General features: G+C 36.6%; 1 protein-coding gene across 1 annotated transcript; it reads right to left on the bottom strand.

Moving 5' to 3' along the window:
• Window positions 1-19,913: 19,913 nt before the first annotated feature.
• Window positions 19,914-60,880, bottom strand: GABRA1 (gamma-aminobutyric acid type A receptor subunit alpha1). The gene is made up of 10 exons (XM_059825344.1): window positions 60,823-60,880; window positions 58,281-58,368; window positions 54,403-54,515; window positions 44,400-44,467; window positions 38,400-38,620; window positions 36,670-36,752; window positions 31,957-32,100; window positions 26,381-26,533; window positions 23,679-23,881; window positions 19,914-20,222 (listed from the first exon to the last, which is right to left on the bottom strand). The coding sequence occupies exons 1-10, from the start codon at window positions 60,878-60,880 to the stop codon at window positions 19,914-19,916; spliced, it is 1,440 nt and encodes a 479-aa protein (XP_059681327.1).
• Window positions 60,881-72,089: the final 11,209 nt, after the last annotated feature.

Here is a 72,089-nt window from a genome sequence, read left to right as displayed (position 1 = left end):
TAAGCATTTTATTATGGTTAGTTTAGATACCTAATAATACAACGTGTACCCAATTCTTCTAGAATGTGACACAGTCTCTGGTAAGTGGTGACTTAAGGGTTATGGTAGGTTATGAACTGAATAGGGTAACATGATAGCCAAAAAACAGTATGGTCCCTTTATGTATCTTCCCTGTGGTGACTAGATTGTACTCTACCTCTTTATTTGTCATTGGTGTTGGCAAACATGAAGCCTTAGTAACAAAACAAGGTGTATGGGTCTAAACATAGGGCTTTTTTGAGACGCTGCAGTTAACTCTGAGAAAAGAGTATTGAAGCTTTAGGGCAAAGAAGCAGCAGACAACTATAAAATAATGGTTGTCGAAATGAAATTTTATAGTAGGGGAGCCATAGCTCACCATAAGATAAATGTTTTTTTCTTGCAGAAAAGGAGTAATAAATTTATAGAAAAAATATTATTGCACTTGAATAGAGCAAAATATGACTAAAATATGTTAATTTATTTAAGCTAAATTACAATTGACATGTAAAGTTGATTTATGTTTGCCTGTGGAAAGGAAGGTAGCAATGTGAAACCAGGTTGGAGTCAATCATTTGCCTCCCTCTCTGCCACTGTGCTGTTGACTGATTGCCCAGTAGTTTGTCTAATACAGACATGACATGTGTGACATCCAGTTTTGTGCCATCTCCTGAAAGAATCAAACAGACCAGCAATTTCAGTAATTGTTTTCAGGACATTACATCCACTTGTAGGGACAAAAACAAACAAGGATGATTAAACCCAGAGAAGCATTAGAGGCAAGCTATGAAAATATCAGAGAAGAAGAGTCTAGGTATTGTGCTCATTTAGGTATTGAGGCTTCAGTGGAAAAAGTGAAAGTCAAATACATTTTCTGTCTCTGTACCATTTATGGCTAATGTTCTTTGACCATTTGTGTGTCACAGTAGGTTAATCATCGCACCCAGTTGGTTGAGTAGTTGTCAGCAATGTAGAGTTTATTGAGAAAAATATCAGAAGGGAAAGAACCTGAAGTTAAAAACCTGAGAATTAAAGAAAACACTTGGAGTAAAAGTTCAGTCTTCCTGAATGTCAAAAGGCAGTAGGCATGTCCTTTCTGCAATGGTTATTGTTGGCTATTAAAGAGGTGTGGGGTGGGGGGGGAGCAGTACTGCAGTTCCTCAGATTCTAATGGTACAAGGCACTGGGAACAGTATGACCTTCCCCACCTTTCTGCCATGAGTAGACTGAAACCTGGGATATATTTAGAGAGTATATGCAAATTATGAGATGTTCTAATTTACAAGATCAATCACTACTTATGTGCTTGTTGCCAGAATTGAGAGCTAACAGCTTGATTACAAATGTAAATGCTAACGCAGTAGCACAAAGTGAGTTTTGGGGAAGATATGAACTTGTGTTATTGACTGGCTATAAGCACGCCTGCTCTGCACTGTCCCTCTGGCTCCCTGGCAGGAGCAAAATGGTAGCTGCTTTGGATGCTGATGCCTTTACTCTTTGCTTTAGGTCCTGAATGAACCAAGGTATGGCTGGAGCATTGCTGAGTAGCTCCAAGTTTATAACTACTAATGATATTATGGAGTAGGCTTTAAACTATGGCCCTGTTTCAGTTCAAATAAGACTGAACTGAAAAATTCCCAATTTTCATTAACATGGTTTGGTGTTTGTCCCATGGTGCTATGGTTTATGTATTCCAGCCATAGATATGCAGCTTTAAAACAAGCTGAAAGTGGGTGATCAGATCATTGATCTGAAATGTTTTATGGAACATCAGACTTAAATATCTTAGCAAGAAAACCCTAGAAAATATCAGAATTTCTGTCTATGGCTTCTAGCCTTGTAATGGGATACTGAATGATCATGCATGATACTGAAGCATTACTAGTGTCTGAACAATTATGCAATCTGTATTAACTATCTTTCTGTGATTATATAGATATAGCTAATTTATACTTAACTCTTTATCTTTAAACAAAACTAACATAAACAATGGAACAGATAGAAAACTATCGTTTTGTTTTCTCATGATTCTGAAAATTGTTGGGCCTCTTCAGCTTAAATGCTCAAATCTGAAATCTAAATAGAAAACCTGCTTCATATGTAAATATTTATCATAAAAACTTGCAGCATGTTTTACCCACTCACTTTCTAACTGTATCTTCTCCTCTTTCTTAAATGCCCTTAAGTTCTGGATTGTAAACTAACGTGCTGGAACTCAGGAATGCTGGGAAAAATGTAGCTTACAGTCTCTTGATAACACAACCCATCTTGGTGCTCTAAGTTAGGTCTTAATTATAGAAAAATAAATTACTTATTTACTAATTCATACAGTCTACCCTAATTTGTTACTTTATCTCACTAAGAATAATGAAGTTCCATCCAAACATCCTATCAGTTAATCCTCCCTAGAAAATGAGCTCATCAAATATGTGTGAGAAGGGTATTTTGTGTCAAAAATCCTTCTCCTGGTTGAATAAACAGAGCTTTATTTGTGTTGCGGAGTAGGAACATTTTTAATTTCTTGGTGACATTTTAATTATGACTATTGATGCTACAATTAGGAGCACAGTGAAATCAGCACAGTAAGACAAGGCCATTCCCAAACTGTCTAGTTGTCACCTTCCAGAATACTTAATTTTTTCTTTCTCTTCATGTGAGAACACATGGAAGAGGGGGGCTAACACAGAAATAGTTTTTAAGCAAAGAAAGTGATAGTTAGGGCCATTGTCCTCAGTCCAGAATGAGATAATCTTAACTGTAATTGTTACGCCATGACAGCTTTTCTGTTTCCTATGAGGACTGAGCTGATTCTTGTAGACTAGTCATTGGTGGCCAAATTCGGAGCACAGAATTTCTAAAATATAGCAGTTTAAACACTACCATGTATTCTAGTGAACCAGTTGTTGCAGGCATGGAATTAGAGAATGTGTGAAAATGCATTTGGTGATTTCCAGCTACACTGATTGTTAAATGCATAGTGCTTTTTAGTATCAAAACAGCTGGTACTACTTTTGAACTTTGGCTTGAAGACTCAGTAAGACCCCACTCATTTCTTCAGCCTATGTTTGTGCAGTACCTGGCACAATGCAGTATGGGTTCTGGTTGTGTTATCAATAATAATAAAGGGAGGAAGAATGAAAAATCTCAGGGATGAATTATGAGGCATTCAGGAAGACTAGGTGGCAGTGCCTGCTAACTCCCCTTTGTTTGAATAAACAAATAAAATAATACATTGTCAGAAGTTTGGCAGAGCAAGGCACTTAATTTTAGAAATGTTCATTTCCAGTATTAAGACCCTTTTCCATTGTTTGTAAAATTATGCTACACATGTCTTTTACACATTTGCATATATTTGCATTCTTTGCATATGTCAAGTTCAATATTCTAAGCTATTTCACAGATTCCTTCTGAAGTATGTAATTCTGTTGGGTGAACTCATTTAATTTTCATTCCTGGATGATGTAATTTATCTATAAACTTCACTAGATATCTCTGGTATGGAAAAGCTAACTACTTCTTTGCATGCCTGTCTTAGAAATCAATGAAGAAGCATATGCAACAACAAAAAAGTCTCAATGAACTAACAATAGCCTGATTTCTTACCAAAATTGTTTTCTATGACTTTTTTCTTCTTTAATCTCTTTAAATAGCTGTTATACAGAATCCTGATTATGAACCAGTCTGACAGCTGTCAATCACAAGCTAATTGGAGTGTGACTGTGCAAATAACTTGGGCTCTGTTATACATTGAAGAAAATGCCTTAGAACTAACCTTGACTTCTGATATCTTAAAGTCAAAATTAGGAAATAAGATTAGTAAATTAGAAAAAAAATTTTTTAGCCAGTATGTGTTGTTTTTTAGGAATGACCCTATTCTGTAAGATAAATAAGATCTGGAGAAAGAAAAGTATCAAAAGGAACTCCCTCAAGTACAGATTTTCCTTTTATGAATAAGTGTTAATAGAAATAACTACTTTAAGGTGTCCTGCTCTATAACAACACTGGAGCCGTTGTGGGTTAACACAATTTTGCAGGCCATTTATGATAATACCTTTGTGATAGCAAGATTATCTGGTAGAATGGTGCAACAAGTGAGCTGAGATGACTTAAATCTATTTATAACAAGGGCTATAGCACTTTCATTATTATGGGGATTCAGGAGAGACTTATTTTGTATTTCCAAGTGGCAAGGGTCTGTTGGGGGCAGGAAGATTAATTTTATAGAGCAGTTATCTGCAATCCCTTTCAAATATTTGGATGATTGTTCCAGCAAAGCTAGAAAGTGAGCCTCCAGTCTGTTGTCTAGCCATCTTCCAGTGTGTGAAAGGACAAGGAAAAAAGCAGTGACTGGGACAGTGAGAAAAGAAAAAAAGGAGAACCTAAGATGTACATTTTATATTCTGAGTATGATGGAGATACAGCATTGTATAGAGGAGACACTGGGCAAGACTCAGAAGATCTGTTTCTCTTTCTGACATTGATCTGCTCTCTTCTTATCTGTTTGTCTGATTCTCTTTTCAACCTTTCTTTCTCTTGCTTTGCTAATGGTAGTTTCCTGAAGACATCTTGTTTGCCTAGTGTGTGTTTCAACTAAGCCACAGTATTGTCTGGGACTCTGGACAATTTATTGTGCTGACTGAAACTCGTGTTTCACCCAAGGTGGACCAAATAAGCATTTATATCTAAATAAGCATTTACAAATATCTCTTTTAACTGGAATTAACTGGTCATCGATCAAGATGAGGTACAATGGTCTCCCAGGCTGTTTTGTATGTATGCTTCTCAGCAGTCTGCAAAATGAACAAGAACTAGCCCTTAGAGGTTTACACTTTGCATGTCAACAGGATTTGGTGATGAAGCAGATTAATTTCCTTCTCTCTGGATTAGGAATGTGGCTTTTCTGATAAACAATAATTCTACCTTTACAGAAAATATCCCAGTAGGCCAACTAATTTGAATTTGCTGCATAATATTAATTGGTCTAGTTAACTTGCTTGATTACTGCTTCATAATGAAACAGGTAATGTATTATTTTATGTTTAGTTGTCTGAACTAGTGCACAGATTTCCTTGTTCTTGTCACATGTTTTAATCTTTCCTTTTCTATTAGAGACACTTTTTCATTTTTTATCTTACTATATTTTAAAAATTAATTCTGATTAGTACTAAGTAATGTGATTTACTGAGTTACACTACTCAGTCGCTGCTGGGTAACATCTTCTCATTCCTTGTCTCAATTTTCTCATTCAGAGATGAACAGGATTTCTGTATTTACATCCTAGTGTGCTGTAGGTGAGAATAAAATAGACAACACCACCAATTCTTTTTTCTTATTTATATTCCACTTCTGTCTCTTTGGAGCTTTGATTCTGATTTTCATTCTTCTCCTTCATGACAGCAGTGCACTGGAGTGAATTTTGCAAATTTTCAGCAATAGCTCCCAAATCCCTACCCTGGTCAGTATGCAGCAGCATAAGCCTAGACCTCATGTCAGTAATTTTCTCACTTGCTTTTCTGTTTTATCATCCCAGTTTTGGCTTGTAGGTTTTCCTTGTATTGCTAAATAAAAAGATCCTACTTGTATCTGCACTGATTTGCTATTTCCATCATCTAAGTCCAGGAAGTAAAATGATACTATAATCCACTTCAAATCATATTATAACAATCCTCATTAATTGAGGCTTTGTCTTTAATCACCTCATAAGATTATGAAGCTAGATTTTTGCCTAAAAACTGCCACCCAAGTTATTAATAGGGTGACTGGATGTCCCTGAAATCCCCTATTTCTTTACAGTTGAAAATGTTACTTCACTAAAAACCTTTCACTTGTATCCCAGCCTGATTCCAGCAGGCACTTTTTTCACACATGACTCAGCATCATACAACCTGCAAACTGTATCAAATTATTCAGATCTCTGTTCAATGCTGAGGTACAAAAAGCCCACAGCTGTAACCCACATAATTTCCAACTCAGAATGCAGGTCTAAAGATGGATGGTTCAAACTGATTTTCCTAATTAGGGCTGCTTATCAAATCTTTTAGCCAGGTAGGAGATGATAGTGGCAATTACCTTGATTAAGGTGCAGGAATGCTTTTCTTTTTTCCAGATGTCTTTCCTCCAAATAAATCAGGAATTAAATCCAATTTGAATTATAAGTATGTTGGCTCAATTACTACAATAACAAAAGTTCTGTGATGTAGCTGGAGAGGGGCCTGACTGCTTAGATGCAATTGGTACTTAGATCTTGGTTTCTCAACATGAATCAAAACTGAAGACATAACAAATACAGCTAAATAGTAAAGTCCTGGAAAATGTACATGAACATCCTCAGATCTCTTTATTGGGGGATGGGAGTTTGTTCCCTCTTTCTTTCTGCTGAAGCCTCTTTGAGTCTTCCTTTTCTTGCACACAGGGCTTTTTTCCCTTCTTAGTACTTTCTGTTCCAGCCAAATCTCTAAAATCCAATACTGTGCTGCTTTTTTTTTTTCCCTGGCAGGCCTCACTGCTCATCTTTTTGTCTTTTGTACATAATACAGTTTTTATACTAGTCAGTATAAAACAAGACACTCCGCAGATGTGAGAATTTGTTTTATATAGGAGAGTATACCTAACATTTATAATAAGTTTTATCAACTCATGGAAGCTGAGCAGGATTTTTTCAGTCAGCTATTTATTTCCTGTGAATCACTTGATAGCACATTAATAATATTACTACATTATCAACCTTGCATTTTAGTCATCATATTTAGACTGCCACACTTCTTTTCATAGCATCTTATATCCTCTATTCACTTTGAAATATAAGTCCTACAGTTTCTCATCAGAATTCTTTTAGAGCAAGAATATATTGATCAAAATAAAGTACATCTGTATCTTTAAAAATCTACAGAAAAAACCTTATGAGCATAACCAGTGAAATTGCATATTTCAGTATTTAACAGGTTATTTTTTATACTGATATCCGAGTCTTACATATCGTATGGTGCAATTGTACTTGGTTTAGACTAGAGCAATGGTACATGGATATTCCAAATTCAGGTTTCTCAAAATGTACATTATTGACTCATAAAGACTTGGACTTCAAGAAGCTTGATGTTCAAAGTACCTGTTCATTAAGTATGATCTAACAAAAGTAAATTCCAGTATTTGTTCAACACTCATTAGGGACAAACTCATTTCATTCACTAGGAAAAAAGCAGTCTATAAGATCTAGTCAGAAATATCTGTTATCTTATCCTTTGTTATAATACTAAATAGCTTACCATTTCCAGACCTTAAACAGTACCAACAATTGTAAATCATGATCAATGAGAGGTATACAATTACTGATTTCTTTACAGTGAGGGGTGTTAGCATTGCTAGATCTCAAATGAGACCTGAATAAAAATTGTTTTCCTGAGATATTTCACTCAGTGAAACTGAAAGCACCTGTATCTCCCTCCTCACTCCTTATCTTTGCAAATTACTGCTTCTCTTGCTGGATGCTTGTAGAAGGAATGGTACTTACAGGGGTCACTATCAACTGTTAAACCTGGGGTAATTTCACAGTATAATCAAAGCAAAAGCCATGATCCTCCCCTCCTTTCTCTTCCATTTCTTGAGTCCAAGTAAAATTTACCATATGGAGAAAAACTATATTTAAAAAAAAAAATAAGGGGCGGGGGGGGGCAGTATTCATGGTACTCATGCCAAAGATCCAGTTTGGTGATGTGTCACAACATCTTACAGAGAGTAACAAAACGCTTCTGCTCTAAAAGCTAATTTTTTGTCAAATCCAAAGGCAGCATTAGTTTGGGATAAGGTACTCGGAATGGGCAGGAGGGCAGCAGCTACTTGGTCATTTCTTTCTATGTTTTGCTGTCTCCTTTGGCTAGGTGAGAGATGACTAAATGGTGGGGTTGGGGCATTTAGGATATATGCAGTTGTTACAAGTCACAGCTCTGGGGCACTACTGTTCCAGGACTATTACTCTCTAATCCTGATGTAGGTTGCCTGCAGCTACTAAATCTTTCCACAAGCTCTTTGTGTTTTTTAATCCCATGGTCCCTTGTGGCATGAAACAATCTGTCATCTCACTTTTGTCCTGAGTCTATTCCCTATATCCAGCCCTAGCAAGTCTTAGCAAAAGCAAGAGTGAAACAAAAACAGGTAATTGTAGGTTTAGCAAAATAGAGGGAATCTGCAAGGAAATTCTAGCTCAAATGTTCTGTTAATATCACCCAGAAATGTATTTCCATGATTTATTATTTTAACAAGATACATCAAGAGTGAAAAATCAAAAATATATTTCAGCCTGCATGGTCCAAGACCCAAACTCATTTAGGCACCCACATTTCAGCGGTTAACCACAGTTAAGGAAAAGACATCTGGCCATCACGTGCCCTGTCATCGCAGGGCACATCGCAGACAACTCTGTCTCAGTAAACAGTCCTTGAAAACCAGGTTTGTAGAAAACCTCAAGACTGTCAAACCAAGTATACCCCTATAATAAGACAGTTACTTTGTGGAGAAAGGAGGAAGAAAAGATGGCAAATGAGTGTAACAAAGCAGAATGAAGAGGTCTGCATCTATCACAAGCTGAAATAGCCATTTAGAAGCAAACTTCCAGGTTAAGTACATAATTGCCATTCACACATTTGCATAGCTCACTATTTATCTCTATGGGAAACTGGAACAAAGTTTTAGGGATTACTGAGATGTGCATCACTCATGGGGTGCTCACTCTGGCTCCTTTAAAATTGTGGTTATAGCTCAGGCCACAGATGTAGAGATTGATTCACCCCAGCTGTGCTGAAGCTCACAGCTTACTCTCAGCCAAATGCATTCACAGCAAATCAGAGGTGTACTCCAGCTGGGTACATGAAATGGGGTCAGAAGGTGCATTGGTGACAGCGGTTGTCATGCCTGTGTCTCAGTGGCACTGAGCAGTCATACTCAAGCACGCTGTTTTCAGGTATTGAAGATATTGAAATGTACTAGGCAAGAATAAACACCATATCAGAAAAATTACTTTTAGAGGAGCTTGTACTTTGTTATCAAAATGCAAATAATTACAGTGAGGCAAATAAGGTAAGTTTTTGGATTATATGATCTGGTTCACCATTGAAGTTTATGAAAAGAACTTAATAAATAGACTTAAACTAAATTTAATAAATCAAAACTCACCATCCTAGCAGATGATGCAGCCATTGAGTAGTGGGATGTTGTACCTGAGCTTCTAATACACTTCACTGCTTTGAGAAAAAAGGAAAGTAAGTTTGAAGTGGGTGCCAAACCCAAAACTTTCCACTGATTTCCCCAAAGTTTAGGAGGAATTATGGTGCTGTTTGCGCTTCTCAGGAAATTATGTAATATGGCATCCTCTACATGAATCCTGTTGTGTTAGTAGGTGACTAGACAACAAAGAGTAAGTGCAAGTTAACACTGAAGCAATGGCAGAAAGAACCACTTGAAGTCGGAGAGAAAATTCATATATGTGTGTGTATAAATGTATCTACATTAAAAATATATATATTAACAGCATTCTAATAATTTGATTAGAGGTTTAGGACTGTTTCATTAGGATTGAGAGATCCCCCTCATTATCCCACAATTTAAGGTCTAAATACACATATTTAAGACACAGTTATTTTTCCGCAAGGACGTTCTGCCCTTGGCAGAGTCCCAGAGCTGATGCAAATTTGTCTAAGGGTCAGCAGGTTTTGCACTCTTTCTGTAATGTTAGCCATAGAAATATTTTTAATGTATTTTATGTAAATATACATACAGTCTCCCAAGCAAATAGTAATTAGGAGCAATGAAAAAAAGATGTTATTCTTTCTGACTTGCCATAAGACCTTATTTCATATTTACTGAACAGCAGCCTCACAGTGTCCTCCTTGGAAGACTCAAGTGCCATAAGGCAACTGGTTGTATTTAGTAATCTTCTGCATCAGTAGTTTTGCCTTTTGGGCTCCAAAATTGATTTTCCTCATCTTGGCATATCTTTACAATTATGCCCCTTGACCTATTACACTGCACTGGCCAGCAGTGACATGAATGGCAGAAGAAATGTAAGTCAGACTGGTGATTTCTGGGACATCAGAAGTGACAGCTTCATGAATAGAGAGACTTGAGACAGTTTTTTCAGAATATATTACAGCTGGGAAGCAGTCACCGCAGAGGCTATTCAAACTTAGGAAACTTTCTTCTTTATGAAGGAATCCCCTGAAAGACAGGGAAGTGTCTATCCTGTAAGTACACAACCCAAAGTTGTTTTGAACATATTTTAGACTTCTGCTAATAATGTTGTAAACTGTCTGAGAACCATTTACCTCAAAAATCCAAGATATTTTTTTTATTAGAAACATGCTGGGATGAAAAAATTCTCCATAAAATGTATTCTTGTTTTATTTAAAATTATCTTTTAAAACTGCCTTAGCCACAATATTCTTGTACACTATTGTCTAGTATGGGCTAGACTTATGGCCATCAACAGCATATTTCTATGCTCAGACTTCTAATATACATAATCATAACCATTACTGTGGTGAGATTTCCATTTTTTCCTCCTTTTTTCTAATTATCTGCCTCTTACCTCTTTGTACAACGGTCACTGCTGAGAAGTCCCAATCACTCACCACAGATTCTAGTTGCTGTTATAGCTAATAGCAATAATACGTAACTGTTACATGACATTTTTTCTCAGCAGAATCTAAAGGTCATACAAGAAGTCTGGAAGAGCAGAGGAAGTGGATCCTTGCCTGATTTTTTCAAACCCAGTGAACCACAAGATAATCCTTCCTCTTAACCCTCATATGTTTAAAAAGGGAAATATGAATTGAGAGCATTTGTAAGCAGACCAGCATCAGTATCACCATTTCACCAATGAAGCAATGCGATTATAGAAAAAGTGACTTATCCACACTCACACAAAAAAAGACTCAGTAGTTCAGGTCCCTGGAGAGTTAAACCATAGCGAAGCCATTGGATTATATCACCTCAGTTATGGTGGTGTGACCATGGTGAATATTTTTCTTTTGATTATGCAGAAGTGGTCAGAAATTTATGTTTAGGTGAGCAGTTTCCTAAATCCCAGGCATTGTGAATTAGCAGTTACTATTACCATCAGGTTGCGGTCTGCTCTGCCCTTTTTTTCACCTGCGGAAATCTGTTTAGTTTCTTGGACAGAGAAGTGATCTCAGCATACATCCAGTGTTAATGGTTTCTTGGCCGTTCTGAAACACATTAGTTTAATTGTGAAAATTACCAAATTAATCCAGTGCACATCTAATAAGAATTTTTCAGTCGTAAGGAATAATGATTTCTGTGAGGTCCGCTGGTCCCCATTTGGAGTAAAGAGTGGACAAGGACAACCTTTTGCAGCACTTTTGAGCCTTATTGTTCAATGATGCCACAATGTCCGTTCTGAGGGGACCACAGAGACAGCACCACACTAAGGCTTAGGATTGTCCCCAGAAACCTGTGACAGGCACAGTCCTGTTCTGTGTCAGGTCACTCCTGCAGGGAGACCAGTTTGGGCCATGCAAGGACTGGGCAGGGGAACATGGCCTGGACTGCTCAGCCGTGCAGGCACTGGCTCCTGCCAAAGCCCTGGCCTGACCAGGAGTCATGAAGTGGCAGCTGGGGCATCACCTCCTCCCACATCATACAAATGCACATGGTCATTGCTTGCCAACCTCCCCTAGCCTGCATTAAGCTGCTTCATATCTGACTTCACAGCCTTCTTGCCTTCAATTCCTTCTGCTGTTGTACAGGCAAAGTTTCTTTGTGTCCTTATTTTTCTCCATGTACGCTGATGAGAACTGCGTGTCCATTCTAACTATGCAAAGTGCTGGCACTTTTTGCATAATGCCTCAAGTAGCGGATCTGAAATCTCAGGCAAGTTCTTCTCCGTTATTACACAGAAACTAGTAATAGTAGAAAAAAGGTATATTTTTGATCTGGGTTTGGGTGCGTGATGCATTACAATTCATTTTCTGCTGTGTTGGTTTCTGTTCAAGATCCTTCACTGCACTGACCTTGAAGCCAGTTTTCTTTGCTTTAGTGATGCACATCATCCAGCCACAGTTATGATGTGAAGAGAAATGGATGATTATTTGCCATTTGCACTGACCATACCTTCCGATATCATCAGTCTTTTTATCTTTTAAACATGTGTTCCCAGCTATTAGATACTAGATATAATAAAACAAAATAATAGCTAATAATCTGTATAGCTTACTTGCAATACAGAGGTATAATAGCTTGTCTGACATTTTTTAGAGCCAATATTTACCTTTATCACTGGTAAGTGCCTCCTGAGACTCATTATTCATGTAGTTCCCATTAAGAGGCAGTAGTAAAACAGCCTGTTGTCTTACAACTCTTGTTGTTAAGTACACTATGTTTAGTAATAAATATGTCAGCTTGTGCTACACCAGAGAATTATTATTATTTCTTATCTCTAGACATTTATAAATACATGAATCATGTTTATTTATAGACTTCTTTTCATTTACTCCTTGCAGTAGCCAGATAAAACTGCTTTTCTTCAGGTACATGGTCATATTTCTTGAAGCTTGCTTATTCCCTTTGAACTTAAGGCTGTAACAAAATTAGTATTCTTGGTTTTATATCTTTTACTTTGTAATTAATCAAGGATGATATTTAGGAAAAAAAGTTTTATTGAGAGATAAATGATGTCAGTTCTAGAATGATGTGATAGAAGTACTTCACAGAATTGAGTTACCTGAACTTCTGTTATTTCTACTGCCATTGCTGAGGCCTGATATGGGAAGATAATAATTAACTTGTGTCTCTAATTTGTCTGATCAATGGCTCCATGCAGTTCTACAACAACCCTCAATATAAGTTTCAAGCTTTATTATATAATTAAGAAAATATTTTGCAGCAGTGTGAATATAATCAGGAATTCTTTTTCTCTTTCAAAGACTTGAAACCCATGTTTGTATGGCTTACCATATAAGTATTTATGGCACTCTTCATGTGTCTGCAAGAATAAGATTTTTAGCCCCATGCGCTGGCAAAGTCTAGACTCAGAAAATTTTGTTAGTAGAACTTGCTGCAAAATCTAATGATCTTTTTCTTGCTTTCTGTTATAATTATTTTTTAGTATCAGCAGTATGCTTTAAAAAATTATTTTATGCATGTCTAGAAATATTGGGTGAGGTTTTCAAAAGCATCAAGCACTTGGTTAATTCTGCTCGTACCCACTTGAAAGGGTTTTTGTTGTTTTATTAGCTCATTTGCTAGGTGAAGGCCAATGCTGTCTGGGGCGGGGGGGTGGATGATGGATGGTTAATCATCAGGACTAAAGCTATGATAAACATCTGAAAGTGAACTTTCTGGTTTACCAGTTCTCTAGATTATCCATAATGATCTTTTTCTTCTGTCTCAGTGTTCTTAAAATTAATTTTCTCAACTTTTATACTTTTTGGGAATTGCAAGCAAAAAATCTTTCCGTTCAAAAACTGTTAAATGGAAGCAGACATACTTCAGCCCTGCCACCTTTGTTGGAAAAGAAGGCCTGGGTTAGAGTCACTTACAAATGAACATAACCATTGAGATTCAGTAACTCAATGACCAGAACACAACTCCTATGCGTTCTTAGAAAACTGCTAGTGAAATCATGGCTGGGATCCTCTAGAAGTATCATATGGAACTGCAAAAAGATTCACCTTCTCTGGGAATCTGGCTATCTTTTGCGGGAGGAGAATACATATGGATGTAAGAGAAGTGCACTCAGGTGTGAAAATTCTGGCTTTGCAACCAGCTAAACCTTATATCAGTACATATATTACTCTCATAATACACACTGTGTCCTTTTAAACTGTTGAAATGGGCTGTGTTGCTCTAGTTTTTTCGTTTATGTTTTGTTTGCCTTCCCACAGACAAGATAGTTAGGAGACAGGGTAGTCACAAGCAAGCTGGTAAAGGTCCTAATGACCCAAGGCCCCATTTCGCTTGGTCTTAATTAGCCCAGTTCCTTACAGATCAAGCACTAGTGAGGCAAGCTAGGGAGGAGATGACAGAAATGTGCAGAAATCAGCAGGCTGATTGACAGTAGGTATTGTCTTCTGAATAGCTGTATATAGCAGTTTTCTTTAAAGTTTGATTTAGCTGTCTCACATAAAAGAAAAACAAAATCCTATCAAGCCCATAAAGTTTTACATTAATCTGCATATATTTTGTCATGTCCATGAAACTTAGCTGAGCATTTTGTGTAGTTACAAAAATATTTCACATTGCCGTATCAAAACTAATTTTTGATCTAAGACTCACACGCTCTTATGTCCTGAGATACGCACCATTACCTTTGAGAACTGTGTCCCTCACCTCTTCATGCCTGCCATAGCCCCTCAGATAGGAAAAAGATGAAAATTGAAGTTCAATTTCTTGGGTTTTGTAGGAAAAAAAAAAAAAAAACAACAAAGCAACACCCCTGTCTAAACCTCCTCCTGAATCTATTGGAATTAACTATTTCATCCAAAAAGGAGATGGCCTCTTCATTTTGTAAATTGTGTTTAATTGGAAAATATTATTTTACTTTCTTAAATTTATGTCCCTACAGCAGGCACTAACAATTGGCAGAGATTTTTACTGTGGCCTCTATTGGCTTTTTCTCTTATTCAAAAGGTGCACTCATTTAAAAGGTTCTTGGCTGAAATCCACTTTTCTGATTTTGTAAGGTATTTCATAAAAAAGTAATTTAATTTAAGAGAAAGATCTTTCTATTGTAGCTTCATTAGGTTTTATTTTTGGTTTTACATTACCATAAAAGATTTTTTTCTGTTTAATTTTTTCTGGAACTTTTCATATCCTTGTAGTAAATTTGTTGCATTAAGAAATATCACTACAATGGAGAGCAATCCCAGACGCTTACAAATCACTGGTTTACAACTGTGTTTCTGCTGCTGTGGGCAGTAATGGAAAAGGAGCTCTAAGTATATGGGTTTTTTAAAAGAAATTTGTATTGATCCTATAGCAGATAAATTATTTTTTTCCTATGAGGCACTTTAGTCAGTATTAAGCAGATGATGCATACGTGTAAAACTCATGTAGCGAAGATTAGTGCATTCTGGGCAGCCATTAGCAAACCACTTCTAAGCAAATCTGGCATCCTAGGCCTGGTTCAGATCCTTAGGCTTGTACAATGTAAGGTTAATTAAATACTTCATATATGAGGACATTTGGAAAGAAATTAATCATATCTGTTTGCATTCAAATTTTCTTGATTGGAAAAGGAGTTCAGCAAATAGATCTTTCCTCCCTGGACAGCACATTCAGAAAAGCAGTGCCCTTTGTTGGTTGATCTGTCTGTCTGCAGGTTTTTCGGGAGAAATGTCTCTAGGTTTTGGGTGAAATGCATGTAACAGCTGTGTCACAAGTGCAAAATCTACTCAGAGGATCTTCAAATGCCCTAAAGCAGTTTAATCAAATAAGTTTATCAGCAGCTGTAAAGTTGTCATGCCTGTTTGGATGGGCCTATAGCCAGAGTGAACAAGCCTATAGAAACTTGTCGTTTCAAGGCTTTTACCTCTCATGTTGTATTTGGCGTAGTTTGTAATCATATGTAACATGACAGCAACAGCTTGACAAGCTGATAATACACTTCACTTGCAAAATTCATGTGCTAAGACTGCAAACACATTTTTATTTAAGCTATGTCATGTTTATGCATACCAGAAGGATTTTTTTTCTTCCGTGGATTTGCTATAGAAAGTCTGAGGAGATCTTGAGGTTTTACCTTTTAAAGTATGACTGATGTTTTTACAGCCTCTAAGGTAAAGTTTGACTTTCCGCAGTCCCACTAATTTATTTGGACAGTCATTCAGATACAAAGCACAGACTGAAAGAGGTTCTCTTATTATTTGCTCCCTGAAGCATGTGTGCCCCATTTTCTAGCCATTAGGGTGTTTCATAAGCTTTTATTATTTACCATATTGGTGAAAAATAAAATGAGATAGAAAAGGAAATCAGTTTTTTCAGGTCTCACGTAGTCAGTCCAAGAGAATGAATATCATTAAGAAAGTTGTTGGTGTTGTAAAAACAGTTCTTGGTCATTAAGAAAGTCCTGCAGTAGCTTCTAGAGATGATCCAAGAAAAACTGGAGGAGTTTTCCCTACTGATGTAATATCAGAGCAAACACAGCAATGCTGTGTCAGGGTGTCATGCTGGACTGTCTGGTGACTGTGAATCTGTCATCTGATGAGGGTGTTCTTCCACTCTGTGAAGCTGAATAGTGCTATATATTTTTCTCTGAGCCATATCCTGTTGCATCTAGACATTTTCATTCGTTTTGCTCGAGTAAAATTCTGCCTAAAAATGTCAGTGACAAAGGAGATGTGAGAATCCCCATGTATGCTCTGCATCTGGCATGTGAACATAGCAGGTGGGTGTTCGAACAGTGTCACTCGCCACTTTCTTTACCATACTCCTCCAGAAAATCCTGTGTGGGTTTCCATAGGGATTCGTGTCTGTGGAGTTAATGGTAGGAGGCAAGGGACAGGGATTTAGACTGCATTATTCTCATTCAAAATAGAAGAAAACATAATAAAGTTAATAGAATCTGAGTCCATATTAACACAATCTTTCCTTCCATTTTGAACAGTCCTTCTGTAGGACTTATGCTTAAGAACACTATGAATAATGTTATATACATATATACACTTATATCATCCTTTCCTGCTTTGGATCCCTAAAACTGTATGTCTGCAATTGGTTGTGTCCCCCTACATTAGAGCATGAGCCTTGCTTTCCAGGAACTTCTCCAAGAAAATTTGCGGGCTGAATGCACTTGACTGACTTTTTCTCTCTCTGTATTTTTCCACGTGGGAAAGAATGAAGAGTTGAGAATTAAAATTTTCAAGTTATACATATGCTTGTTTGAACGCTATCCCCACAACTCATTAAATAAGTGAAATGATATTATTTTATAGAGCCCGAGGTTCTCTTCTAACAGTCTTTCTTAGATCTGTGCATTTATTTAACCAGCTAAATCTACAACATAACTACCCACATTTTTACCCTCATTCTCTGGTTTATCTGCCACCTTATCTGGGAGACTATGCGTTTTATTCTGTTCCTACCCTGTATCATATTCATTGTTGTGGTACTAAACCTTAACAATTGTTCATCTGATTCAATTAATTTCTTTACTGGATGTACATTGTACAGGCTGAACGACCTTTTTTGAATGTCAAATCAGGTTTCGGAAACATTCCTGTTATATTTGTCCCTGGAAAACACTGGACAGAAAATTACATCTATTAAAAACTGCATTCATTACCGAATCCACAGAAACTAAGTTTTTGAATGAATAGCAGTTTATCAAGCAATGTGTCATAAAAGGCAGTAACTATAAAGAAAACCAAAGTAAAACATTCACTTTCATTATTGAACATTTTTAACTTTATTATTATAATAGAATTACAGTCTGACATAAAATAAAGAGCTTTTGCTAAACTCTGTAAAGCAATACATGCTTCTGCCATAAACAACCTCTATTAGATTTAGGTTTTATTGCCACATCACTGCACTGAGGTGCAATAAACATTCAATGTCATCTTTTTAAAATTATCCCAGGAGTAAACAGAAACTGTCCTCTATAAGAGTGTATCATTATTTTCAAGGAAGACTTACTATTATTACATGGTTTAGCAAAGCATTGTAAAAAAGCTACATAGAGAATACCTTGTCTTTGATCAACTGTGCAATCAAGTTTATACAGTATAATACTATTGGCATAGACTAACTAAGAGGTGATATAATGCAATCATTGCATAGCAAAAAGCAGACTAGTTAAGTAATATTCACATCTAATGTGCAAAATGCAGACCAAAAGGTAGCTATGAATTGCTAGAAAGATAAAATGTCCTAAATGAACACACTAGTTTAACGCCAAAAATAACAAGATAAACAAGTACACAGAAGTTAAAGAGCCATAGTTTATTTTTTCTATACATATATCTACACATGATACCAGAAGATGAAACATCCCCTTTTAATAAGCTCCAATCAGATAACTTATCAAGTTTAGACAGGACTAAATGTTAGACAATGAAGCATTATTTAAAAAAAAACTTCTCTAAATAAAACATTAACTGTTTCCTTTTGTAGATAGAGAATGTCAACGTTTTGATTTATTGAGAAAGAGTTTAGAAAACATTGCCTGTGAAATTTGACTCTCAGGAACTGTTTCTCTAGAAGCTCATGTAGCATTGTTTTAAAGTTCATTCAATACCATATATTACGTTTTTTTAATTGATGCTTGCAAATATCCACCATTCTTCCCATCTCTTTGAAAAAATCTTTATCTGAAATTTTATTTCTAAGAATCAGCAGTAATGATACTGACTACAATTTTTTTCAAGGGAGCACAATACCTGCAAAATGGACATCTTGTATTTAAAGCCCTTACGTATTGTTCCTACAAATATATTGCTACAGTAAAAATGAAATGTAGTAAGTTTACTCAATAAAATCTATTTTCCTGTACATTCTTTTATGTATGACTTTTTTTGTATTTAATGCTACATATATTACATCACTTATTGTAACAGTTATGTATCAGCAAATATAGCAGTAATATACAGATGAACTTCTGTCTTAACAAATATTTCACCATTTTTACCTACCAAATATAATCCCATACTTTAGTATTTATGCACGACCTGAGCAGACCAGTCATTAATCTAATAGTATACATTGGATGACATTGTCAAATTGCAAGCTGCTGTACACTTAACCACTTTACAAATGGAATTAATTCCAAGCACTTTTTTTAGGTTTTCCAGTACCGCTGATCTTTTTTTAAATTTTTTTATTCAGGCTCTAAATATGTTTTCTTGAGCATTTAACAACATATTAAGAGCTAAGAGGTGAATCCTACACAATGTTTTAAGAACACAACTTTAAAAAAGTAAAAAAATGTACAATCTCATGCTGCATATTTACATATATTATTTAAATACTATATTTTGTCTTTCTGCTATCCATAAATCTCAGTCTAAAGCTTCTTTTTAATGTATCATTTTATAAAAGAATACATTCAACATATCTAGAGCTGGCAAAAATTGTTGGTTTGTTTGGGGTTTTTTTAACTCTCTAAAACATAGTGATGAGTAAAAGCTATCTGTAAAAACATCCAGGAGTTGGTTTACATTACACAGGTGATAGAGGAAACTTGGGATCCGCACTTGATTGTGCAACTGGTTTTAAATCTAGTCTAGTGACAACTTAATGCTTAGAACAAGACTGCAGTAAGACAGCAGATTAAAGCATTTGTTACCATTAGATCTTATGTGCTATACAGTGACAAAACTGTACCTAGAGTGAGTAGATTTTGTTTTTCTTTAAAGACAATTTAATATTATAAGTCAGGTGGTTTGGGATATAGAAGAGAAAAGGGATTAGGAAAATAACATATCTTACGGGATTCAGCAAATGGAAAGCTTTACATCCTTGAAAAGATGATAAACAGTGATTGAATAAATGGTGCAGTATAGTATGTACATCAGGAACGCCATAAAGAATATTTTCCCACTCCCCACAATCCTTCGAATAAAAATATCTTTTTCATGTACATATACAATACCTTTTGGGGACATTCAGTACCAAGCTATCTACAAATGGTTTCCTTTTTTTTTTTTTTCCATTACCTTACAACTCTCTCCCATTTTCAGAATCACTTTTCCAAAGTATATAGTTTATATTGTTCTTTCCTTCACACAGAGTTTTTTTAAGTATACAGATATGTTTTATCTTTTGTTAAATAAAGAAATCTGTATTTTCTTTAAGACAGAGGCAATGAAGAAAATGGGAATTACTGTATGTGAAAACGGGAAGCAATTCCCAGAGCAAAAGACAAAACAGAACTATACGAATAAATGAGGTTATTGATGTGGAGTTGGAGCTTTTAACTGGGGCTCCCGGTTTAAGTAGGTAGCCCAATAGACTAAGTTAAAGATTCCAAAAAGCAATGGGAAGGCTATTCTTGATAGTCGATCAATTTTACTGACGCTGTTAAAAGTTTTCTTGGGTTCTGCAGGTTTTGTTTCTGGCTTAACTTCTTTGGGCTCAATCGTTGCACTTTTAGCAATGGTTGCCAGCCCAGGGTCCCTTGCAATATTAGGGGTGTAGCTCGTAGCTGCAGCTGTGTATGTGTTGTTTTTCTTAATGAGAGGATCCTTCACTTTCTTTGGCTGAAGAAAGAAGAAAATGTTTTATTCTCACTATCTTGTCACTAGATAAGGTTATGAAAAAGCACCATAAAATTTTGCAATTAATTGCATTTATACCACAAATTGTAATAAGCTGTAAGAAAGAAGTTAGTGTCTGGATACATGACTCATGCAAAATATTTAGGTGAAGACAAAGACAACAGCATCCATCTGTGTTACTTCTATTAGTTAAATCAAATTAGATGATGGATAAACTATAATGAGGACTTACGCTGATAGCTAGGCTCACTGATCGACAAAATTACCTTTAATGGTAATCAACAGTGACAAACTACTCGTAATTCAATATTCCCTTAATCAACTGTGCTTCTTGACCAGGACAAAAACTTTAAAAGACACTGAATGTCTTAATGTAGCTTTCCAATATTGAGACAAATAATGTTACATGATGAATTTTAACACAGTTCATACATAAAAAAATACAATAAAAATATCATGTGATCATGCACTTAGAGTGGGTTATTTACTAAAATGCAAAGCTGCCAGTATTCTATTCACTGACAGTTTACAGCTAAAGCTTATACTTTATGGAACAGAAACTTAATGTTCTTGTTTGACTGTTACAATTGGAACATAATGGCTAAAATGTCATTCCACGTACAGGGACTTAAACAGCTCTATGATTTTTGCATTGACCCACCTATATTGCTAAAGCAAGAATGTATTAAAAATCTTTTAGTGGAGAAGAACTTATTGATCAGAAAGAATATCTAGATTTTTCCCCTGTGTCCTTATGTTTTCTAGTGTTCTACTTCTGGGATCTACTTGTGGGAAAAACTGGGGTTACCAGTTGGAATTCAACTGTCCCTGTTGCAGACAATCCAAACCCTTCTTCCAGCCACTGCACACAGATACACTTAGAAGAGAGATGTAGTGGGTAATTAAGGAGGTGTAAAGAAAAGCATCACTTTGCTCAAAGTTCCTCTGATTATGAGGGGAAAAAAACAGATAAAAAAATCCAAAGAGCTTAGAAAATCTTTAGGCAGCATTTGCCACAAAAAGAATAAGCAAATGTTAACCATTTTATCCTCTTAGAAGAAGAAAAAAAAAAGGTATGGCTAAAGAGAAAACATCAGCAGAATGTGATCTATTATGTAATTTCACAAGATAGCAAATATAATTCTCTGTTTTCAAGAAGCAGCTGCCCCATGGAGGCAATATTTTTTTAAAGTAGTCACAGTACTTTTTATGACAGATCAACTATAGATTTTAAAGTTCTTGTTCAAGAGGTGAACATTTCAGGGAGTAGATAGGCTCCTGCAGGACACGTGGGAATGTGAAGGGAAGCTGCAAAAAGGGCAAGTGGGGAGAGACTTGTCAAAGCACAACTTGGAGCCCCACGCAGGAAGGAAATGAAGGCTGAAATGTTAAATTTCTGCTACTTAGTAAGAAAAGAGGTTCACATAATGACTCTGATGTAGATGATCTTTATTTCATGACAATAACATCCAGCTTAGCTTGAGGCTAAGAAAAAGCTTCAAATTGTCTTAGAATATTTCTGCTGAATAGGAGGAACAAACAGGTTGAAAAAAAAATACTCAGAAAAGAAAAAAGGGGTTGTCAAAGATTTTTTTAGTTGTCTGTCCATTCTTTTCCTCCTGAGCAGGAAGGCCGCTAACACGCTTGCTGAGCACGAAGACACTCCTGTTTCCTTCTCAGCCAGATATTCTAGTGAGCAGCAATAAATCCAGCAGGCAAAGAGCCGCTTCACAGAAGTCTCAGAGGAGACCCTTTCTATAGGTTTAAGTGTCATGAGGAAAGTCTTGACACCAGTCAGAGTCTTTATATTATATGTCAAATTCAACTTTATGAAAAAGTAATATGACAGCTAATGAGAGCTTTAAATTTTATTAAGCTACAATGCTTTCTTCACTGTTAGTTTGCCTTGCTTGCCTTTCCTTACATCTGCAGATAATGCAGTCTACCAGGTACTGGTGTGTCTTTGCTGACTTATATCAAACGACACATAAAGACCCTTACCTGTTGAGGAACGCAAAGACATAAATCTTCCAATGTTTTAAACAGTGTTTGAATATTGTATTTATATTGGTGTGTTTTTTTCTGAAAATGAAATTTTCTTTGAAACAAATGAAATGGATGATTATAGAAACTATGTTACAAGGTAGGTTATATTAACAAGGCAATATTTAACATTTAATGATTTTGTTCTATTAATACAGCCCATTTCTTACAACAGATATCATGAAGATAGGAGCACAACAAAGAATCAAACAAATTATTTTCAATGGAAGTATCATCAGTAACTGGAAACTCCATATTCACCAGCAGTCGTGCAACTCATTACTGTAAGTTTGTTTTGTTACTTCACTCATTTGTTCTACAATAATTTTGTATTAGTTGTCGTTGTGTAAATGTCCTAATTTTATTTCTGTTTTCTCACTTACTTATGCAACTAAAATAGCAAAAAAAAAAAAAAAAAAACATGTATAGGCATACACTCCTGAATTAAACACATATTTTCACGTACCAATGAGTAACATCTGCTCCTCCAAATATTTATTCTGCTGAATCTCTAGTCTGTGAATGTTCATAATAACCAATTACGCAAGTTAAAACTCTCTTTCAAGATCTCAAAAAAACCCCAACCAAATGAGCTTCCTCACAGAAGCAGCTGACATGATAACTCATAGGAAATGGGAAACTTTCTCTTTCATCCCCTAAATGTCCTCAACAATTTCTTGATGCACCTGTGAGTTACAGACTGGGTCTGATCCCAGACCAAAGGGAGTCAGTGTGGCATCTCTCTATTGCATTCAGGGAGGCACGAATCAGGATTGCACACTCCCAACACAACTGTCAATGCTTCCCCCAAAATAAATCAATTTCTCCTATAGACTAAGAAGTAAAAAAAATTTTTCTATTTTTAAAATCTAGGGATGTAATAGGAGGCAAAAGAAAGGAAAGAAAAAGTCCTGTGGTGATTTATTTGGTCTTGATCTCACAGCAGTCCTCCTGAAGTTTATGTTGGGGAGTAATATACTTTAGAAACTGTCAAATACAGTAGCCACAAGATTTTTTCTACGTGTATACTGAAGTATCCGCATTTTCTCTTGCTAGAACAATAGAAAATTAATTGCCTTCCCTTAAAAAAATACACATTTATCTTCTTTCTGCTCAGTCGCACAAGTCAAAATCTCAGTAAAATTTTTAATTATTAATAGCATTAAGTATCATCCAGTATGTCAGAAGTAGTATGTAGGTACTCAGTGTCTAAGTAATTATTGTTTATGTGTAGAAATACTGTGTGCAAACACATGAGGAAACTCTTTTGGAATAATTACTTACTATTCTAAATAATAAGAATTTCTAATGGGCTAAAAAAACCCTATATAGTGACTGAGCATGACTAAGCGTGACACAGTATGACCTGTTGGGATAGATATTAAGTGGTGTTACCTTTTCAGGAACGACGCTTTTGCCATCCCATGCATAGCCTCTCTTTGTGAAGTAATTCACTGTTGCAAATTCGATGAGCGCAGAAAACACAAAGGCGTAGCACACTGCTATAAACCAATCCATAGCAGTGGCGTAAGCTACCTTGGGGAGTGAATTCCTTGCGCTGATGCTCAGAGTAGTCATTGTCAGGACAGTTGTCACTCCTGCAAAGCAAACAGTTTTAGTGTCTTTAGCTCACTGGCTATATTTTGTGCTTTATTTCTCAACTGTTACAGTAGATGGGAAAGCCTTGTCTTCACCCCTCATCCTTATAAACTTCCCCACTTAAATTCAGTTGCTAACTGAGAATATCAGATTTCAAGTTCTGTGGAAGTTGCAGGATTTTCAAAACACCTTTTATACCTTTATTCTTTGACATTTTTGTAGTAGAATAATATTTTTAAAGTTGGAGTGGAAATAATATTTCGAATTGTGGACTGGATACTACTTTATGCTTCCTGGTATTTGGAGAATCATTTGTTGCTGTTCCTTATTCATGCCTTGCGAATTGTCCTACAGATGTAACAATTTGACATTTTTAGTTCTTTCTTGCAACACTTCTAAGATATTTAGATAGAAAACTAAAAAACTTCTTTTCGTTCAGCACTTTTGGTATATGCTCCTTGAAATGTATACTGAAATGCACTAAGCTTTATGTGATATTACATTTATTTGAATTGATTTTACAGATTTCTGTCCCTTTATTCACTGATGCCCTGAAAATAGCAAAGATTTTATGTAAGAACAATGATAATGTAATTTACATTTCTGGTATCAGAGCTTCTCACTGTTGATGAACCTTTTCCCTTAACTGGCCACAGAGAGCAAGCAGGACTGTATCAAACTCACTCTGCTCGCAGCTGTTTGAAAGAAAAATCCACAAGTGCAGGCTAGACATTTACATCAAATCACATGTCCACAAGTTACCTTGACAACTGCAATGTCATGTATTGAATGTGTCTTGCGAGTTCATCTTTGCTGAGTGTTAGTGAAAATGTGCAGCAGTCTAAAATAGGCCAAATAATGAACAATGTATTTACATGCTGGTGTAAAGAGCTTGAATTATCAGTGCCTAATGAGGAAGCAATTTCTCTTCCCTGAGAGACAACTTAATCTTGTCTTTGACGCATTACTAGTGAGCTTACGTTTCTCTTACATAGCAGCAAAACAGGATTTATAATTTTTATTATCTGTGGTACTAAGTGGACTAAAAGATGTAAGTTGTGCTTCTGTATGTGTATACATTCATTCCAAATTTTCTGAAACATTGTTTCATTGCCATTAAGAAATGAAAAAGCAATCTTGATACATAACGATGGAGTAAACACAAGACTATTTACTAAATAACTGTCTTCTAAAAGGAAAACTTTCAGAAATGTGTGGGTTCTTGAGCCTGTGAAGATAGCAGCTTGAATATCATGCAGTATTATACATTATTCATTGTGAGACTAGGAAATTTTGTTCTCCATCTAGGAACAATGAAGTATAGCATTTTAAACTGATCATCTGACATTTCTTTTTAAATGGCATGTGCAAGAAGAGGTAAAATAGTTACAACTTCAATAGCTTTGACTACAGAGGCCCATAAAAGTCCCAGGTTAATTCTCAGTGTAGTTGATGATAAATATTCCGAACTAATTTTAGATGTTAAGCTAAACAATACTATGTCAATCTAATTTAATTATACTGTGGTCTAAACCATTCTTCTGTAAACGCACATCTGTATATCAACAGAAAACCTCTACTTGGTTCATGAGGTCTAAGGCTATGCAAGTTGTGATTGATTTCCAGAGGCACTGGGAAGCTAAAACACAGCTGTGAAGAGTGCCAGAAAAGGTCAATAAAAACAGCTCTTGTTCAACAAGAGTTTCAGAGTCTGCGTGTCTCAATGTCAGGCCTTGTGACTCTCTGGCTTTGTTATGTCCAGTTTAAATGGCTAAATTCTCTTTGGCAAAGCACGAGGGCCCATGATGTCCTGCCCCAGCAGTGCCCTGAGGCAGGGAAACTAGTGTAAAAGCCAACTCAGCTGTGTGTTCTTCCACCTCCTTCTGCCAAAGGTGTTCAGGTGTCCCACCTGAACATCACAAAAAAGACTAGGTCACATAGCAGAAATCTCAGGTTCTATTTTCCTTAACTGGAGAGTTGGGGGTTTTTTAATTATGTACTTGACTTGGATTAATTTCTCCAAAGAATATGCTAGTAGTTTGTTTCTAATTTTAAGATAAACATTTGCAAGCAACGGTCAAAACACTAGGGACCCATTGTATAAACTTAGAGTCCTTTAGATTGCCTTCTTACTGCATTCGTTGAGTGCATCTATTCACCACTGTAAGCACAATAAATTGTCACTGATTTCAATAGGACACCTTTAGCAGCAGCCTGTAAAAAGGATTGATGAAAAATTTTAAGATAAGAATTTTCAAAGTGCCTAAGGATGTCAAATTACCAACACCCATTGATTAAAGCCTGTTTGACAATCCCCACCATGAATGTCATTGCCATTGTCAGAAATGTTTTATTCATATACTGGTTGTTTTGAAAAAGTCTAAGTGTAATAGATTGCTTAAGATATTTTCAGGTCTCTTTTTACAATCAGTTTTACCATAAAATTTCTTAAACCTGTTTGGCTTATGATTGCCAAGCAGTTTATAGGTCTTGCTTACCAAATACAGTTCTTGCTGGAACAGATTCTCTGTTAAGCCAGAAGGACACCTGTGACAGTATCACAGTCATGATGCATGGCAGATAAGTCTGGATGACAAAGTAACCAATCTTTCTCTTCAAATGAAAATGTGTAGTCATAACAACATATTCCCCTAAAAAACAAGAAAAACAGGAACATTAAAGCTTTTATAAATATACAAAATAGAGGGCTTTACAGGAAGTATTTTTTCATTACATTCACCCCTACTGTAAAAAAAAAAAGTCCTCAAATCAAATTGGGTCAGCTCTGAAGAAAACATCTAATAAAGCATGTTCAGAAGTTCCACTAATAATACAAAACTAGACAGTTCTGGGAAATGCTAATTAAATTTACATCTTTTCATCTCTGCTGAGTAGTGAATGAAAGTCTGCATTAACTGGTGGCTGTTTAGGCCTTTTGTGAAAGGTCTTATTCCATTAAAAGACAGAAAACCACCATAGCATACACATGTAAACATCATATAAAGGCTAAATCAAGACAGGTGCTCAGAAGTGTTTCAGTCGGGCCAGGATTAAGATGTAATTGTTGATGTGATTGTGTCTGCATTACCACTGTCTGTGCTTTATGTACTCTGAAGATTAAGTGTCCCTGTTCTGCTAATTCAGTACTTTACTAAATTATTATTCTCTCCTGAAGTAAATGGACAATGCAAGAATAACAGAGAATAGTTTCATTAGCACTAACTTTTTGGATGCTACAAAAACATACGAACTGGGTATTTGAATTGTAATTGAAAGGAATTTTAAGTATTTACATAGCTCTGTAAACCTTCCCTGCCAGCACACGGCAAATAATGTCTCTTTTTCAGATCATTATTTACACCATTGAAAATGGATGTTGAAAAACAGTATATTCTCAAAAGATTGGAAAACCTATTGTTGTGACTTTTTTTTTAGTAGATTGATTCTTCTTATTATGCAAGAAACATTATCTTAGGAAAGAAACAGGTGGACATGTAACTGAAGGGAAACCTCTATCTAGATTAGAGGTGACATGTGAAATTACTGTTATTCTATTTTAAAATGTTAACAGTTGGAAAGAGAAAGTTGCTCTTGTACAGGAAAAGCTTAAATTGGATTGAAAAACTATGTCTAGACATTGACTGCTTATGCACCGAGCATGTCAAATGCCCTTTTCTTTAATTCCGAGTCTAGAAGAACATTCATTTGAACAATCTTGCTCAATGTATAACCCTGAGGAAAGATTATAAATAAGATGTGACAATACTCCTGGTATGTTTCAATATAAAAGACAGTAGCAAAGGGGGAAAAGAAAATCAATTATAAATTGAGAGGTAAAGCAAAGGATATACAAGGAAAATTTTCTTTCAAAAATAGGACTGGCAGAAGTAGTATAGTGGGCATTATTATTTGAATTTTGCCCACCTTTCTTTAACTTTCACTGAAACAACCTTCTTTTCCTCTGTACCAGAGATTATGATCTTATGAAGGGTGCCAGCCTTGGCTAGAAGAGCCAATAATTTAATTTTATCTACTAGAATATGACATGGGAAGCTATTTTAATGCAATCAGATACAGAATGCTCACAATGGTATGTCAGAATTAATTCAGTGATTGTAGATGGCAAGCTAAGAATACAGAGTGAGCACACCACTGTAGTCTGAAGCTTTATTTAGCTTCTTAAATTATCAAAGTATTTTTAACGTCTGGAAAATGAGAGCAAGATTCAAAGCATAAAGGCAATTAAAAAGACAGGGATTATTCTCATCTCTTAAGCATTGCAGCAGGTCCGCGCTAGAAGTCAGCTAAAGGTAATGCCATGAGGAGTGAATCAGGCAAAGCATAGACTTAGAATAATGCCTACAGTTCAGTTACAAGGCAAAAACATGTTTTTAAGTCTCCAAAGTACCAATGGACTGCAGTCATTTATTAGAAGATAGTAGATCTTTGACGAGATTTATTTAAATAACTGCAGGACATGAAAGTACTCCAGTTATTTACTGAATCTTTAACTTCCCACATTTTATGGCTTTCTTTAATTGAAAAGCATAGCTACATTCATGACAGCTGCTGACCACTGTCTAACTTCCCAGCAATTCCTCTGTAATTCTGTTTTCAAAGGTTTGTAATTCAGCCATAAAATTCCCTCCCAGCTAAAATTTCAAATAGCTCTTGAGCAAAATATTTCCTAGATTCATAGTGTCTGATTACCAAACTTTCACAGGTTGTAGCTTATGCATCTTATATTCTTATCTCTTATTCTCTTATCCAAAGAAGTTAGAAAGGTAGGTATTTCTTTTTAGCTTCCTTGGAATTCCTAAAGTCTTCTACAAATAACTGTCTTGAGCAGATAAATTTGGTTTTCACTTTATTCCATTAAGTTTAAATTAGTTTATAAGTATTGCACAATATGAAGCATTTAAAAGTGGTCACACGACTCCATCATCTGTATTAACTCAGTGTTTCAAATGATTGTCTGCATTTGAACACTGCCAGTGCTCTGCCAGAGTTTGTGCCTCTGCTCAACACTTCTGTAGCTGCAATTTTTAACCAGCCCTTAATTCCACAGTATATCACAATCATTGAGTCAAATGCTCAGGTGATGTAAACTAACCTGTGTCCTTAGAAGAAAATAGTTGGTAATTCAGTAAAGTTGTATCAAACCTATTACTTGGTGTTCTGTAAAGTATTTGTGAAAAACCTAGTTTATCAGGTGAGCACCTAAAATTAATGTGCATCACATCAGATATAAGGTGGGGACTGAGTTTTAGCTATAATAATACTTTTTCTATCACTGTATGTAGGAAGTAAGGCTTTCCTTGCCATTAATTTAAAACAAAATATTTCTCATTTACTACTTATGTCATGTAACCCAATAGAAAAACTCTTAAGAACAGCATCCTCTCGGCAGATTTACAGAACATCAGAAAAAAATATACCATTGTGAGTATAAATCCTGATGATTCTCGGTGCAAAGCGATGTTTTCAAGGTGGCAAAATAATTCTATGTAAATAGAAACTTACACAAGCCCTTTAAGCATCTGTTAAGGTGCTTACAAAAAAGATCATTTTAAACTCTTTCTGAGTCAATATGAGTCAGTAGTTGGAGAGTGATAGGAATTTTACATACAAGTAAAAAATGGATGAAATTCTGCTTATGAAAAACAGCAGCAACAATAATTATTATTTCCTTTACTAAACACTATTTTTAAGCCTGTAGTACCTGCACATTCAATTGCCAGCATAGATGAATAACTATGCTCTAAAAAAGTTCTAGTCTTCCAAGATTCTCTTGTCATAAAAAAAAAAAAAAATCAGTATTTGTAGATATGTTACTCTAGATCCAGAAATAAGGATAGCAGATGGCCTACTAGCAAAGGAAGAAATTAAAGAAAAAAAAGGACTTTATGGATTCACCAAATCATTTAATAGTTTTAAGAATGTTTAGAGTAACCCAGTTACACCCAAATTCTTGGAAAATATGTGTCTGGAATTCCAGACAACTATAAATATAATCTTAAAATTGCCCAAGATGTTGTGGATTCCACTAATGATCCACAGAATCAACTGCACAAGAGCTTCATTTTCTTGCCTAATAAAGGTGCTGAGAACACTTAAGTGAAGATTATCTTCAATTCCTTTTTTCTTTTTGTCGGATAAGTCATCACCCACAACTCTGAAAGTAGGGAGGGGTTTCATAATTCTCATTACATTTGTCATATCTTAAAACAGAGATGATCAGAGGACAAAGATGTGCTAAAGGTTTCTGTTGAGACTAGCTGCTCACCTATCTGAATGGGGAGAAAAGTGATTATCAGCCACTTCTGATCCCCACCATTATTTTGTGGAAGGCAAAGCATTTTTCTTTCCAAAGCAAATCAAGAAGAATTTTTCCTTGAGAGATTAAATTTGCAAGCAATAAATGTGTTTCTTCCACCACTGTTTATTCTTATCAGGTAGTAACTAAAAAGGATTACAAGTTTGGTACTAAAAAGTTTCTTTGATGGGCTTATTTTTAGTTTTGATAACCATTGTATTAAGTTCTTTGTAATGTTTTTCTGTATCTAGACAATAGCATCTTTATTTCAGCAAATATTAATTATACTGTATTTAACTTTATAGATAGGCATGGTAAAGACTTTCTTCAGGTAGAAAAGGGCAAAACAAATATTTTTTTGCTTCTTCATGGAAATGTATGAAGAATTTTGACACTTCTTACATTTGCCTCCAGTTCTGTTTAAAAAGTTATTATCTGCCTTTCTTAACAATTTATAGGGTGCATCTCACGTTACTATCTAGTTTCCCTAAACTATATCTAGCATTATCTATTTGGTTTAGATATGTTCCCAAGCTTATGAGTCTCTTCTGACTATCCTGCCACCCTTATAATACATCCAGTAAGCAGAGAATTGGCGATGAGTGCAAAAGGGCAGGCACACAGGTTGCTGAGGTCTCTCTGAGCGAGTAGCTTCAGAACAGAAAGAGCTCGAGATCCTTGCAGTTCCTCACAAATCCTATTGACCTTTCAGCAAAGGGCAGCTGAGGTGAATTACTGGCTCCACAAAAGCCAATGGCAACATTTCTAACTGTGGCCACAGTAACTCTGTGACTCTAGTAACTCTAGAGTAACAGTAACTCTACAAATATATTTAGGCAAGCTAAATAAAAAATTCAGACACGAATTAGGGTTCACCTTAAATTCACTCACTTTTCCGTAAATGTTCATTGACTTTATGAATGACACATTAGAAAGTTTGGTTTATGCAAGTATAAGTGTACTTCTCTAGTTCAGTCACAACGTCGGGTGCAAAGCAATACAACTACTTCTCCTAATGTAGTGCTTCTTTTGGTCCATCAAACAGTCAATCTAGTCAACACTTTGAGGTCTTGTTCATGCCCAGTGCTCAGTTTATTACTGTATTTAGGTCTTCATGCCCCTTCCAAATTATTTTCAAAAAATAAATTAAAAATTACATCTTGAAACAAACACTGCAAAGTGAAAAAGCAAAGGTTTTTAGCCCGCTTCAAGGCTACAAGTACTATAAATACTATAAATGTCAGCTATATTTCTGTATCTCATTAATAGTTCTGGAGTTAAAGCTGGTGCTAGCATTAAGACACCTAAATCCTGTTCGGATGTTCCAGATGTTTTTTAATTTGATGCTATATTTTTTTTGCTCCTAAATACCTCTTTGAGAAACTATGTGCTTGCTTTTAGCAACTTACTTCACTGCTTCCAGGAATATGATCTTTGAGGATTCATATTCTTATACTATTTTTTTAAGCTTATATTGTAAGCAGATAACACGATAAGGATATGAGGAGTGCTTCTTTATAACGTAAATTACTGGGTTTTCTGGCAAGATCTGTCACTATAGGAAGCTTTTTAATTGTTCAAATATTTTAACCACAAGTTGAAGTAGGAAAACAATCCCAGGATATGTTATCTTTTCAGAGTCATGTTTTCCTAATCTGAAGCTCATATATTGCGATTTACCTTTGTATTTTTTCTCCTATTCTAAATAATGTTTTGGCAGTTAAATATGACCCTTCGCAAAACACCTTTTTCACAGACCTGTGCTGGATTGAACAATTCCAGAGTCCACAGTTTGTCCAAGCAGATCGTATTGGTTCAATCGAGAGCCGTCTTCAGCCACAACTACTGACCTTGCTGGTTCCCGTGTCCATTCATACACAACCTCTGCTCTGGTATAAGCATCTAATTTGGAAGAAATACATTGCATTTCAGCTTTGCATCTTCTATTGCCATATGGCTTTATCAGAACAATGTTTTCAGCAGTAGTTTGAATATTAAATTCTCCTTAATTATCTGTAGAAACCCACAACTAGCTTACTGGAACTTTTTATCTATGGGAGATATAACTGGTTTTACAGGTCTATCCATATGACAATCAGCTAAATATCTGCTGTAGGACTGGATTAACACTGGTCCTCAATGGTATGAAAATCTTTCTCTCCCTTACATCATTCCTACCTATGTAAAATTTGAGTAACCGGAAGCAAGAGTGGGATGTGGAATTTCATGGGCATGCAAGGACTCCAACTCTTTTTCTGACTTTTAACCACTATCAAGAAAGATGAGCCCCAGTCTTTTCAGTTTGTCATAGTGTGGTGTTGTCTGGGCCACTGTAAGAAAATAAGTCCTTCTCAGAGCGGCTTCAGTGATCTTCTCATCATCGGCCTGGCTAGAGCTCTCCATTTTGTTATCCCCCCAGGCATAGCAGACATTTCTGAGGCTGCCTAGGCTCGAGTGAGTTTAAATCAAAATTAATCTATTTTTTTGGCTTTGTTTTTTTTTCTGGGAAATGCTCACACTCAAGTTCACATTTATTTGAGTCCTGAACAAAGCAAAAGAAAAGCTCTGTGGGCTCTCCAAACCTAAGTAGTCTAGTATGTTACAGAGATAATTCAGTAGCATACTACATATGCTGTTATTAATATGTTATTTATGTGATTTCAGGAATCAAACTACATATAAATATTTTTAATCTTAGTCCCCTTGTAAAATTTTTCTGTCATTTTGTGTGGTCTGGAGTCTGACAGCTTTCACTCTGAGCAGTTAAGGTGGGAGTTAGTTGTCTACATAGAGGCATCTAGTGTCATTCTTTACACCTAAGAGTATCCAAGACATGTATGGGACTGAATGTGTGATCAGAACCTACATAAATCTTGCATCCACCACAGGCAGCTGGAAGCCAGATGGACATCTTAGGGCATCTAAAATGACACTAGACTCCTAGTTACAGGATTTTCCCTTTTTTCAGGACTGGAAAAGGAGGAATCTGATGCATTTGACCTCATTTGTGAGTTAGTAATTCTATTTTATCAATTTAAGAGATAACAGTAATTGAAGAGGTGGTGTTGGATGGAGTGCTCTGGTAAATTAATTGCATGGCATTTGATCCTGCATTACTGAAGCAGAGGGTGCTTTTACCCTCAGACTTCATATTCCCCAAGCACTGTAACACATACATAGTTTTTTTGAATCAAGAGTAAATACAAATCTATGTCTTAATAATTCGGACCTTAAAAATAATGGCCACAGTAAGTACAAGAATTGGCCTGCTAATCTAGTCATGTAAAGAAAAAGTGGCAATAATAGTATTAATTTTCAAGCATTTTACTTCTTCTGGAGCATGAGAGTAGTTTGAAAAAGAGAGGACTGATTTCCCGAGCTGCTGAGAACCACTGGATTGGGTTAGAAATGAGCTTGCCCTGCCCTGTAACTGCCAGATTCAGCGCTCTGTTTAGCTTCCATTCTCAGCTTCCAATTCAGGTATTGCATAAGTAGCAACACAGCCTTTTGCTCTTATCACTGCTGCTTTCCAGAGTGGCCTTAGTTTTATACTGACAATCAGATTTTTGTGGTAAGAGTTGAGGAGAGCATCGGCCTTCTGATTTTTTTTTTGCCAACGTATAGCTTTTTGTTGTTCCAGAATCTCTTTAGCATTTGTCACATTGAATTTACACTGGAATAACCTCTAACTTAAACTGCTATTTTGGCAAATCATTTTAGCCTTGGAGCTGGGTCAAACATTTATTGGCCTCTACAGTATGGGCAGAGTCCATAGGAGATGTGCAACTCCTTCAATATAAGGCTTTTCTGAATCTAGCTCCAACAAGTGATGAGTAACAGTAGAGGACATGGGAAGACTCTTACCCAATTTAATTCAAAACAAACAGCGGGGCAAACACTACCTTGGGGAGCTACTAAATGTGATATTGTAGTCTGCACTTAAAGCATTGCTTTCATGACAATTACATGTCTTTTTCAGTAAATTTTTCAATCCATTAAGATTATTATAATTAATTGCTTTAGTTGTTTGACAGAAATGTCCCAAATGTATTTAAATATGATTACTACTGAAAAAGTGTCAATTAAATATAAGACCTGTTCTTTTTCTATGTACAATGGCGAGTCCCATTTTCATATCTTGCTTGGGTCCAGCCATCTGTCCCGTGGGAGATATTCCTATTTATAGCAATAACTAAATATTGAGACAAATATTCTATAATCTGATAATTATGACATATAATCTGATGAGAAGGAGGGGAGAGGACCAGCTTTAAGGCCTTGTTCTGAACAGTGAATTCCCCAGGTAGTGTTTGCACTAAAACCATGTTACAGAAGGAAATCCTCCCCATGAGGATTCCAGATTAGAAGCTCACCTGAATTCAGTAGGGGAATGCAAAGTTTCCCTGAAAATGACTTGATTTTGTTTCATGATTCTTCCCAGCATTTGGAGTTACTTGTTTTGCTAAGTCCTGTTTAGGACAGTTGGCATGATAGCCAGTTAGTGTTCAAAACAGAAAAATAATGAAAATAGCCTGTAAAACAGGGCAGACCACGCCTGCACTCTGAGCTTAGAATGACAGTTATCGCCTCTGACTTTAGTATAAGAAATGGTCTTTCAATCAGACATATCACTGGTATTTTTTTTGTTCATTGAAGAAAATTATGTATATTATGAGAATAAAAAAAATTTTGCAGGATAAAAAGGAAAACAATTTAGATACAAAAGATATGCAGATACACTTGCGTGTCTTTTTGCTATCTTGTTTTTACTTTGTGGCGTGGTTCTGGAGTTGTATTCAAATCCATATTGCCTATCCCTTTTCATTTAGAATTTCTGCATCTCTTAATCATTTAATCGAGGCAAGATACTTAGTAATCTGGAAAGCCCTGCACCTTGTGAACCAAGAGTACACTAATGTGGGACACAGTGGGACAGAAAGAACTCAATCTAGGAAAAAAATGGGAACAATTGTTCAGACAAGGGAGTGTCTGGTGTTTAGGCTGTGGCTCCATGATGCACAGATGTGGTGATAGGTGTCTTATCAAGTCTATAAAATTTCAATCTAGTAGTTCACATTTGTTCAAAAACTGTTGATGGTTTAACTTTGCATTAGCAGGTTTTATACACGATTAGCCATCTTCCCACCTCTCAGATCCAGCATGCAGTCCTCATAAACAGTTTAATGTGCATTTCAAAAGAAATTCAATCCTGTGACCACTCCTGATCTAACTGGGATCTCAGGTGCACAGATGCCCTGTTATTAATCAGGAACCCACTGCAGCTATTTGCCTTATTATTAGCTGGAGTAAGGCTTCCCCCCCACTCCCTTCTGTTTTACAGGAGGTTTAGAAAGATTTATTGGAAGTGCTGTAAGAAAACTTAACATTCAAGGCGTAAACTATTCTTGTCAGTTATACTCCAAGTTTGTATGACCTTTTGTTCTCTAAATCTTATCTAGAAGGCTAGTAGTTCTTTAAAGACAAAACATCAGTCCTTTTTCATAGTAAACATAGAGCTATTCAGCCCAAAGTAAATTATCAACCTGTCTGGTAACACGTGAAGAATGAATTGGGTGTTCTGTTTGTGGACTTCTAAAATAGATCAAGCCACTAAGTACCCATTATCAGTGAAACGATCCATTTCGAATAGAAAAAAATAGCCATTGAGGAAACAATTTGTACACTATTACATCTTCTACACATTTTGTCTTCCTTGTTTGTGTTGAATCAACCAGAGTAAAACAGCTCTTCACTTTTTTTTTTTAATTTAAAGAGTTGAAGGGGGACTATATTTAATTTTAAAAAATATGTTTTGCTAAGTTTTCAAATATCAGTGTCAGGTTGGTTGTTATTCAAATCAAAGTTTGGGGGGAAATTCTCAATTTACAGAAAGCTTTGTCAGTTATTACATTGATTTCAATTACATTACATCTTTTCCAGTATGTTCTCTAATCTAAGGTAATCTAATGCTGCAAGTGTAGGACTCTATTTGGAGATTTGTGAGATTTTTCACTCCAGAGATGTTGCATGATTGTGATATGAGTATTTTATAATCTTAGGCAAAATTATGTTCTAAATGTGCCAAGACTATGGTAGGGGAATTCTTTTCATCTAAACGAATTCGGTTATCCATGGTCTGTATTACTTTTCTCTAACATTGGGTTTGGGTCTTAACAAAATAAAGCAACGGTAAGATTACAACATTTTCTATGTGACAAACTACTTTTCTAGATGTTTAGAGCACTGTCATTTTTCTCTTTTGTGAATGTCCAGGCATGACATTGAAGGATTTTTAAGACACATAGAAGAGGTTCGTTATATTAAATATAAATGTATATGTAAGAATAAAAATACAACCCTGCAAAAAAAGTGAAAAATATACAAGATTAAAACCTTGAGGTTTTCTCAGTTGCAAAACACTTTTGTAAAGTGGCCTAAAAAGGGAGAAACCTCAAGTGAAAATAAACTTACAGCTTCCAAATTTCAAGGGGCAAGCATGTGCATCCATAGGAAAGTCTTCTAAATGCATTGGACATTCTGCTCTCACAGTCAATCTATAATGGATTAATGAGCAAAAGGACACATTTATTCTAGTTTCATAGAAATAACAAATAGACTTCTATTAATACACATAGAATAAGTATAGCATAATATCTGTTATGTGATTAATTAGCAGCTAGAATGGGACCTGAATTGTCTGGCTGGAGGTGCGACAGGCATGTGTAGACATAGCAGTGCGACTGGCTCTGCCCCTGTACCATGTTTCACTGTACAGCAGAGACATGTTGAGACTTCTAACTTGGCGTGAGGATTAAAATCTGTTAGAAACTGAAATTGCTTCCTTGCTGCCATCATTAAATTGGCCCACTCTGGATGCTCAGACATTTGCTGAAACCACTTTGTTGCTGTCAGCTTGGGTGCAAACATGTTTCTCAATAAAAGAGATTAAATAAACTAGAAAGTCACATACCACACATCAGGAAGGAATGAACAATAATACTTGAATACTAGGCAGAAAATTGCATTAAGGCACTTACAAAGGTGAACAAATAAAAATGGTTATGGTCAAAAAAAGAGACATATGTGAACAACGTGCTGCCAAGATAGTGTTCTTGTGGATTAAAACCCTAACAGCCAAGCATTTAGGAAGGCAAGAAAAATTGACCTGGACTTGTATAACTACCAGCCAAGCAGTTTCTACCCTAGCCTAGTCTTGAAAGATGTTGCAGAATATATTGAACATATTTGACAGGCTCCCAAAAGTCTGGAGACTTTGTTTTCTCCAAATACTTGTAGTGCTTTTAAAAAAATCTTTAAAATTGTTAAAAGAAAACTCGGTGTTCACCTATGTACTAAGCTATCCATCTTGACTTTGAGTCAACAGAATCGTTTTGTACCTTGTTTGATTCCATGGCAGACATAAATGGGGGATGTGTAGCTCTGTAGAGACAACATACCACTTTTTTCGTTGTTTAATTTGCAGTCTTTTAATCCAGAATGTTTCCACAACTGCCTATCACGGTTATTTCAAAAGGATTTATTTAACTCCTCTGCTGACAACTGGATAGCTAAAGTTCAGTTATCCATGAAGAGAATAACATATTTCCAGTAAGAGTTGTGCCAGCACATAAATAATTTTTTCTCCTAACTTTGCAAATGCTTTAGTGAATTGTTTTTCCTGTTATGAATGGAATAAGAAATGTCTATTTTTAGGCTGTCCTGCTCTGTATTCCCAAGCACAAGAAATATGAAGAATGGACAATGATTTCTATGTGCATCTGCTAGTCCTTAGAATCTGCTTTCTATAGGATCCAAAGATTGAAGACCCTTGTACACGATCTAGTAGTCCACATTATATTAAACTTTCAGGCTTTATTATACTTTTCTGATGGAATCCTTGAAAGCAACTCCAAATTAAAGTCCTCTGTAAACGGATTAATTCCTAATACTATAGATACCTTTTTAAAATCAAGCATTAAGATACATCCAGGGAGTGTAAAGGTAGTACAGCAGGAGGGGAAAAAAAATAAACACTGCAAATGCTTCCGTTTATCCATTGTTCCATGGCCTATTGTGAAAATAATTACTAAGCAGGAATCAAATTATGCTCAAAAAGCAATCTGTTTTCTGTCTGGAAAATACGATCCTTTAACAAGTTAAATTGTCAAACTAAACGAAGGATATAATATTTTAGGGCTCACCTCATTGTGTATAGCAATGTCCCATCCTCCGTAATTCGTAACAGTTTGTTTGGCATCGTCATGTTATGAGCCACTGACTTCTTTCCATTGTGGAAAAAGGTATCAGGTGTCCAAATTTTGCTGGCCATTAAATTATTTAACCGGAGAACAGTCATAGGTCCTTTGAATTTTAATCTCTCATCTTTCCAGCTTTGGCGGAAAAATACATCTATAGTGTATTCCTACATCAGTTCAGAAAAAAGTGAAACACTTATGATGCCATACGTTGCAATATGAGAACTTGAAAAGTATATTCTTACCATTCCCTAGAAGCAGGATGACTATTAATTAAATTAGTAATTATCAGAACGTTTACTCTATATATTAATTACAATGTACCTGAAGCTGGTTATTAAACAGTTACAATATCATTACTGTGTTCAACAGAATAAGTGTTAGGGAAAACAGTATCTCAAAAGTTAGGCAAGAATTTGAGATATAATATAGTGGAAACAAAATAATTCACCCTTTTCTCACTTTTCCTTCACCTTCTATAAAACTGTAATTTGAAGCTGTGGATATGTAGCCAGTATGCATAGCACAGGAAGATTATATCTCTTAGAAGAAAACAAGCCTGGTGAGACAGGGTCTTACTAGAGCCTTTTGATCTAAGTGTCTCATTAGCATAAAGATGTAGTCAACCTGTGAAAAGTTCACCGTTCACTAAAATTATGTGGTCTGATTTATGAGACAAGGAATGGCTCACTGGGCCAAATCATTTGACTACAGAAAGCATAAGACGAGGACAGCTTTGGACCGAGAATTATAGTTCGGTTATGCAAGGACTGGGCCAATGGGGAAGACATGCAGTGGCTGACTCAGTGTACATGGGGAGAATTAAAATAACCAACACTCACTACAAAATGAAAGAATTATTTGTTACAAAGCAACAGGAACAAAGTTAAAAGGGAGAGGGTGAAATTAGGAAAAATATGCTGAAATATTATACATAAAATATAGATTTATGTGGGGTGAAAATGTGAAAAACTCCTGTGGATGCAGTATCGTATAATATTTTCCCAGGGAAGAATTCCACTCTGACATGAAAGTTCAGTATGGGATTACTGTGCCCTTTCCATCATTCATGGCTATGATATTTTAATAAACGTCAAAAGCAGCTATCTAAACACTGTTCAAAATTACCCTGAATGATAATCTTTTGGCTGAGAAACTGAACCTTTGCTGAGATCTCCTGCCAATGGAGATGGCAAATCCTGAAATAAAGGAAATTCCTATGTGTGAAGGCACACACAGCTATAAGGAAAAGAGCTGTCCCAAGGAATGTGTTAGTAAAGAGAAACATTCTGGAACGAGTATGCAAAATCTGTCTGTGGTAGAATTGTAATTTTTCTTTTAACAAATGGCAACGCTTTGTACAACGTAAGCAATTGAGAGCTGTTCATTCCTTGTGCAACTATCAACAAGTAAGAATGGTGATTCATACTGGTGGTGTATTTTTCCTGGTTTTAGGGCATGAAATGCCTAAATAAATTCCTTATAGACATGGAAACGTTGTAGTTCCATGGGGTGGTCTTACTTTGGGTTGGGTTGGTTTTTGGTTTGTGGGGTTTTCTTTATTTACATCCCAGACCTATGAATCATTTTTATGCATAATTAATTGTATTCCCATTTTTTTAATCATGAGCTGCTGAAGCCTGGATTTGTTCAGCTCCAGTGACAGCAGTTGTGCACTTGCAGCCAACTACTTATTTCAGAATTTTGCTGGGTTGGGGCCTTAGGTTGAACTATGTGCAAGATCTTGTCCCAGGTGTGCAGCAGAGTAGGAGAGAAGGAGGTTTCAAATGCAGTAGATGGCATTAAAATATTGGATTTCCTCCATGTTTTACTAGCTCCAAAGAAAATTTCCTCCTGCACACATGGGAAAGGTAAAAGACATGCCCAGAAGGTGACATCATCATGCATGTAAGCCATTCTCTTTTTATCTCTTTCAACTGCAAAGAAGGAGGTGAGTGGGAGGTGGTACAGGTTGAGAAAAGGGAGTCTGGTTCTTCACTTTATATGAACGCAAGGTTCTTATGCTGGAAAAGGACAAGGGGTCTGAGAGATTTGATAAGGGACCTGACAGCATAAGACAAAACTCAATTAAAAAGTAGATGAGGGGTCATGCCTGGCACAGACTGAATCTTTCATTATCCCAGGCCATTGCACCATACAGGATGAATTCATTTTGGCTGAGATTTCTCAGCTCCTTAGCTTTCACTACCCACCTTAACATGTACAATAATTCTCCTCAAACGAATCCTGACAGACAGCCGATCTTTAAGATCGAGTCATCAGATATTCTGATTAGGGATTTCTTCTACAGGAAGGTGCCATACAGAACAAGGGAACAGAAGGATTTTCTCCAAACCATGTACTACAGCAGCGGCCTATGTGCAAACATATGAGCGAGATGAAATTCGGACTAAATTCTCCACAGTGGAGACTCTTCATTCCTTAATGTGCAGGTGAAGAAAGAAGATTCCTATCTGCACTTTGGCAATAAGTTGTATGGTATTGAATATTTACAACACTTTGACTTAAATGTTCTTTAATTTACTCATCCGATATCTCTGGAAACTGTTTATTCACAGGGTAGACCACACTGGTTTACATCAGAGGAGGTGCTGTACAGGAAGGTAGTAAGATGGAAATTCGCTCCTGAACAGCTTACACTACAGAAGCACTGGGAATGAAGGTTTACTAGAAAAAAAATTCTGTCTTCATGAAAAAAGTTAATTTTAAAATGCTTCTTATTCCAGACAATATACATAAAAAGTGTCACAAAAATGACAGTTGTGTGAGAATAGCCAGTTATCTTTTGATTAGTTCAATCCACCACCTGAGAGAGTATGCCTGAAAACCTGCAAGGTTCTTCCAAAAAAAGATGTTTTTATTTTAAAAAGTGCTTTTCTCCTGTTTAACTTTATTCACAAGTTTAAGAAGAAGCCAAGACATTCTCTTTATAGAATAACAGGTTAAGTCTATGCTGCCCTTAAAAGAGTGTATTGAGAGTGGGTAGGAACACCATGTACTCCCTGATACATCAACATACTATCTATATAACTGCCTCATTGGATTCCTGCAAACAGATGGTCTAGGTATGCTGATGTCTCACTGTGGCTGTAGTTTCATAACATATGGCGTCAGCTGGAATAGCTCATTGCCAATTCCCAGCTATCAGTCCTGGGCTCAGACAGCAGCGCATCGTTCCCTCAATATGCCAGTACAGCTGCTTGTGAGGCCTCCCTGTGACCCAGTCCCACAATCCAGTCTACACTTACTGTAAATCTGCTCACTGGAGCAAATTTAGGATAGCCCTCAAATGATGGTGCCTACAACCAACCTATAGTATGCATAGAGGACTTTGCTCTAAGTGTACATTGAAATTAATATAAGCTTTATATTCTGTTAAGCTCTTAATTTTATCTTTCTGTCTCTGATTTCACACTTATTTCCTTACACAAAAGAGTTAGCATGAGTAGGCTGCACACACATTACTTATTAGGGGAGGTGAGTAGGAGTTTTACACTAAATACTTTTCTGTAATTCCTTAGTTTTCAAAACGTATGAACACCTGCCTGTGTGTGGGCACTTTATTAAAAGACTGATGAATTCTTTCTCCTGTTTAACTAAGTGAAAATCAGGAACCAATGTGGTACAGGTTTTTAATTATTTTTTGAGATTTTTTTGTAGGTAGTGATCATTTATGCTATAGTAATTCAGCTATACTGAATTATAGCTGAAGACAATATTTTTTTTTTTTCAAATATGCCTATTCCTAATTCTGAAAGTAGATTATTTTTGGCTGCAGTATTTTATTCTTCCTTAAAACCCAAATCCCATACAAGTGTCAGTTTGTCTTAGGAATGTCAAAGAAGTCTTAGGAATGTCAAATAAGCTTCTACTTAGTAATTAAATCACCTGAAACTACAAAGTATAAGTAGATGTTGACGTCCAAACATTATATAGTCCCAAGTAATTCAGCAGGCCTATCAGTTACTCTGAACTTATGTCTACATGTAGGAAAGCATCTATGTCCATTTGTTTATTAGGTTGCCGTTCATTATTGGAATTTTCTGGTAAATCTGACTCAACAGAGCAAACATTAGCTTAGCCAGCTGACTTATAGAAAACAACTGTAATAAATGTTAATACAAAGCATACATTCACCCGCATATATCTATCATTCTTCTTTGTTTCACCTCCCACAGGCATCTATGTCCAGCCCAATACTTTAAATTATGTTAATTTTCAGGAAATTAACAAGAAACCTGTCCCAAGAAGACAAGTCTCTACAAAAACGGAGCAAGCTCAGATCACTCACAAACTGTATTTGCTACAGTTTTAATTCAAAGACTGTTAAAAAAATATGTACATATTTTAGTCACATGAGTATGTTTGAAGTTTTCAGTTTGTCCAGTGGTGATTGGTTACCTATTTTGAGATAGAAATGGGAAAGCAAGCTGAAGTGTTTTGCTGAACCAATTACCAGAAATAGTGGATGTCAGTGGTTTCTACCAATCTTTAATCCAAGGAATTTCCCCTCTTTTAATGTATAATTTAGAGTAATGAGTAGATGTTGTAATTTCACATGATTATCACAGAACAAAAAAGCAGAAGTCATTGAATGAAATTTATTTTAATTCTTCTTCATGGTGTGTATACAGTACTTAGTCAGTATTGTATATATGAGCTGAGGAGACAAGTCACCAGTCTAGCTATTTCCCTGGATTACCCTTCTATTGTAGGTCTTCTCAGCAGAATGACTAGTCAGAAAAGTCTGTGCTGCCCAAGCTATTCTTTCTCATTTAAATATCATGGCATCAGTTGCAATTATAAATTTGACTGTAGTTTTATAAATGCTACTTTCCAAGCAATCAGGAAAATGGTGTCTTTGCATAAAGTTCATTTAGGAAAATAAACTATCTTGTAAAAGTTACTTTCTCTGTTATTCCGTCCCTTAACATTGTTTAGAGTAGTCAGAAACTCATAATAACCTGGTGTTTAAGGCCTGCCTACAGTTTTAGTTCAAATTAAACAACTGTCAATTTTGTGGTAAGAGATGGAACTTGTTTCCTTTCCTGTGATAATTTTTTCTCTTTTTTTTTTCTCTTTCTTTTGGTGAATGTCTTTAGCTAAATGTAGCCAGCTACAAGGTTGAATTGTTTTCTTCTCTTCATTTAAATTAATGAGGATGTTTCCAGCATTCATCCTAACACAGGGTCTAGCAGATACTAGTAGCTGCAGACCAGGCTTTCCCTGTCAATAGCAACCTACTTGTGAAGACCTCATTTATATGCAAAATTTAAAATACCTTATCTGTATTTTTATACAATTTTTAATATCTCTTAAGACCAGGGCTCACAACATCTTCATTCAGTTTTCTGAACTTCTCCATCCCCTGCAGTTATCTAGCAATTTGATTTTAATATTCATTCCATAAAGAAGTGACACTAATTCCCTCATTAATCTTCTCTTTCAGCAGCCAAGATCTAGGAAAGTCACTTCCCATTGATCAGTGGCTTTTAATGTGAAAATACAGGTTAGACTGTACAGATGTCACACTGTAGGCATAAGTGTTAATTGCGTTTTAAGATGATGATCTTTCTCAGCAAATTGGATCAGTGGTGTGCCAGCAAGGACCTGAGCAATCATTCTTAGAAGAATACGGATCCATACCCTAATGCATTTCATAATATATTATGTAGCAAATATAAGGTCTGTTAAAACACATTATTAAAGTCACCGAGGCTGCTAATTTCAGGGCGCTTAAACGCAGTCACAGCTTCACAGCTAGCAGGAATGGTTGCACGTAAAAGCTGACAGCATTTTGGCATCAAGGGTTTAAAAAAGGCCCAGCCTTAAAAGGAGTAAATAAGTTATTGCATAGATCTTTCATCCTCCAAATTAAAAAGACAGGAGAAAATAAATGCTGTAGAAATATAGGCCATCACTTACCATATCATGGTCTGAAACAGGCCCAAAACTGGTGACGAAGATGTCAGTCTTCACTTCAGTTACACGCTCTGATGAAGCAGGAAATTAGGACAGTGAGTGTCTATCAACAGTCTTCATTAGATCTAACCACTACCAGTTCTCACAATAAATAGAAAAATTATTGGCTTTGATTAGCCATTCTAAAATTGGTATACAATACAGTCCTGGTAATTTATTGCTTCTAGATGTAATTTCACAGTCAATATTGACAGCAACAATTTTTTTATTGCAGTGTTTCCACAGAACTTTTTGAGACTTGGCTTGTGATGCCACAGTACAGCAGCCATAGCTCCACTGTTGTGTAAATCTTTTCACTCTTTGACTAATAAATCTTCTTGTCTGACAATATAAACCACGCTGAATATTTTACACAGTACTCAAAAGTCTCATTGGGTACTCAGTGTTTCTGGGCAAGCTGAATGAAGGTCTCTAGTAATTAACCCCGGGCTTATGAGTTATGTGTCTTGTCTTGAGACACAGGAACATAGAAGAAAGAGAGAGAGGATATGTTACGGTGTATAAAAACATAAACTTATTTTATTGGCATGAGTTAGAAATGGTTGCATTACCCTTAACTGCAATAAACAAAAAAGGAGTGAAAACTTTTCCAAATAAATATCAGCTAAACTTCTCTACTACAATTTTTGACATGTATAAATACTATAGTTTGTAAATGTTTTAGATTTCTTTTTAAATTGATATGGGCATTAACATTAGACATCCCTTAAACTACCAAATTTGTTTTATAGGCCTCAGTGCTGGATTAGTATAAATAATAATTCAGAAATCTATAACATGTGCATAACACGGATTATATGTATATGCTATACCATAAAGCTAGACTTTTCTGTGGTTTCAAGAATGTGGATTTGTTCCATGGCACAATGTCCTTGGTCACTTCAGAAGATGGCAGTGATTTTAGTGGTCACAAATGCTGAGTCTAAGACACCTAAAATGGTGCTGATCTCCAGCAAGAGCCAAACATCTGGCTTCTGCAGATCTACTGTTAAAAGTCACTTTGAGAAATGCACAAGCTTAATCTCCCCCCTTTCTCTCCTCCCCCTCTACACACACAGACACACAGTATCAGTCACTTCTGAACATATTGGTATTTTCTAGGCCACACATCACAAAACGTTCACCCAGGATGACCTATAGCAAAATAACTCTGTTGATTTAAATATAGCTGCAGGGAGTAACACCACCTGGAGGCATAAATCCAAACAGTGTTGAGTGGAGCTAACCCCATCAGCTTTCAGAATTTACAGTGATATAAGTCTGAATACATTTACTATCGTGCTATACAGGCCAGCGTGGGGTTTTTGGTAGAAATTTCCAATGTGCAAGGAGTGATACATTTCTCAAATGACTTTCAAAAGAGAAATAAATTGAGAAATTTGGAATATTAGAAGTAATCCTAAAGAAAAGAGGCTAACAGAAAAACACATGTATAGTAAGCAAAAGTCATGCAGCAGGCAAAAATTTTCATAAGACTAAGAAACATATATATGTAGCTATCTGTATAATGTTATTTAAATATTGTAAAATAATTAAATAAAAAGACTTCAATACAACCCTCTAATTTCAAAGTACTTTGGACTGTTTAAATATGATTTGTTCCATCTGACAAGAAATTCTGACAGAAGAGAAGTGAAATAAGGAATCAAGGTTAAGCAGCCAGTAACAATATACATTTCTGTATCTGATGCAAAAGTTCTAATGAGAGTCAGTGTTCTACAATGCACGTACAGGTTTTTCACTTTCATTCAGAAAAGTCTACAACTTCTAAATATGTATAAATATAAGCAGTTTAATATAAATATTTAATATATATACAGTAAAGTATCTCCTTTTGTGAGACAGCAATAATTGAGATGTAATATTAGATCTGATTCTACTGTCATTCTAGTAATGCACTAAATGACACTTGTATTCTGTTAGCGAGTTAATGCAAAAATTATGTGGTAGCAAAAGTAATCTCCAGGACTCAGTAAAAAAGTTAAGGAAAAAATGTCCGAAGTATCATTCATAACCAGGGAAAGTAAAATACTACGATGTGGCTGAATTGCCTAGTAATGTTCTTTTTGTTCTTTATATTTGTGACTGAGATGTGTACAAACTACAGTGACTATTGACAAAATCATTGGATGGGTGAAATTTCCTCCTTGGCTGTCTCATGAAATTAATGTGTGACGTTATCATTGTTTACAAGCTTTTCAACTGACTTAAAGAAATGTAAGTATTCTCTTGACATCTAACTGGCTCTGGACTTAAAGAAGTTCACAGTGAGAATTTAACTTTCTATTACTGGAAGAAGCATATGGTTGTCCAAAAATTACTTGGCTTGGAAAAAAAGAATTCTCTCCTTCAGCCAATCCCTTTCACAAAAGTTCAAGAGGCTGTGGTCTTCTATGAAACAGCTGGCAGAAAAAGAAGATGAAGATTTCACAAGGTCCAGTAAAACATTGCTGAATGGATTCTTTAAGTTCCAGCTACTGAATCATCTTTTCTTAAGACTGAGAAACTAATATCATCATGAAGGCTATTAGCCTTTTACATATTGAAAAGTGAAACTCAAATTACTCTCTTAAAGTTCTTTCATCCTGACTGCATCCCATCTCTGCATCTCCTTTCCAGTGAGGCACTTCCGCTGGTTCCATTAGGAGATAGAAGATGCTGGAAGCTCTTCAGGCACAATGCATTCATCCCTTGATGGTGTAAACTCAGAGTCCCAGCTCTGAGTGAGCCTCTATTTAATATAATATAGCTAACTGATTTACTTGGCACAAACACAGAATATGCTCTTTAAATCAGCAGCATGTCGTGTAGTGGTATCCTGAATTCTAGTTTTGGGAGACATACGGTCATAGTAGAGAGGTTGAGGCTTAAGGAAATCACTTTGAGGACACAAAATGGAAACTAAAGGCTTTGGCAGTAAGATGAAAGATTTCCAAGGGAATAGAAAAATGAGTGATGCCTTTCATTTCTAGATAACATTGAAGATAATTTAAGTGGCATGTAAGTCATAAGTAATAATAGAAAACTCAAGATTGTGAACTCACAAGAGATTGTGTTATCTTTGCACTGATTACACTTTTGCAGAGCATCTAATCCCAGGTCTCCTCAAATCCAGATAAAAGCACTGTACCCACCACCAAATGATTTCTTTTTTCTTTGTTATGTACCATATTTTCAAGAGCAATGAAAAAGTATGTATGAACACACAGGAGAATATTAGCCTCTCCATATGAAAGTTTTGAAATTTTTGTTTACTGTTTTACTAATTAGATGATTCAACTGTGCTTTGTTAAGAGCTTCAGAAGTTGTGAGTCACTCCTGCACAGGACATGTGTTTACTCATACAGTCGGGATATATATTTAGAATCAAGGTTAACCATGTTCACTTTGCAGCTTGATTACCATGGGAAGGCTTAAACTGTGCTTCAAATGCTCAGAATGCATTTTTCAGGGATCGCAAACCCTGAGCTATATTCAAAACCTTCATAATATCCCTAAGAACTAAAGAAAATTCTAAGGCATTGAACAAAACAAGCTCAGGTCAGGAGCTGATCGGACTGCTGAGGATAAATCCATCAGTTGTAAAGACATGTTAACCATGTCTCTTGACTATAACATCTATCTCATGAACCAGGACTAAGTAATATAGCGATATCTGTAGAACATGTAACAATTCCAGTAAAAAAACCAAAGGAAATTATTAATGACTTACCAGTTTTACTATAAAGCAATCATAGGTTACTGATCAGCAAGATAGCAACTGAGTACCACACCTAGACACTCTGGAATACAGCCTCAGGCAATTGATCCACATATAGCTATGAAATCATCAGTCAATGTGAACCACTTTAATTTTGCTGTTTACAACTACTGCGTTTTGCTAATGATGCCAGACTAACATAAACTCTCAAAATTAATAACAATAAATATTTTGATTTAAACTCCCAGGGAGCTCATTATTGCTAGAATTGTGATTGGATTACAAATTGAGAACAAAATAAGAAATACAGATTTATTTAAACAGCAGGAAATAAGCCTATTTATCACAGGAAACTATACATTAACTATTTCCCTTTCTGACCTGCTGGTATTTGAGCACAAGGCTTATTTGCATTGCGTGTTTTGGTGGTTTAAATTAATTCCATCTTTTTTGGTAATGCACTTGTTCCTCCTTCATATCTTGTGTAAATATGTGCTATAATTATTAAAATAGAGAAGACTTCTCCTATGGTTTTGAATGAAAGGAATTTAGATGCCTGTATAGCGTAGACTATTATTACTAAAAAAAGTCATGTAGACTGATCACCCTGGCTGCATCCTGTGAAGTATTTTGATTGAAGACCCACAACAAATACACTCATAAGAATTTTGTGCTGCTGCTTTTGTAAAAGTAGAGACCAAAAGGGAGAATAGTGAGCTGTCCTGTGATTACCCAGCTATAGTCTGTGCTGCTATGAAGGGTTTACTGAGAGCTGCGCAGTGTCATGGGAGCTCTCCCCATGCCAATTAACAGCTCAAAGCTGCTCATATCCTCCCTGTCTCCTTACTGTGGTATTAAATAAATTTTCCTAGGGTCTTCTATCGCTTTTTACAGTTGCCTTTATATTGATGCAGTGCCTACAGAGTGGAAAAAAAAGACCAAAATCATCCCTTTCAGTTTTTACAGAGTTAAGTATAACATCTAGTCCTTCTTCACTTACAGAATTATGTGTAGGGGCCCAGTATAGGACTCTCTTTTCATTTAGAGTAGAAAAATTTAGGTTTAACTAAATTTTTATTACACATACAGACCAAAACCATATTTTCCCTAATCTTTATATTAGCTCAGATATGAGTTCAAATCCAACAATTTCTACTGGGACCTCAATCACCAAGAGGTAAGTTTATCATATATTTATAGATAATGTTATCATAAAACTGAATTTTAAAACCTAATTAACATAATACTGTCAGGTTTATGTTCCATCATTTTAAATATAAGCACTCTGTGAAAGTGGTGAATTGCCTGAGATGGACTGGCGTTCCACTTAAGGACAGTCACAGTCAATTTTGATAAACATCACACAAGAGAGAACAACAAATAGCTTTTACTGATAGCATAAAACAAGTATAATTCTGTTCAATACTGAAGTAATGTTGATAATCTACTTGGGATGATCTAATGGGCATTCGACCCAACTATAAAAGCAAATTTCACTTAGGAAGATTCTGGTCTGCCTAATCAACCCCACTCTTGTTAGTTCTGCATTAAACAACCTTTCTACTACAAAATCCCTCTCAAAGGGATAAACCACATTTACAATTATTCTAAGTTAAAAGGTCACAGATCACATGATATCCTTCAGTTTCAGAGAGGGGATGTGTGCACTGCAAAGGTGATAGTCTTAAAAAATCTGTAGCTGCACCTGATTTTGTTAATGAATCTCAGCACCAGGTACAAGCAACCTGCCCTGTGCAAGCCCACCCTCTCTCCACTGTGGCACTCCAAATCTGCCATGGCGGCATCCCAGGACTATCTCTACTCCCCGCATGAAGACAACCCAGAACAAAAGGCAATAGCATATCTATTTATCTGTGGAGCTTATTTTTTTCCATCATTTTTTGTTGCTTTTCAATTCTTTTAAACTCCCCCTCTAGATATAGTGGTCTACTGTGAGAGGTCACCAAACACTGAGGTGAATTTTCCTCCTTATTTGACTACTTCCCACCACTATCTGATCCTTTATTTTGTTCAGGATTGTGTATTTGAAAGGCGAACAGCATCTTTATTATTTAGCCTATATTTATCACCTGTAGTTCTAGGATCCAGATAGTTCCCACAGAAAATTATGCTGTTACCTAAATGATTTCACTGTTTATTTTTTCCCTTAATGTCTTACATAATTTCCTCTTTTTCAGCTTCAATATGTTACTCTCTGCAATTCCTCCTCCTTGCTTTTTGTAAATTATTATCCTCTCATGGAGTTAATAGGTGTCCTCTAGTGTGATTCAGAACGTTTTTGCATTCATTTTGAAAGTTCTATTTTCCAGGCATAAATAACTGTAAATGTAGTTATTTGTCTATGTTTATGGATGGGTACAACAGATGCTATTTCCTAGCAATGTCTGACTAAGTGACTATGCCCACACATGAGGGAGGAAAACATCTAAATAACATAATTTATATCAGTAATTATTGATAAGAGGTACAAATGTGCCAATGCATAACATAGTGCTGCGTATTTCTTTTAAAGAAAAATCAGATCAATTTTAGCCACAATGCCATTTTTTATATACCAAGCATATTCAATCACTATAATTTTTCCCCATGGGTCACCTACTCCATTTTTTTATATTCTTGTTAATGAGAAATATTTTCTTCTTTGTTTAATGACAAAATGCTCAGAGCTGCTCACTTAATTTCAGATATGGCCTTACTGGGTTCTGATGAATAATAATTTTCATTCCTATACTCTTTATGGAGCCTATGTGTTTTTTAGCTTTCCTTTTGAAGTGATACCTCAAAAGAAGATCTAAAAAAAGGAAAGGGAGGACTTAATATTAATCTAGTACTGATTCCATGCATGCTGAAAGAGTGATTCAAAATTCAGCACCTCTAAATTTTTCATTATCTTAATGCTCCACCTTTTAACCTGGCTTTCCAATTAATATATAGTATAGCTCTAACAACGTATCTTTGTAATGAGATCTCTCCAGGAGCTTGTTCCTGGCTTCATGGTGCCTCATCTGCCTCACCAGGATATTTCTATCAAACAATGAAACTGTTCACCACACTAATAGGAAATTTGCAAACTTGGGATAGACTAATATCATGGTGTTTATTTCAAAAAGGAGAAAATTACTCCTACAAGCGAGTAGAGCAAGACCAAGATCAAACCCCCTTCATAATTCATTACAATTTTTCAGTAAATATACCTTTTTTTTTCACTGAGTTCTTCATGCATACGCATAAACACAAGGAATGAGAAACAAATAAACTGACTGAAGAAACTCTATCATCTGCCTTTCCTTCCGTAGGCTCTCTTTTCTTTTTCTGTTCGTGCACAAAATTCTCTTTTCTGTAGGTGTATGTATTTGAAAAGCTGCACTACAGGAGAGGTTGTACAGGGATAAGCAGAGGGTTTTCTGCAATATGCCCCTTTCTGTAGAAGAAAGTAACTACCACGCAATGTTTTACTTCATCTACTGTTCCTCAGAAGGCATAGAAAGAACAGGACAGACAATTTTAGATAATTGGAAGAGTGCTATAGTGTAATCAGCAGTACACAGATTTACATTGTGCCTAACAACATAAAATTTATCAGCATGACATAGACGTATGAGGGTCTCTGGTCTCCTAAATTCCCTGATAGCTACATCACAGCTAATATGGAATGAATAAGTTTTAGACCTAATTCTATATATCTAAAAATGCTGTTATTTTGGTAGCTTTCTTAACTTTCTCTTAGAGTAAATAAAAATTGTGTTCTGACTGAAATATTTAATAAGAAGCCATCACTGACGTTGGGAAGAAAAATTAAACCACTGCTCTTCCATATATGTTTTAAAATTTCCAGCAACAGGTCATGCTATAATGGAAAGCTAGTGAATGTCCAACTCCAAAAACTGTGCTCTATTTGATATATTGATTTAGATTTCTCATTGGATATTTTTACATATGGAACATTTCAGAATACACTTCCCCATTATACAAAGTGTCTAAATCAAATGTGTCAAAATTGAGTCATCCTGAGGTTCTTAGCTCATATTTAGATACCTCAGCAAGAAGGTTTTGCAGAGGTGAATTTCAAAATTCCTGAGTAAACCCTTTATTATAAATTGTACCCAGAATTGAAAACATTGGCCTAGACGTTTGTTCCTAGTTTTTGAAATATGTAATTTATGTCTTTTGAATAAAGCATTATTCAACAGTCAAAGGAGTAAAGGTACTTCTTACTACATTTGATTTTAAACATTAATTTACTGCCCACAATTTCATTAAATGTGGGATTTTTTAAAAGTCCTGGTACTCTCAGTTCTAGTATTCAAAGCCAACAAATATAACAGATAAATTAAATTTACTCTGCTGAACTAACACCATGAAACTATAATGTACTGAGCAACAGGGAAATTGTGATACTCGAGGTTCTTGGCTACAGGCAGGAACATGCAACACAAATCAAAAAAGAAAGGATGCAAAGATTATTTAAACATCTCCAATCCTGCCTTTCCTCCACCCCATATTTCCTGTGCTCCACTCATTTTTGCTTTGATAGTGATGTAAATGGCTGTTAAAGTTTGTGAAGAGACTCTTTTCCTTCTATACAAGCAGTTACATTAAATAATCTTTCTGTCAGGAGTAAATTTTAACTGGACTGGTTGATTCTCTCATGAGGTACGCAGACCTGTTCTCCCAGTACACCCTTGAAGTCTGGCTTCAGAAACATATATATCAATACACATACATAAGACTCTATACTGATGTGCTTAGTTCTCTAAATTGCAATCCAGAGAATGAGAGAAAATCCTTTCCCTGTGTCTCCCTTTGTCTGCTCTTCCAGTAAGTATTAAACAAATCATAATATCTACAAAACTCATATAAGAAATCATCCTGTGCTCAGATTTTTCTTGTAGACGTGTACCAGACTCTACACAGTTTACAGAGTTTCGTTTATTTATTGCCTTCTCTGCTGTGTTTAGTTACTGTGATGTAGTAACTGACTGAATTGTACAATTGCATTAATGAAAGATTAAGGAGCATTTATTTCTACACTAGTCCAAGGGTTTACAAGTAAGCAGGCAAAACTACCGGTAGATAAAAGTAAGAAATGATTCTTTTTTTGTTGCATGTTATCTGAAATTGCACACAAAAATTTACAGAACAACCCATTTTTAAATGCGTTAATACTTTATAGACAGAATTTTATCTTTAGCCATTCCTTGAAGTCAGTGAAGTCAAACCATTGAAGAAGTTGGCTCACAATTCAAGTACTGTTGCAAGATGGTAGCCTTAAACCACAGAATAAGTTTACTCTTATTTACCTTCCATTTCATCTGCAGCAGAAGGTATAAGAATTCTTAGTGTAATACCCTGTTCTTCTTATAATGCAGTTCCTCTGAGAGCTATTATATGAAAACAGGTTGAACTATACTTTGTGGGGTGGGCTGCTTTGTTTTATTTTCCCTGAAGAGTCCAAAAGAAAAAAAAAAAAAAGACATCTGAAAGAAGTAAAACCAACCTTTCCATGCACTGGGAAGAACAGATTTGTGCTTGTATGTTTAGAATGTTCACATTTGTGAACAACGAGCTTTTAAAACCCGATTTTGGCGTTGTGTCACAGTAGAACAAATCCAAGAGTGAACGTAGGAATGCTGATAAAGACTAGGCTTTGTAACAACATTTTTATAAAGATGCAATTGCTATGTGTTTTTATACCTTTTTATGGATTCAGCACCAAGAGCAGAAGACAGACATTTTTGCCAAGCTGTGAAGAAAAAATGTTACAGAAACAAATCCTGACATACCTAAGTAGAAAAAAAAATCTTATAAACCTCTTGGAGACTTTTATGACTAAGTTTGATTGATGCTTTCACTTTTAAAACCAAATCTTCTTATGAAGATAGTTATAGATAGATGTACTGTTTAGGCCTCATTCATAAACTTGTCATTTGTTACAGGTCATATTTTATTATCTTTTATTCTTCATACGTTTAAAGTTTTAATACGTATTCAGAGGTCTTCTTGAATTGTGAACCATTTTCTTCTTTTTTTGGGTATAAGTGTGAGAAAACCAAGTGTGTGAAAGACAGAGAAGGCATGGCATTTTTGAAAAAATGGATATTACAGATCAGCATAATTTTATGTGTATATAGAAACAGAATTAAAACAAGTATATAATGGAAAAATAACATTGTTTTAACTGATTTTTATCTAACATGGAACCTTGAAAATTATAATACAACACACCTCCCAGTCCTGGTCTCAAGCGGTTATCATAACCATCCAGCAGACGATCCAATATTCTGGTAAATACTGTGGTGTTGTCTTTAAGCTCATCTTGTGATGAGGTTTGTCCATAGCTGAAATACAGAACAGTTAACACTGAGAAACAGTAATCCACCAATAACCTTACAAAACAATAATTCCAAAATCTGTTTAATCTTCCTTATACTGGTTTATGGTCACAAAATCTCCTCCATAAAACACTTTATAGGGTTCTTTCACTTAAACATTTTCTTCTTAAATTGTACATTTTTTGTAAAATCATAGAAAACCAGTGCTTTTCTATAAATGGTGAGCAAATAGAATGTCAGTTCCTTAATGTTTATCTCATTATTCATTAATGGTTATAATATTCTAATATGTGTTCCTCAGTAAAAGGCTCATCTGTCACCAAAAGATAATGTGTTTAATTCATAATAGGTATAATAGGTTTGCAAACAAAGATACAATAATTTAGAACACTGACACTTAAGTACTGAAAATAAATGCTGAAACAAAGATAAAATAAAAAATACAGAGATGTCTTCTTTATGAATATAGAAGTAAATCAAGTGAGTGTGCATTTTCATAGGTCAATATATAATTTTGCTTTATTTAATTTCCCATTTTCCTTTAGCAATTAAATTTGGAGGAATACCTCCAACTTTTCCTTACGAATGTGTCATGAAACCATCTCTTGGTATGGAAATCTCACACGTCTATAAAGCTTCACTTACAGATCCCTAATGTATATATCTAACTCAGTCAAAGGTCCTGAAATTTTGCTTAAACAAGGATAAAATTAAGCTCTTTGAACTCAGCTACCAAAATCTTACTTCCATCAATACAAGCCAGAATGAAATCCTTGGGCTTAGTGGTTTCTGTCTGCTGTAGAGGACATCAGAATCAAACTTTTTCTTAAATCTGAACTCTTTACCAAATACCTTGTCATAGATGATTCCCTTAATCATAGATTACAGTTGTCTTAAAGTCAAACCCAGTATCCGTTTTTCATTCATTGCTGGGAAGACTTCCATTATAAACATTGTAGTCATCATGACTAGAAGCAAAAGCACTGCTTTCCAAAACATCATTTTGTCACACACATTGCTACTGAACTGGTAAACAGCGCGGTACCAAAAACTTTGGTTAGGATCAGGTCTAGTCACAAAAGGGATTCTTCCACTGGGCAGCTTGTTATCCATACGGCTACAGCGATATGCAGGTCTCAGTGCTCTGCCAGTTGTTCCTGCTCTAACCAGCAAAGACCGTCTTACGAGGAATATACTGTTACATGAAATTATCTGGTGCTATTAAAATACCTACAAAATTATTTTCTGTAAGCTGCATCTGTCAAATATCATTTGTGTATCCCACTTCTATCAAATACGGAGAGAAGGAGGAAAGATACCCTGAATATAGGTACTCTGGAAATGCTTCCAAGTTATTTTGCAGTACAGGTTTGAATAAGTGACATTACAAATTTAAATGAGTTTCAGAACTGACACTCATAGAAGTTTTACTAACTTTTGTTTCTTTTCAATAGGATGTGACTTTTTAGAGAACAGTTTTCAGGGTTTTTGAATGCTTATAAATCTCTGTTTCTAACGAAGAAGACAAAATCTCTAACAGTTTTAAAAAATAGCATGAATTTCCTCTAGCCATCTCATAATTTCAGTTAATAAAAAATAGGTTGATTTATATTTATTTTTCATACCTACAGTTGCATTTTAAGTCACAGACATTAATATTTTTTTCTATTCTGCTTCCTATATGTTACCAAATAACAAGTTCTCCTGCTGTCTCCAGCGAGCATTATCTTGCAAAGGGTCATTCCTCATACGTCTTATGCAGAATTGCAACACAGGACTTTTCACTGGATTAAATTTTATATTAACACTCATTGTCAGTAAACAAGCTGCTGTACATACATGTCTCAAGGATAGCAGAAGGTCATCAGGATTAAGGTGACAGAAGGATATAAAAACACTTCAGAAATTTTAGTGGTAGATGAATGAGTATGTTTGCAGAAGACGCGTCAGAAAGATGGACTAGTGGCAGTCAGAAAGGATGCAATACAATACACCGCTTCTATTCTGGGTGTCGCATTTGTCAGTACCCTTACCTGTTCTTCCCACCATTTTATCAGAGGTAAAAAGCACCGTTAGGGCTCGTTTTAGCTGACATATGGTCACAATAGGAAGATGTGAACATTTGTGTACATATAAAGTACACCGTAACTCCAGAGGGATTGTAATTTTTCATTCAAAACACACGTATTAAAATAGTCCTAATGCTGGTTTTTTATGAGAAGAAGAATGACATGGAAAGACTGTGTCTTTCTGTATCACAGACATTTTATCTAATTCATCAATTGTTTTTTATCATAAAGGTTTAACAGCATTCCAGAAGAAAAGGCAAGGGAAGTTACTATGACAAAATGGCTTTAGAAACAGATATATTTCATGTAAGGTGTGTACATTTTGAGGAAAAAGTGACTGTATGGGATTGTGTTTTCGTATTGAACCACAGTATAATAAAAAACTGTGCACTAACTCCATCTACAGGTCATTGTAATAGTGACACACCGTATAATTTTTCAACACCAGTCCACTGTGTTTTAATTCTCACTTTAAGAATGCACATGCATACATTATAGAGATAATAAATATATGTACACATATATATGTACACATATCTATAAAATAAACACGTTTTCACAAAATTCCCTAGCTAGGCCAGATGAAATACTTCATGAATACTTCAAATTTCACCTTTCTTAATATGTCATCAAAATAAAGGTATTTCTTCTAAAATGCAATGTTTATTCAATACAGCAGTTGTAACATGAATCACCCGCTTTTATTCTTTTTTTTTTTAGAGGAAACACTTATGCAGATGAACCTTTGTCCCTTTGCCCACTCCACTCTATTTAAAATCTTCAAGATAGCCAGAAGATAAGTTTATCTAGTGCTGCGAATGCATAAGGAGACATTATGGAGATCAAGGCTCAAATACATGTTTTAGGGATCACTATTGAAAATACGAAATTTCTACTGCTTTTTGGTCATTAGGTAGCGTTATTGACAGGACGTTAATATTTTTGAAATACAGAAATATATCTGTGAGTCTTCTTAAACACTTTCACTGAATTTTGAATTGCAGAGAGTGCTTCAAGTATACTCTAAACTGCTTTATAGTCTTTAGTTAACCTACTAGTTGTAAGACGAGGTGTTGTATGATTACAAATTGTTCTTAATACTAATGCTATTTTTAGATTATTATTTCAACATATATTCCATAAACATTCAGTGCAGCACGGTCTTTCAAACATAAACTGTTACGGGGTTTGAGTTTACAAATTCTTCTTCATCCAAGCAGTCTCCCTTCACCAGGAAGGTCTACTTTGGATTTGCAGAAACAGCTGTTAAGTTAGGACACAACCCTGACCAACCAAGAAGTGAAAGTTTTGCCTCTGCTTGCAGGGACAATAAAGTTACTAATGAGATTAAAAAAAAAACTTAGTTACACTTTTTTTTTCCTCTAAAGAAACTTGTATTTCTGAGCAGTCATTACGTAAGAGTAGAAGGGATTGCACAGGTGTTTAAGAGGTAGTTTAACTTCAATTTGTTTCAGAAAGCTTTTGCTTTTTCCCCTTACAATATTGAAAAAAAGATGTTATGCAAAAAAACTGTAGTTTTCTTTCAGTCTTCCCCTAGTCAGATTTAGCTGGGATTTGAACAGGGATTAACTTCCCCCAATACACTTAGTAGTAGTGTAGCCCATGCAGTATTTGTCTCATGCTGCTATATTAAATTAAAGGTTCCTAAAATATGTTGGTGCATTAAAAAATATCTCCCCACCTTCTTTCAGTCAATGCATTCAGAAGGAGGCTCCAGGCCCAGAGGCAGTCACAAAGCACCAGGAGTCTCTTCATGGTGGGCTCTGAAACTAGAAGGAAAATAATCATCAACGTCGCATACATTAAAACAGGTACTGTAGAAAAAAAAATGTCTGATTTTGGAAACTTTTGCAGAATAATTTGATGTCAGACAATGAACTCACAATACTATAGCTTATGTCATTCAGAATAAGGGAGCACGGCCTTGGCTGTTCTCCTGTTTACCTTCTACTTTTAGACACAGAGGCTTAGGGTGGGATTTGTTTTACAGTAAGGGTGTATTCTTGTTTGCATTATTCTTGAACTTTAACAAAAACAATTATGAGTTAAAGCTGCTGTCCCCAAACTCTGTGGCGATTCTTACTCAGTTTCCTCCTGTGCTGAAAATGCGACAAGGCGCCTCCACAACATTTCCAGATAACCAACGGTAATTGTTTGACTTGAACCAGCCCGAGTCCTTCCAAACCTCTTGGAAGGTGTCAGTGTGTGGTAGTGTGACTGAGGAGTGCGGTGCTTCCCTCACAGCCACTGCTTCGCTTTGACGTGATGGAAGCAACTTTCTTCTACAGATATTACTATTCTCCTCTTCCCTGAAATATCAGCATCAGAGAACGAGTAAAATGATCAGATTCTGACTCTGTGATCTTCTGCTACACATGCACACTAATATCTTTGCTGGGCTGAAGGACACAATTCATAATCAAACCATGTGCTGACAACCCGTACACCATCTCCTAAATCTCTACCAGTCTCTGATTGCTGCTAGGAAATGTTTTTGCATTAGCAGCCTCCTCTCCAAATGTCTCCTGTCCTTTCTCCAGACTTCACTGAGTTACTCTCAGTTTGCTTTTGAGTAAAAAGTAACACAACTCGGAAGGTTTCTTTCTCTTTCTAATAAACCATAAAATACAAAGTTAGGTGATATTTGTGGAATCAGTGTTCCAGATTCAACTGATTGCCCAGGAGATGTTGCAGGTCCCTTTACGTATCTACATACTGTCTGCTGGAATCCAGTCGATTTTTAGTATTCATTACATTAAATAAGGGCAACAAAATATGAAGTCTGCATTTTCCTCAAATAGTGAATTGGAGTTTTTTAAAATGCCTGAGAAAATGAAGCACTGTACGTGGAAATATTGTTGTACCTTTAAATAAAGCTACCTCAATTTACTGCACACTCTCAGGGACAATTTAAATCAATAAAACATCATTACAAAGTGGTATGTAAGCAATGAGATATAATCGATGCGTTTATAGGCAAATGATCAGCAGATAAACATTGAGTGGGGCTGAGCTAATCTAACTGGATAGGAAGGAGCTGGATGTGGCAGGAAAACGTGGATAAAGATCTTCAGGGACGAGACTGCATCTTAACTTGCCCTGTGATCAGCCCCCTTACAAAGGGAAAGGCAACATCTGTGGCTTCAAAAATCGCCTTCTCCCGGTCCTGCCAACTTCTGCCTTTGCAAAAGGCTCCTCGGGATAGAGAACGGAAAGTGAATTATTCTGAACTATCTTGATCTGTTGAGCTCCATGGCCGCCCCCTCCAACACCACCCCCCGCTTCAATAAACCCATACAGGCACTATAAATCCTGGAGAGGAAAGTTTCTTGCAGCTGGAAAAAGCAAATGTTAACAAAGACTTTCAAGGAGCGTTAAGCACCAGCAGCCCCAGACCCTGGCCTCCCCCAGCCCGCACCGCCTGTGAAACCAGCTCTGGTTTGCCCATTCAAAATGGGAGAAAGAGCCATGCTTCTGGGAGAATTTCAGCAGCTCCCACTGGGGGAAAGAAAAAAAAAAAAAAAAAAAGAAAAAAAAAGAAAAAAAGGGGGAGGAAAGGGGGCATTTTGATGCATTTTTGACCCCCGCTGAGAGATTTGCCCATCTCTGAGGCGCAAATCGAGACTTGTTTTCCTCCCGGCATTTCAACTTTGTATTTCCCCCTCACCCTGAGAAAGCCACCCCTCCCACCGCCTCCCTCGGAAAAAAAAAAAAAAAAAAAAAAAAAAAAAACCCCAAACCCCAAAACCTTTTCCAAGCGACCGGTGGAAATCAGTCCAGGCTACCAAATAAATAAATAAGATCAATTAAAATGCCCATCGATCGCTGCGGATTTTCAAGCTGGAGGGATAGGAAAAAATCACACCGACCCGGCGGTACCTGCGGAGCGAGGGGAGAGGAGCCGCCTGCGCGCCTGGACGCGGTGCCCGCAGCCGGGAGCGCCCGGAGGGGTGCGGGTGCGTGTGCGGGTGCGTGTGCGGGCGCGAGCGAACAGCCGCCCTTACCGGGAGCCCCTCGGGCACGGGTCCGCGGCGCCGCTGACCGGCTCTGCCGGGGATGCCCTCCCGCCCGCGCGGCGCGGAGGCTGCGCGGCTCCGGCTCCGCCGCTCACTCCGCCTCGGCCATCGTCGGCGCCGCCGCTGCTCCGCTTCTCCGGGTTTAGCACCCAAATTTCTCTTCCCAATATTCCGCCCGCCGCTATACAACAAAAGCTTTCTCTTTACCAAGACAGTAGTAATACGTCCCAGGGTAAACCGGATGTGAAATAGGCTGTGACTTCATGCCAGAGAGATTTTATTTTAGAAAGGAAGGTGGTACCAAGCTCTCATCTAGAGACCAATCCGCCCATTTTTTATATGCAGCACAATTTAACTTCCAGTGCTCTCGCCCTAATCCCTTTCTCTCTGGCTGCAGACTCAAATCCGTCTTCAATCTGCAGCATTATTATTATTTGGGGGGGAGGCTGCACGGCTGGGGGAGGCTGCACTGGGAACCTTTAGACACTTGCAGTTTACAAACCAGTCTATTTTAAGGGTCGTATATTAAAAATATAACCGATCTGCGTTAGCGCTCAACCTTTGATCAAATATTTAATCGCGGCATAAATATGAATGAAGGCTAGCTGGAAATGCCGCGGATGCAGCACCACGCGTGTGTGCCTGTGGGCTGCATGTACCTATAGAGACCAGGCGGTAGCCTGTGGATGTAGCCAGACGGGGACAGGGACGCAGTGCAATCCCAGTTAGACCCAGGTAACGTGCATTTTGGGCGAGACCCGTAGGCAGTCAGCTCCGGGACCCGGTGGCTCTCGCACACTTTCACACGCCTTTTGTCGGTAGGTGCCACGTTTGCCCGGAGCGGCCCCCGGGCCCCGCCGAGGGCTGTGCGCGGGGCTCCCAGCCCCCCTGCACCAGCCTCCCGCGGGGCCGCCGGGGACCTAGCGGCGGCACTGCCCCCCGGCCCCCCTGGCCCCCTCGGGGCCCCGCAGGGGACCAAAGCCGGGACAGCCCCCGCGCCCCGCTCGGTGCCCGCGGCGGGAGAGGCGCTCCCGGCTGCCCCCCCGGGACACGCGTGGCGGCCCGGCCCTGGCCCACCTGTGGTCACCGAGGGGCACGGTTCTGCCTGAAGTTAAGGCCAGTCTGACCCCCCCCGCCACCGTCCTCTCCTCAGGGGTGAGCAAACTGGGCGAGCTCGGCGGGTGCTGGCACTTCTGCGGAGAAACAAGGAGAAAGTTGGATGCATCAGGTACGGAGAGGTGTCGGGTATGCCGGGGGAGCGTCACACAGCCGCTCACCTGCCCACCACAGGCTGTCGTGGCTTTAGCTTAAGGCACCTTTCATCAGCTCCAAGCCTTCTGCAGAAATGTCAGACACTGCTAACCGCCACAAACACAGCACGGTCAGCTGTCTTCGCTCTGTTTAGTGTAAAGATAAAATGAACTCCTCAGCCAACAGCAACTGTTACTTATAAAGCACTACCAGCATCCGTGGGGGGGAAAAAATCGTGTGCACCTACTGGATTTCAAATACTGTCTACTTTCCCTCTTCTCCTCTCAGTGCCATCACCGATCCAATTTCTGTTCCCTCCTAAGATGCTGTTCCAAGGGAGGTCAAAAATCCATACATTTTGTCAGAGATAACCTGACCTGGTATCCTATGTCACAGTTAAACTAGCTGTTGCAAGCTTTATCCAGATTTTTAAATCAAATACTGCACATTCTACACATGCTCACGAAATACATGATTTGTTTGTCTTTGTAACAGCGTGAGAAGGATTTGATGTCACCCAACAAACCAATGACATTCATAGCTAAGGCTGGCAATAACTTTCAAGGTGACAGTCATTTTGGATAAGTGCCTGACTTATAACAGTCTAAACGCTGCAATGATTTCCCTAAGCACAAAGTAAATAGAAATTTTGTTTATCAAAGTCCCCTAGTGCACCAAGTTCACCCAGTCGTTATGATCAGCATTAAATAGCCACAGGTTATTTTAAAGACGTGCAATGGACTTTTTGCTTAGTTTCCTGACATTTCCAATGTAGTTCGTCTCATTTTGATTCAAGGTTGTTAGCAATGCACAGAAAAGTAGGGAAGAGAAACACCTATGGACTTCCCAAGGGAATTATAAGTAGAGACTTTTCAAATCACTAGCACATAGACACACCCTTAGTGGCTAGAGGTATCTTCCAAATATGCAATGTTTCCACCTCCATTTGCTCTTAGCTAACATAATTTACTATGTTTTTATTCTTGCACTGAAGAGTGAGAGAGTTTTGCTTAAGCAACAAGTAAGTTGAGGTCCTTGGCTGAGTTTACAAAAACAGCACAAGGGATTTTTGTTAAAGTACGTGGACATTGTGTGGCTGTAAAACCACTGAGATACCTTTCCCTATCACTAGGGAATTAATTATATTATCTACAATGACCTTAAACTATTTTCTCTAGTTGAATAATATATGTTTGCCAAATAAATACATGTTCAACTTAGCTCTAGTATTTCATTTTCCCATTCATTTCTCATGAACAAAGAAATTATAAGTACATTTGCTGTATGTGTGTGTCTGTGCTAGGTAGCTAGACAGACAGATGGGCTGAAAGGTGAATGATTGAATGGCTAGAAGTTCATGTACCTCCGTGCACTAATATCTGAGCAAGTGGGCAGCTAAAGTAGTTTCAGAGCCAATGAGACGTAACCTTGCATCCTATTTCTTTCTTCTTGACTTATTTTAATTAGTATATAAACAATGGCAACAGTTTTTATTTCAGTACAATGTCAAGGGTTACACAGGACGGTCTTTGCCTCCATGGACACAATTGCCACGTGCCAAAGGATGATATGTTTTTCTGAGTTCTCCCTGGGTGAAAATATTGACCTAAAATTGGAAGTTGCTCATTCTCTCTCTAATTCTCATCTGCTCAGAAAGTAGGACAAAACTATTTTTCCTCCATGGCTGAGATTCCTGTCCATCAGTGCTCACACGTAACCCAGATTTTCCCTTTTCTTTTCAAGGGCTGTTATCACAGTTATTATGTCATTCCATAGTAAACACTAAAAATATTTGGATGAAATCAAACAAATAGGCTGTTTTATGATGGATTGTGGTAACAAAATAGCTGTCTTTTAAGGAAAGAAAACCAACTGTAAAAGAAAACGTCTAGTCTTTTAAAGACAAATATAATTTGTTGTTACCAACAGGAATGCTCTTCTGAAGAACAAGTGCTAAGTGGGAGATACATGTCTTGCAATTCTTACTTTTTCCCTTTCCCATCCAAATTCCACTGACCTAATCCAAACACCACTAAGGGTAATGCATTTATCAAATAAGTCCATCTGTGGGTTTCAGGCACCTAACTTAAGGGGATATCTTTGAAAATCTCAAGCTATATATATGAATGTGTATATTACTAGTGAGTCTTAGGGTCATACGGTTTCACTCTTGAGTGAATTGTTCAAATGAGAAAGAGAAGATGCATTTGAACTTAATGTCTCCGAGTAACTCAGTATTAGGTGACGTGCATCTCTCTGCATGGTTTTATAGTCACATTTGGAAAAATAAGATGTCAAAGAAGACCTAAGTTTTTTTCAAGCCAGCTTTATGACTCCATAAAGTTTTCAAAAAGAGGCTATGTCATTCATGTTACAAGGTAGCGTAGAGCTAAATCCTTTAAAAACAGTATTATTAAATCTAAACAGTCAGCCAGAATGGACTTGGCACAGCTACTACGTGCAACACTTTGAACCTTGATGTTAGTGCAAGTGATAATGTAGTTAAACCAATTGCATCCTATTTTGGTAAAATAAATTTATGAAATGATGGATTAAAATTGACATAGAGAAAGATTTTTAAAGTAGTTAGAACAATTCTGCTTTTGAATTTCTAGTAAACACTTTTTGAAATCTGGGCTATTCCTTAAGTGTCTGCATCCTCTCTCTGTATATAAATACATTAACGTATATACAGTGTATTTACATAAGTACTTATATAAGGGAAGAATTTTTTTTCAGTGTTGTGATTTTTATCATGTTGCTCTTTGCGTGTACAAAATATACATACGTTTTCTTTTAGTTTAGGAGCATATACAAAAAAACTGAAATTCCACAGCAGAATGCTTTGACACAATGTGTCCTGAATAGCCAAGGGATTTGAATTAAAGCAAATGAAACTCAGAGATTTACTGCCATACAACAGATCAGATAAAGAATTAAATCAGAAACACCATCTGCTCCAAAGCTTTGAATTCTGTTATTTACAAGTTCTGCTCGTGTGATTAAATGGAAATATTTTGTTAAATATATGATTTGAATTTGATTTCTAATTTAATGTGTTTCAAAAATATATTAAAAATAGCCATTGACCCTTTGCAAACATAACGAAAATCAGTTGCTTAACTTTTTTTTTTCCTTTAATTTAGAGCCACAGTCGAGAAAACAGGACATATAATTGTCAGCTAGTGCTTTTATAAAAGGCAAGTGATGATATTGGAAAAAAGTTCACTCATTATGCCTCTTTAATTTGACAGTAAGGTTCTATCCGTTGCCTCCTTCCTCTGCAAAAAATTAGTAAAAAGAGAATTTCCAGGGAAATAGAAATGAGACTCTTCATGAAAACAAGTTGCACTATTTTCAGAGTCAGTCTGAGATACAATGCCCATGGAAGACATATGAAAATGTTCTTTCTAGATCTGTGTTGAAAATTGAAAGTGGCACTTCTTTGAACCCATTATCTATTAAAAATGGAATAAAGATGTAAAATAGCTGATGCCCAGAAACTTAGAGATGATGATTATCTCTCGAATTTTAAAGTCTCCAAATACAACATTTCAAACAGAAAATCCAAGTACTTACATGCTTCTCAGACTTTCTAATCCACAGAGACAACAATTTATTATGCCTTGCCATACTGTTGCCAAACATCACCACGAAATTCAATCCGTAAAGCCAGAAATGGAAGATTCTTTCCTAGATGATAATAATAATAGGGATTTCTTGATGATAATAATAATAGGATTTCTTGTCCAATGTCAGAAAGGAAGAATGGAATAATAACCTGTTTTCTGAAAAAAATCACTGTGGATTTAATGAAAACCACCAAAAAGAACAAAGGTCACAGTCGGGAGCTTGTGGGCATTACAAGAACCTGGTAAATCCAGTAGTGATCATTGACAAGATCTTTTTCAGGATCTTGTCAGATCTTTTTCCTGCAACAGCTGGATTTATCTATAGTGGATTACAAACACCATACGTGTTTATCTCCTATGCTCTAACTCACTGCTTCTGGTGAGGTGAAGCCTTGACTAGAAATCTACAATCTCCTGGAGCTTTCATAGCACCTTTAGTATAAATTCAGTACACCTTCTACAACTAGGAAGATCTCCCCACAAAAAGGGAGGAGTGCACTCTTGTCATCCTGGTGTGAATGTCATTCAGTTACCCTTCAGAAATAAGAAAATAATTTTGTGGCTCACTGTCCTTCCTGCTCTGCATTTGGAAGGAAAGATTTGTTTGGGACTCTGACTTGTCGTTCGATATACTGAATGACAGTTCATATTCCTGCGGACCAATGAGCTACCCTGTAATTTCATATTTTCTTAAGCTACAGTGTTGATCCATAATGATGATTTTTCCTAAAATCGGATAGGATAAAAATCTATGCAAGCAGACATTCTAGATTATTCAAAGTTCCTGAAGGTTAATACTTTTTTTCCTTTTAAAACTTTACCTAACAATACAATGTTTAGTGCATTAATAAGCCCTTGTTTCTTGTTATTTGTGGATAAAGTAAATAAGTGGCTATGAAAAGAAAGTGAGCAAAGTGAAATAAATATTTACAGAGATAAGAAACAAAAAAAACATTTTAAAAACTTAAGGAAAAAAATCAGTAGGGAAAAATTCAGTTCACCATTGATTGTCCTACTACAAATATTTGCCTTTGATTGAACTAAAAGATGTAGAGTCAGAATATCTCAGCCTGAATTCAGGGAGGTGCTTAAAATGTGTTTAAATCCCTCCCTATTCAGCCAAACACTTAAGAATCCACTTAATGCCACAGGTCATAAATATTCTTAAACTTAAATGTGTCACACGAGCCTGAATTCTGCTGCTTTGGAAGCCAAATACCCTGCTAACTTCTTAGGTGACCTTAGACACATCTAATTTCTCTCCCTGTCTTGGTGTCGTTTATCTAGAATGAGAACATTGCAACCTGTGAAGTTCAGTTGGCCAAAATTCCTGTAGATTTCAGTGAGTGCAGTGCTAAGCTGAAGCTTTCTTGCAAATGCTGTTTAGAAACCACAGAAAAGTTTGGAAAGCAAAGGTAACACACACAATAGCTTGTCAGGTGCTGGTTCCCGCTGTCATTCAGAAGCACACAGTGTTTAATTCACCCATTCCTCCTACTTCTTAGAAATGGTGACAAGGAGGCTCTTCAGACGACTTTATCTCCCAGTTGGACACGCCATATGCTTCCTGACAGCTGGTGTTATTGCATGGAGATATACTTGCTCAATTGCAGTACACTGTCAAAGCACTCTTGCATGCACTGTCCTGTTCAAGAGTTTGAAGTCTGCTATAGAAACAGCGGAGTAAACATGTAAGTGATATTCAGATTTTCAAATTTAATTTTTGTGTGACCTGCTTTGTGCTAAAAATCCAAGTGTAGACAGGCATAGCAAATACAGACGAGGAATACATTGGGACAATCATTAACGAAGTGGTGTTGTAACGGTATGATTTTATGCTTAGATTTTGCACTCATCTCTTTTAAGGTCCTTATCCAAAAGATACTAGCACAACTCTTCTGCATTTTCCTTCCATTTTAAAATTATTTATGTTTGGTTTTATACATATTGAAAATAACACAGACAAAACCTGTGTAATTTTCCCAGAACTGCTGTGCTGGGACGATTGAAGGTCCAGGTGTTAGTGGCACACATTTACAGGCAATATAAGCTCAGGGTGGGTTAAATGCAAGCTTTCCTCTGGCCTAAGGCTCCTAGTGTCTGTGCATTTGGCTTCTCAGGTGGGTTCTTCCTGATTTCTTCTGTGGTTTATGTTTGTTTTTACTGTTATAGATTCAAACCTGATTTATATGTTTTGAATTTCCTTGCAGAGCCCCCAGTGTTAGTCAGGCAGAACTGAAATTTTGATGCTGGCTAGAGAGCTTCTTGATGAACTTCTAATTTTTTCTTGCTCATTGTAACATGCTGATTCAACGACATTTCCTGCTCCATCTATTTCATTCATGGAAATATAACTCACAATTGTTATATTTATATGCCGAGCTTTGCAACACGAAGTCTGCATTTACAATAGTTTGCAAATGTGGTTATATTATATTATATTATGAAACTATTGTTTCCATTCAAAAGCAGCTGAAATAATTGCCGGGCTATAGAGGCAAACCCCCAAACAATTAAAAATCAGTATTTTCTGGACATTATCAATGAGTGTAAATATCAGTTAGAATTGAAACTGTGTTGTAATCTAAATCTGTGCTTTAATCTAAGGGAGAGCTATAGCAATACTATTTCTGCAGGTCTCTGATAATCCAAGATGATCCAAGTGATATTTTAGAATGTAACCAATAATTTTTAACATTGAGTAGTATAAACAGTTTTGTAGGTGTAAGGATTGGCTCCCCAGCACATGTAAACTGGCACAGCTGAGCTGAGTTCAGCTGAGTTCTTGCAGCTGCTGTGGATCTGGTCCCTGCCTACTGCTCTGTTTAAACAAAGTAAGTAATTGCTATCAACAGCTGGGCTTGCTCAGGTGATATGTGAAAAGGCAGTCAACTTAATATGAAGCCATATCAAGCATTCATAGTCTTTACTTGCTGCTGTCATGAAAATGTTAATGTTTACCTAATCTTTGTTGCATGGATATCGGTGTGCACTTTCACTTTTTCTGAGATTCTGTGTACCAATATTAATTTGGTTTTGTTTTAGAGCTCAGCTGTTACTTATGAAAATTATGAAATGTGTCTACGTAGAAACAGTGCCTCTTTAGTCAATAGTGATTCTATAAAAAGGAGTGTTGAGTCTTTTCTCTTTTTTACTGCTGCCAATCCATTGCAAAGCAATGGAGATTAGAACAATATTCGGGCTAACAGTCACTGGTGTGACCGGGAGGGAAATTACTTTTTCACTTGTGTTAGTTCTGCTGTGGGGAAAAGAGCTCTGTGTTTTTGAGAGTAATTCAGTGGCATGGTTGTGGAACCACCTTCTCGATTATCACTGGCTGCCCTTACTGACGGGAATGAAAGTGCGCAGACTCTGAACAAAGAAATGTTGTTATTAGCAATATTTCGTGGACTGACAAGAAGCTTGTCTCACTTTCTCATTTTGTGGTAAGGTAGCAAGTAAAGGAGTCAGCTGTTCATTTTAAAAGTAAAACTCTGCTCTGCAGGTCATTAAAAACAGGGTTCATCTAACCCATCTTCAGCTGTGACTAATTAGATCCCTAAACTCTAATGTAGACACCATTTCTAATCAACAGAGTGATAAGATGACTCAGTTTATTTAAGAGATTGTTGAAATGGAATGAATAATTTTTTTTTCATAGGGATATATCCCATTCTACTAGACAGTACTAATAAACGTTCAGCTAAAACTTAGTTACGTAAGTGTAATAAAGGATTGTAAAGTCAGGCCTATAGAATATTGCTGCTGTTTTGTAGCGGTTCTGGAGGGTTGGGTTTTTACAGTTTCCTATTTGTATCTGATCAATTGAGAGGTCAAGAAAAATATCCAACACAACAGTATCTTCATATTGAGCCAGGTGTGATGCTGTGATCATATCCTCCATTTTTTCAGGACAAAAAATCCAACCGTATTGGTATATGAGATCATTTGTCAAGAGTGAAAATACTTTCCTCATTGCAAACTAAAAGTGGTGTTGTTCACTAACATATATAATTCAAGCTAGAACTTGAGAGGCCTAAATGTTGAAAAGGCTTAAGTTTGTATCATAAAGCTATTGGCATGTGATGTTTATCTTATCAGTAGTCTGCAGCAAAATCTTTAATCACCTTGTAGTGGTGTCATGAACTCCTCTTATCTGTTAGGGATGTCAATGGCCCTATGACTGCAAAACTGCAAAACAATTTTCTTTAATTATACATAGTGATTTGCTCTAGTAGCTAAAAAATATCAGTGTGCTTTGCCTTAGATGACAAAGAGAGTGAAGGCCCTTTTCTAAAGACAGTTGACAGAAACTAAACAAGTGGGACAGCAAACCAGCATGTGCCTGCAAAAACAACTAGTTAGTCAACAAAGCTGGAGTTATTGAAACCTGCTAATGCTAGATCCTTGGCAGACAGCAACTAGAAAGGGCTCAGCCTTGGACTCCCCACCACTCCCCATGAAGAAGCAAAACGGGAGGAAGAAGTCAAGTCAGTCGTCTTAAGGCAAAAAGTTCACTAGCACAAAATATCTTCCCTACAAAATAAGGTCTGTCAAAACTGCAAATTTTCTTGTCATTTAGGAGAATCAGCCAAAGGTGCTTATGGAAATAATTCTGTATATAATTTATATTTTTCTACCAATTTTTTCTTCGAATAACAGAATATTCACTCTTCATGCTTTTCCCCCCACAGTATTTCCGTGAACTTTTTTTCTTGTTCTATCTTTTCATTGTTCTTGAAATTGAGTAATATAGAAAAAAATATCAGTCACCTAAGCCACTCAAGTATTTTTCCCTGGTTTTGAAGTACACATTCATCCAGCATAATAATTTCTACTGTCTAATGCTAAAACTTCTTTTCCGTGAGTATATTGTTGTAGTGACCCACAGGAGTGGGTAACAGGTTGTAGTTCAGATTCTCCCATTAAAGCTCGAAGGTTTTCATTTTCTGGGGAGCATAGCAGGAATGTACATATTTTAGAAATTCTTGCAATCCAAATGCTGAAAAATAATCAAAATAATAATATACTTCAAAAGCAAACTTGAAGACTTGGTTCCATGAGAGATCTACCACCTTTAAGGTAACAAAGAGGGGGGTATTCCTAGCTGTGTGTGGCCCTGTGGCTCAGGCACATTGTCCATGCACTGTAGGAAAAACCCATTACATCCTACCAAGGGAAGATGACAGGAACCATCTTAATCCTGAATTCAGCGGGGCATCTGGGAATTTCTTAGATACTGCTGAAAGTTATTCATTATAGGGATTCATAAATGGGGTATTTAAAGCAGCAATTGTACTCTTGATTGCTTCTTCTGACCTGATGAGTTACTCGTAGTAACAATGTCCACTGTAGAAAAGCACTTGAGTCTAAGATAGCCTTATTTAGCAACTTGTTCTCTAAAAGATGCATTTATGCTACTGTTTTATTTGTATTGTGTGGCCTTTTGAAGCAAATCTGGCTCTTCCTATTTGCTGCAGTTTGGCTCACATTAGGGAGGAGTCTCAGAATATGGAAATTCAAATCATCACAAACGAAACAATATCAGACAGTAGTCTCCAGGTGTCTATCTGATATGCTCCAGTAGCTAATGGATATTCAGTCTATGGGGCCAGGCTAGAAGTAACTCTGTCAAAATGCATAAAGGTTGGGTGCTGATCCACAGCACCAGCTGTTTAGATCTAGTTATCTACATCTACTGGCTTATGGTACCTGGTAACACAAAGCCAGCCTATGATAAGTAGATATTCATCATAAATTTTATTTTGTGTTAATTCACTTTACCTTTTGCTGTGTATTTGGAACTGATATTATAGATATTAGGCATGCAAATATCTGTGTCCTCAACCCTCAAAATTCTTTTAAGGCATGGATCTGCATATACCTGTGTATGGTTATGCCAGCCATGTGTTTCTGTGATTTAGAATGTTGCCTCCTTGCTAGCAGCATCCTACGGAGCTCTGTCTCCCCTGCCCTGCCCCCCCCAATAATAGGCTCTGGCTGTGTAGAATAGTCAATGTTGTCTGCACACTGACTATTCTACACAGCAAAGGCTGTGTAGAGTCCTAATATCACTTTCATTTTTCCCTTCCCTGCTATATGCTGGCATTTTTATGTATATTATTAGGAAAAATGAGATCAATCATGCAGATTTACTGAGCAAGTGCAGTTGAGCAGTTTGGGCAAGACTCCTTTGATTTGTTGGGTTTTGATTTTTTTTTTTTTTAATAATAACAAAAAGTACCTTTTACAAACTAAGACTGTCTTGGTAATTATTTAAACCAGCAAAGTCAAATACTCAGAACTATTGGCTCATTCTCTCCAGCAAATCAAGGAAATTAGTCATGTAGCCTATCCTGCACCTTAACTCCCACTTCCCTTCTGAAACAGACCTTTCAGTTTACCCTATTGGAGTAGGACCAAAGGTCCTTCTGTAGAAGTAGGATTATGGAGAATATCCTGTGAAGTCATGTGGTATGACTAGAAAGAGCTAGAATCAATATCTCTACTTGTTATAGTTGTGTCAGTCTGTACCGAGAATCAGGACGAATATTTGACAGCTGAATAAAGAACTTCAAGTACACTTTGAAC

This window comes from Gavia stellata, chromosome 16, assembly GCF_030936135.1.
Source record: "Gavia stellata isolate bGavSte3 chromosome 16, bGavSte3.hap2, whole genome shotgun sequence".
In the NCBI taxonomy this organism is placed as follows: domain Eukaryota; kingdom Metazoa; phylum Chordata; class Aves; order Gaviiformes; family Gaviidae; genus Gavia; species Gavia stellata.
Note: the sequence above shows the minus strand (reverse complement) of the source record. Positions and strands in the feature narration are given on the sequence as shown.

What these genes read in the sequence shown, in the direction of transcription:
- GABRA1 (XM_059825344.1), bottom strand. Translation starts at nt 60,880, where the DNA reads ATGAAGTCACAGCCTATTTCACATCCGGTTTACCCTGGGACGTATTAC. An exon ending in CCCCTTGAAATTTGGAAGCT is followed by an intron (nt 32,101 to 36,669) that starts GTAAGTTTATTT and finishes CTTCCAAATTAG; the next exon opens with ATGCTTATACCAGAGCAGAG. An exon ending in AAAGCGTCGTTCCTGAAAAG is followed by an intron (nt 20,223 to 23,678) that starts GTAACACCACTT and finishes TTCTTTCTTCAG; the next exon opens with CCAAAGAAAGTGAAGGATCC.